The 72,089-nt window shown below is 40.4% G+C and overlaps 1 protein-coding gene across 1 annotated transcript; it reads right to left on the bottom strand.

Moving 5' to 3' along the window:
• Nucleotides 1-41,143: 41,143 nt before the first annotated feature.
• On the bottom strand, nucleotides 41,144-60,894 carry il13ra2 (interleukin 13 receptor, alpha 2). The gene is made up of 10 exons (XM_060913470.1): nucleotides 60,792-60,894; nucleotides 58,239-58,365; nucleotides 57,966-58,117; nucleotides 50,383-50,536; nucleotides 48,590-48,710; nucleotides 48,251-48,435; nucleotides 47,378-47,529; nucleotides 42,524-42,668; nucleotides 42,328-42,436; nucleotides 41,144-41,761 (listed from the first exon to the last, which is right to left on the bottom strand). The coding sequence occupies exons 2-10, from the start codon at nucleotides 58,333-58,335 to the stop codon at nucleotides 41,665-41,667; spliced, it is 1,212 nt and encodes a 403-aa protein (XP_060769453.1). The 5' UTR covers nucleotides 58,336-58,365; nucleotides 60,792-60,894; the 3' UTR covers nucleotides 41,144-41,664.
• Nucleotides 60,895-72,089: the final 11,195 nt, after the last annotated feature.

Below are 72,089 nucleotides of genomic sequence, written 5' to 3'. Positions count from 1 at the left end.
ACCCCCTTGTGCAGCAATAACTGCAACTAAATGTTTCCAGTAACTGTTGATCAGTCCTGCACACTGGCTTGGAGGAATTTTAGCCCATTCCTCTGTACAGAACAGCTTCAACTCTGGGATGTTGGTGGGTTTCCTCACATGAACTGCTTGCTTCAGGTCCTTCCACAACATTTTGATTGGATTAAGGTCAGGACTTTGACTTGGCCATTCCAAAACATTAACCTTATTCTTCTTTAACCATTCTTTGGTAGAATGACTTGTGTGCTTAGGGTCATTGTCTTGCTGCATGACCCACCTTCTCTTGAGATTCAGTTCATGGACAGATGTCCTGACATTTTCCTTTAGAATTGGCTGGTATAATTCAGAATTCATTGTTCCATCAATGATGGCTATCCGTCCTGACCCAGATGCAGCAAAACAGGCCCAAACCATGATACTACCACCATTATGTTTCAAAGTTGGGATAAGGTTCTTACACTGGAATGCAGTGTTTTCCTTTCTCCAAACATAACGCATATCATTTAAACCAAAAAGTTCTATTTTGGTCTCATCCATCCACAACACATTTTTCCAGTAGCCTTCTGGCTTGTCCACGTGATCTTTAGCAAACTGCAGACAAGCAGCAATGTTCTTTTTGGAGAGCAGTGGCTTTCTCCTTGCAACCCTGCCATGCACACCATTAATGTTCAGTGTTCTCCTGATGGTGGACTCATGAACATTAACATTAGCCAATGTGAGAGAGGCCTTCAGTTGCTTAGAAGTTACCCTGGGGTCCTTTGTGACATCACGCAGTGCGTTTACATGCACATCCAAATCGAGCTACTGTCGGTAATCGAGCTAAGGGTCCCAGCAGGGGTGCCAGAGAAATCCAATCCTACATGCACACAAGAAAATCGAGCTATTGTGTAAGGTACATTGTGCACCCGAGCCACAGGTGGCACTACACGCCCCATCATGTTGGTACACTTCCGGTTGTCGTCATGAAGAAGAGCTATTCAAGAGTATAAACAAAGTTATCAGTTCTGTGTTCACAAGAAGAGTGTTTGTATGTACGAACAGAAGTGTTCCTAATAAAATGGCCACTAAGTTGAAGTTGATCTGTAATGGTGAACATATTAACTGTTAGCCTGCTAACATGCTAATAACTTACCAACTAATTGGAAATGGGTGCGTACATGCCCAGACACAAGTGTTCCTAATAAAGTGGCGGCTAAGGTGAAGTGTCATGCCGACCGAGGCTGTTGTGTTTCCCGCTTGTGGTCTCGTCACTCGTCACTTCCGGAAGGGGCAGTGCTGAAGTAAGTAGCTCGACTACGTAGCTCGATAGGGTTTACATGCACTAAGTAGCTCGGCTACAATCGCATGATCTAGGTCGCGTAGCTCGATTATTATAAGGTGTTTCCATGGCATTTAGAACTTCGATTTCAGTCGAGCTACGGCAGAAATTCGATTTTCTCTATGTGCATGTAAACACACTGACTATTACACGCCCTGCTCTTGGAGTGATCTTTGTTGGTCGACCACTCCTGGGGGGGTAACAATGGTCTTTAATTTCCTCCATTTGTACACAATCTGTCTGACTGTGGATTGGTGGAGTCCAAATTCTTTAGAGATGGTTTTGTAACCTTTTCTAGCCTGATGAGCATCAACAACGCTTTTTTTGAGGTCCTCAGAAATCTCCTTTGTTCGTGCCACGATACACTTCCACAAACGTGTTGTGAAGATCAGACTTTGATAGATCCCTGTTCTTTAAATAAAACGGTGCCCACTCACACCTGATTGTCATCCCATTGATTGAAAACACATGGCTCTAATTTCACCTTCAAATTAACTGCTAATCCTAGAGGTTCGCATACTTTTGCCACTCACAGATATGTAATATTGGATCATTTTCCTCAATAAATAAATGACCAATTATAATATTTTTGTCTCTTTTGTTTAACTGAGTTCTCTTTATCTACTTTTAGGACTTGTGTGAAAATCTGATGTTGTTTTAGGTCATACTTATGCAGGAATATAGAAAATTCTAAAGGGTTCACAAACTTTCAAGCACCAATGTATGTTTATAGAAGGAACAGAAAAGTAAAAGGAGTTAGCATCATGCTAACTCCATGCATTTTTTTGTTAGTACAGTATGTTATGTAATGGTGTATCTTTTATTATTTTTAAGTAAAAAAGTTTTATAGTTATAGAATGGAAGGTTGGCAAATCATGTATGTTATAGTAGCTGTAAACAGTCATTTCCTCACCAGCCTCCTTTTTTCTCTCTCTTGCAGACTGTAAGGGGTTTTAAAAAAATGCACAACTTCTCATATTACTGAGAAAGCCCTCTGCTGGAAAACTTACTGACTGCTCCAAAAAGTTCATCTCATCTCATTATCTCTAGCCGCTTTATCCTTCTACAGGGTCGCAGGCAAGCTGGAGCCTATCCCAGCTGACTACGGGCGAAAGGCAGGGTACACCCTGGACAAGTCGCCAGGTCATCACAGGGCTGACACATAGACACAGACAACCATTCACACTCACACCTACGGTCAATTTTAGAGTCACCAGTTAACCTAACCTGCATGTCTTTGGACTGTGGGGGAAACCGGAGCACCCGGAGGAAACCCACGCGGAGAACATGCAAACTCCACACAGAAAGGCCCTCGCCGGCCCCGGGGCTCGAACCCAGGACCTTCTTGCTGTGAGGCGACAGCGCTAACCACTACACCACCGTGCCGCCCGCTCCAAAAAGTTGACACTGAAAATTCCTTCTGTTAATGTTAAATAAAGCTCTCCATGAATAAAACGTCACCATTTTTTGTTAAATAGTATATTTTTCATCAGTTTATTATGACTGACATGTTAATGTATTAAAATGTCAGAGCTGCTGTTATAGAAAATTAATCAACACCTTCTGACTAATCACATTCAACAGTTCTTTAATGGTAAAATTGTAGTCAGCAAGAGATCCTTTCAGTAAACTAACATTTTGCTGGCTGTATTTGGAAACAAAGCACAGACAAGCAGACTCCAATTTAAGAAGGGGCTCCTAAGAACAAATAAATTTGACTCATTGGAAAAACAACATAAAGCAAAACCGTATGTCCTACACAACACAGAAAGACATTTACATTCATCATTAAGTCAGTAAACTTAGTTTGTATGCAGTGTTGATAAGGCGGGGTAGTACTGCTGTGTTTCATCATCACTGGTACCGATTTCATCATTATCATCATCATCAGTTATCCTGATTGGGTGAACTGTAGCAGTCACACAGTGCTCACTGGGATTTGTAGTTTGCAAGTCTAGTGAGGTGACCTGCTGGACAGTGAGGCGTCCACTGTGTGTTTCGGTGTGACCGGAAGACGAAGCGTATGTCTGAGGTTGATCTTGAGAAATATCAGCAACCTCAGCATTTACTTCAGAGACACCGATGTCAGTGGAGCAAATTTGGCTTGTGAACATCTGAACAAGCTCTGAGGCATGTTCCTGCGCCGTGATGATCCTCAGGGTGAATCTGGGTTCATTGTTTCTACCTGAACCCCCAAAAGGAATGATCTCAACTTCTGCCATTTTCCTGAGAGATAGAACAAGAGGGGAAAACAAGTGTCAATCAGGTGTCAGTGGTTGTTCATGTGTGTGTAAGTGTGTGTGGGTCAGTACTCTGTTGTTCTGTGTGAGCGATGGCGCCTGATGACACAGCAGAGAGCAAAGATGGCAATAACCACGAGCAGCAGGACCACCACAAATATGATGAAGACTTCCGATATTAGCCATCCAGACATGGAGCTCACCCTAATGCCATCCACACACACACACCCCCATTCCTAAGGACAATGGTGTATAGTAACGAGGCAGAAACTCTGTATTTCAGTGTTTTGTGAAATCTGTTTTTTGAAAAAACTCAAGTATAAATGCGTTTGTCAAATTTAGATTTACTTCATTACCCTTTCAAAGGTTAAAAAAACCCTTAAAAACTGATAAACTTCTACACACACCTTCAATACTTCCCCCTATAGAGGTTTTCGACCCACATGACCGTTGCCATGGCGCCATTTTGGCGGTCACACCAATGGCAACTCCCGCTAGCCCAACATGTCAGAGATTTGTCAAAAAATATGTATTTTCCCTTTTCACAGCATGCATTGTTTGAATGGTTGCCATGACAACATATGCAAAGATTTCCAACAACATTTTGTGGCAAAAAAAAATTCCATAACAGTCTACTTCAACGTGATACCAAATAAAAGTAAATTCATTGCAGTTAGAAAAATAGTGTCCAGGTTGAGAGAGAGACAGAGAGTTACATTAATCATATAGAAAAACGCATAATAATTAATATGTCTAGTATCGAATTCTAGTTTTGTCCATTGCATATTCACATCTAAAAAGTAAAACCCACCCAACAACATGGCTCTGCCTCGCCTGAGGGCACCGTGCATGTTAAACCTAGACTACACGTAAGCCGCCCAAACACTAGTAAGAAGCCCGGTGCCAGGTCGCCCCATTGATGAGGCCGAGCGGTCCCCGTCTCACGTATATAAAACCATCGTAGCCTGACTAGTGGGGCTCGGTGCCAGGTAGCCTGAACACCGCCTAACAGAGCTTACGTGTAGGCTAGGTGCTAGGCTACATGTATAATTTGTCATTTATCTCGCATACGATATCTTTAAACTTCTGGAAAATCACCCGAGACAAAATGTTCGCCACACAAACGCGTGTGTTCGGTGGGCTGCCAATTCTCTCGCCTGATCGCCACTTTTCGCGACGCTGTCGATCGGCCGGGGACCTATGGAACGTTAATCCAGGTTTATCCCCTCTTCTGTTGTGTCAGCTAACTGCACAACACGCATCAGGCATTCTACGATAAAAGTAAGCGATGAAGAAGATGGATATTACAAGCGTTGTTTGCTGATAAGCGTGGCTTTGTACCTCCAAAATGGCGGCGTAAACAGTATCACGTGACCCTATGACGTCAAGTCGAAAACCTCTATACACACCTTCACGGCATTTAAAAAATAAACCCGGCCGTTGCTTCTCGGTGGTCCGATCACTAAAGTGACTCTGCGAGTCGACTCCCAGCGTGTGCCTCAACACGGCGATTCGAAGAGCCGATTCAGAGAACCGAGTCATTCTCGAACGACATAGCTGCTTTTTCCTCAGAGAAAACCACAAAGATGAATGAGGTAAGAAAGCTGTTAAATTGTTCATTTTTTAATTTTCAGTCTGTCAGTTTCTCTATAACTGTCACAGTAATTAATCATACCGATAACTATTTGTATTTATTCCATACAACTTTCAGACCAAGTTGCTAAAAGTCAAAATACCTCAGCACAGTTAACTAGCTCGCTAACAAATTACCTCAGTTCACTGGCTAGCTATGTGCTACCTGAAAGTTAGCGGCACGCCAGCGTCACTGGCAGCAAAACAGCTGTTTAATATATTTATTAATATATATGCATAAATATATAACATAAAAATATCAATGCATTTTTTACTGTCAAGATATTCCAGTTAATTGCCGAAAAATCCTTTTTTTTTTTTTTTTTGACAGTCTGTCAAGTTAGCTTGTGTCAGCTCGCTGTCTAATGTTCACTCCAGTGTGGAGTCAGATAACAGTTGAGTCTCAGTCTGTCAGTACGGACACATCGCTTCATTCTGTGAAAACTTCGATCAATTAGGTTAATATTATCGTCCTCACTGAGGCGAACTAATATGAGCTTATTTCGAGAAAATTTAGAAGACTGTAATAATCTAGTGTTCATTATAAAAAAAAAAAAAATCCACCGGCGTCCATTTTGATTCATGCAAGAACTGAGTGCATCAAAATGGCGTTTACAGTGACAGGTGTATTAAAGCATTTTATTTATTAAAGTTTTTTCCCCCCTTTTAAATCAACATTATTATTTGGTGTCAGAAAGATGGTAAACTGAACTGTTTTGCTATATTGAAGTATTTTGAATAGAATATCTGTCATTGTAACATGTACAACGAAACTGAAGTGCAATCCTTATCAGTGCAAAACAAACTAATAAAAGGATTTACATTAAGCTTAAACTATATAAAAATTATAAATAGTAAAACTCACAGAGACAGCAGTAAACTAATGAACTAACAAACTAATATTAAAACTAGATAGAACTCGACGCCAACAGCGTCGATGGGGATGCCTCCGCCTGGTAGACTACACGCCTTATTAAATTGTGATTTGGGGATGGACATTTGACCTCACAGTAATCTTGACCTGTGACCTTTTAACCTCAAAATCTAATCAGTTCATGCTCGTCCCAAAGCGCACAAATGGTGAAAGTTTGGTGACATTCCTCTCATTAGTCTTTGAGATGCGTTCACAAAGTTTGGGGATGGACATTTGACCTCATAGTAATCTTGACCTGTGACCTTTTAACCTCAAAATCTAATCAGTTCATGTTTGTCCCCAAATACACAAATGGTGAACATTTGGTGAAATTCCTTTCATTAGCCTTTGAGATATTGTGTTCACAAGGTTTCGGGACGGACACGCGCACGGACAGACGGACAACCCGAAAACATAATGCCTCCTGCACCTTAAGGTGGCGGAGGCATAAAAAAAATTACACATACATACATTTATTCTATCCACATTCACTGGATATGAGCAGTCACGTGCTCTGATTAGCTGCTGTCCTACTAGGCTATGAGCTCATATACTGTGAGTAGAGAAAAACAAAATGGCGGAAGGTTTTGCTGAACCAACCGAGGACAAAATAAAAACTCTACTCGAAAACCGGTAACCTCCGTCATTTCCATAACAGACAAAGAAATCATCACCTCCATTCGTGATCCTTTAACTCAGTCCATGGAACTGCGACAGTGGCTCAGAAGGAGAAATTCATAATAAGGAGAATGTGCCTAAAATTAAATCAGTCCAAGATTACAAGTTTCTTCGGCAAGTACAACTGATGGGACACTAGTGCCGTACGTTTACTAACTGAAAGTTTATAATATTCGCATTATTTTTATGATGTTGTTTATTCATATTTTTCATATGAACTATATCCAGGACATTGAGTAAAATATTTTCCAATATCCTCACTCATGAAGATATCAATGAACGGTTTTGATTAACTTGTGCAGTTTTTGTTTGTACATGTGTCTATATAATATAAAGAAGATAGAACTCGACGCCAACGGCGTCGATGGGGATGCCTCCGCCTGGTAGATTACACACCTTATTAAATTGTGATTTGGGGATGGACATTTGACCTCACAGTAATCTTGACCTGTGACCTTTTAACCTCAAAATCTAATCAGTTCATGCTCGTCCCAAAGCGCACAAATGGTGAAAGTTTGGTGACATTCCTCTCATTAGTCTTTGAGATGCGTTCACAAAGTTTGGGGATGGACATTTGACCTCATAGTAATCTTGACCTGTGACCTTTTAACCTCAAAATCTAATCAGTTCATGTTTGTCCCCAAATACACAAATGGTGAAAATTTGGTGAAATTCCTTTCATTTGCCTTGGAGATATTGTGTTCACAAGGTTTTTGGACAGACATTTGACCTCACAGTGACCTTGACCTTAGACCTTTTAACCTCACAATCTAATCAGTTCATGCTTGTCCCAAAGCACACAAATGGTGAAAGTTTGGTGAAATTCCTTTCATTAGTCTTTGAGATATCACGTTCACAAGGTTTCGGGACGGACGGACGGACAGACTGACAACCTGAAAACATAATGCCTCCTGCACCTTAAGGTGGCGGAGGCATAAAAAAAACCCTAAAACTTAAAAACACTAAAAATTATAAAAATACTCAAACACACAACTACATTCAACCAGAAACATTGCACAAATCCCTTATTGCACAGGCCCCTTATTGCACAGTATAAAAAGACATGGACACTAAGACTAGGTTAGTGAACGCTGACCTGATGTGTTGAATTTAGAGCTCGTATGGCAGTTGGGTAGAAGCTGTTCTTGAGTCTATTTGTTCTAGCTTTGATGGCCCTATACCGTCTGCCTGATGGTAGTAGCTCAAACAGAGAGTGACCGGGGTGAGATGCGTCCTTTAGGATGTTATCAGCTCTCCTGAGGCAGTGGGAACTGTGTAGCTCCTCCAGAGTGGGTAGAGGGCACCCAATGATTTTCTCGGCCATTTGGGTGACCCTCTGGAGCTCCCTCTTGTTTGCCACAGTGCAGCTGGCATACCACACACAGATGCAGTAAGTGAAGATGCTCTCTATGGTGGCGTGGTAGAAAGACACTAGCAGTCTCTGTTTGATGATGTTCTTTCTGAGGACCCTCAGATAGTAGAGTCTCTGCTGTGCCTTCTTTACCAGCACTGTGGTATTCACACCTCAGGTCAGTTTCTCCTCAGTGTGAACTCCCAGGAAGCGGAAGTCCATGACCCTTTCCACACAGACCCTGCCAATGATTATGGGTTGTATGTCTGTTTTGTCCTTTCTGAAGTCAATGACCAGCTCCTTTGTTTTAGTAGTGTTTAGGAGCAGGTGGTTGTTGTCATAAATGCAGATGTGTGTATAATAAGGTGACCTGAGAAGAAAACTGGGGACATTTTTGGTTTGGCGGTGAAAAAATCAATCAATCAAACTTTATTACAGACTCCAACGTCCAATTAGACATAAAAAACATGTACAGTACATAACAAACATACATTGTGACAGTTGTAAAATCACAATAAATAAGTAAATAAATAAATATATTAATGCCCTTCCTATAGTATGCACAAGTACCAGTGTTTCCACATATAGGACTGATATCTTACAGAACTGCACCTTGGATTGGTCAACTCCATAATGAGATTGTTCTGGGACCCCTGCAGCCTACCTATGAATTTATACATCAGTCCTCTGAGGGTGGCCTGAAAGGTGGTTAATCTTAAGTTACAAAACAGCTCGCTGGCACTACTACCCCTGGACGACTTAAGCAATATTCTGAGGCAGTCGTTGTAAGCAACCTAGAGTTTGTGCAAACTCTCTTTCTTATACCTGACCCAAAGGGGAGCTGTGTACATAGGGGTGCAATACGCTCTGAACAGGTTCACCTTCACCTCATCAGAGCAATAGTGAAATTTCCCTACTAACACATTGGCTTGGGCATACAGTGTCCTTCTCTGTCTAAGCATGTCAGCATCATCCTCCAATTTATCACTGATGATGTGGCCTAGATATTTTGCACTGGTACACACAGACAGGGGTTGACCAGATAAGTGGAACCCTGGAAATTTAAGATGTTTATCCTCCTTGGTCCTACATATCATTACTATGCTCTTTTTGGCATTATACTTAATGTCAAACTTAACCCCATAGTCTGAGCATATATTGAGAAGCTGTTGGAATCCTGCACTCCAGGGAGATATAATAGCCAAGTCATCAGCGTACATGATATGATTGATTAAGGTGTTATCTATTATACACCCTGTTCTGCAATCTCTCAACTGCCTTGACAGGTCATCCATGTACAAACTAAATAGGCTTGGGGAAAGAAGCCCACCCTGTCGCACCCCATTGCCTACCCTAAAGGGAGAGGATAAGATATTACCCCATTTTACTTGCATAGTCTGTTTATCGTACCAATATGCCAGAATACGTATTATGCTGCTTGGAACAGCCCTATGCTTCAGCTTGGTGAAGAGCTTATGATGGTTGACTCTATCAAATTCCTTGGAGGCATCAATAAAGCCAACCAGCATTGTTGTGCCCTGCCCTGTGTACTTATCCACAGCTTCTTTTAATGCATTAATACACATATCAGTGCTGTGCTTGCTCTTAAAGCCGAATTGATTATCCGTAGTACAGATAAGGTCCCCAACTTTGTACATTAACACACTTTCTAGCACCTTAGATAATATGCTGGCGAGGGCAATAGGCCGATAATTATCCATACTCCCTACCTTACCAGCCTTGTCTTTAATAACTGGAACAAGGATGACTGTCAGCATAGTATCTGGCAGGATGTCATGCGTCACCAACCCTGTGAGACAGATGGACAGTAACACTGTTACCCTAGGACTAGCTAGCTTCAGGTGCTCCGCAGTGATGTTATCTATTCCACATGCTTTGCCATCAGCTAGCTGCCTTATGGCTTGGGAAATCTCAGGAGGGCTGATGTATACCATCTCCTCCTCTATATTCCCTGTACAGTAAGGTTCGCTTTTGACACAGTTAAATAGAGCAGCATAATGCTGCCTCCATAATTCTATGATATTTTCTCCACCAGATACACCCTCAATGTTACTGGTACATGGCAGTGCTGTTTTAGCCCTATTTATGTTTTTGACTTCTTTCCAGAAACCAGTGACATTTCTGTCAAGCAGTTCCCCAGCCATGGAGTCCGCTCTCAGGGCTTGCTCATGCTTGCCCACAAAACGCACTGCATATTTATATCTAGCATTGGTTACCTTTTTATGTTCCAGAACAGGCCCCTGCCTAGGTCTACTAGCCATAACCCAAGCCTTATGGGCCGCCTTAGCTTCCGCATGGGGGCCAGCAACATACCTGTTCCACCCAGGTTTGATGTTTCTAGCTTTATTAAAATGAGTGAATAACAGTTTACTGGCCTCTAACAAGGCATACACAATACCATTATACAGTTCACAAAGATCAGCACAGTGTGAGATGTCTCTACAATTAACATTGGTACATAGAATGGCATGCATAGGTATATTTTACTCAAGAATGCATCTGATCTTCCACAATAAAAAGATACATCCTCTGAGGAGAGTTTAGTCCAGTCTATCTTCTCCTCCCTTATGCTACTGTTTCTACTGTTTCTTACGCTACATTATCTAATGTTTTCATCTTTGTAATAAAAATGGGGGACATTTCTGGTTTTCATGTATTTAGATCATGCATTGTGTAAAAAGTGGGATTTTCCTCATTGAAGGCCGATTCTGCAACTGCTTTAGGTTCACGTTAGTTAAAGACAATGTGAAAATCTCTGGTATGGGTACACAGTTTAGATTTATAGACTCCTAAATTGTAGGCTAGCTGCAATAAATGTTTTAGACCTGTGAAAGTAAATATATTAATTACCATTTGCCACTCCTAATGGATTTAAAACTATACAAAACACACAACACAGGTTAAATAAAGTTTACTTCAATCCAAGCAATTTCAAGGTATTATTATCATCTCATCTCATTATCTCTAGCCTATTATTATTATTATTATTATTATTATTATTATTATTATTATTGAGGATATAAATGATTCCTGAGCTCCCATAGCTTCAATTGTAGCCATAGGTGAATTGATGACCTGGCCAAAATGAGTAACCTTAATCAAAATGTGTAGTCCACTACACATCACAACAAATTATACAAATTACTGCCACTTTGGTAAAATTACCAAAAGACTACAGCTTTACATAGCCAGCTACTCTGTGGGATAACACACCAATCTGTGTGTGAGGTTAGCTTATGCCATTGAACTGTTACAATTTTACCTTGGCTGGATTTCTGTTCCAGCAGCACTCAGGCTTTTAGATAGAGGGGCGTCTGGGCGTCTTTTCGACGCCCTGTACTGAAAAAAACAAGAAATTGGACGCCCTACTTTTTAGTACGACGCCCTAAAGACGCCCTAATATTTCCGCCCGTGTTATGTCCGGTAACTTAGCTGAATATGTTAAAAAATCGCCGAGTCTGAGCTTTCCGAGGATCTACAAGCTTTGTTGACACCGCCATTTTGGAAATTTCAGAAGTCTCGCTTTGACAGCTGTCTTTCCCGAAGACGCCCAGGGTTACCATAGCAACAGCACGAGCCCAGAGTACAAAATATAGGCACCTGCCGCAGAGCTACAGAAACACGCGTTTCTATGGCTGCACTAATTTCAAAGTTGTGAGAGCCCTCGTTATAAATAAATGGGTTATTAAATAAATTTGGTGTACAAAGCACTTGTAATATGCGTTCCCAGAGCAGAGGGGGAAAAGATGTATGCCTAGGAGACACTGGCATAAATATCCAGACAATATAGCCGTAGACTATATTGCCGCAGCTAAATGTGGAATGTAGTCTATAGAAAACCGGCCTTACCTGACATGTTATTTATCCCGAATAAATCCTTTTAACAGTAAATAACACATTTTCATGCAGATTTTCCCAACATTACAGGCTACGTAGTGGAGAGTGTGGTAGTCGAGCCGGCGGGTAGTATTTCTAGTAGGCTAAACAATAATCAAATACGACACGTTCTAAAGGATGCTGGGATTCCAAAGAACGCACGTGAAAAGGACGAACACGTGGGATATTTGGTAAGGAAGATAGAAGATAGATTTTTCTGAGTTTTTTGGGCATGACAGGAAGAAAATGAAGAAAAGAGGAAGGCAAACAACGATTTCCAACTTCTTTCAGAAGAGAACTCATGTAAGTTTTTTTTTTTTTTCTTCTGTAACTGTTGATAGGCTTGGAATGTCAAAAAACTATCACAATCCCATAACTAGACAGCCAGGTTTCTTGCATGAATAAATAGGGATGACCGGGGTTGGTTGTCACAAGTTATGGTTGTCACATTCGTCATATCTCAGCCACCATAGGGCGCTGCTCAATTCCACCAAGATAGAAATGTTTAGAATTAGTACTGGGGTCATTCTACCTGAAAAGTTATTGTGTGTTGCATGCATTTCAAAGGTGAGAACAATTTGAAGGTTTTTCATACCTAAATGTAAATTTTTAGTACCTTGGTTTTTACCTTCTAGCTTTGTAATTAATGGGTTTCTATTGAAAAAACGAATACCATTATAATGTTTGAAGACTTAGCCATATTTCCTGTGTGTTTTTTTCTTTGTTATACTAAATCTTTGGACGCTAGCGGCTTTGAAAGCAAAACTGGTCAGCCGGGGTTGGTTGTCACACTGTGTTCGGGGTTGGTTGTCACATGTAATGCAATTGCAATAGGTGCACTACTGACTGAGACAAACACAGCTACAACAAGCTTTATTTATGTAGTATTCTGCGATCAGAAAGCTTTATAGCTAATTTGTCATGCTTAATATGCAACTCCAGCTCAAAAAATCCCAGAAATATACCCATTTTAATAATAATATTACTATTGATACAAGAATGTTGTAACAAAGGCAAAAACACTTGGCTGTATTGCTCAAAATTTGCTGTCAAAATGAAGGAAATAGCATTTGAGAGCATTAGAAATTTCAAAATTTTCCGGGGGAGTACCCCCGGAACCCCCTAAAACACTCGTGCCAGCGGCGCTCAACGCGCCGCTACACCTCACCACATACAGTGACACCTGCAAAAAAGTTAGACTCCCTAAAAAAAAATCCTGCCTAAAAGCCTGGCAGCACTACATCTAGCAACAACTTCAGCTGTCTCTAGTATGAATGAATGCCCTGTGAGCTGGTTTTGGTGAAAAAAATGCTGTGGTTCTCCTGTTTCAGGCTGTTCTAGTTTGGTGGAGGAGTGGGTGACAGGAGAATGACAGGATTTCAGCTCTTACTCATTAATATTCATGACATGTAAACGTGTTACCTCTGATTGGCTAACAGCACTGTGATGCTAACTCCAGTGGGTCAGAACAAGCGGATGTGGGTGTCTTTTGTAAAAACTGTTTTGATTGGCTATTATGGTCTCAACATCAATGTATTGACCAATAACAATGTAGATAACACGAATTTTACATCACATTCAATGAGATTTAAATGAGACTAAAGATGGCGACTTACAAATAATGTGTAAACATCGTTGGAGTTAATAAAGTTTGAACAGCATGAAGGAACATACCCCAACCCCCCGAAATTAATAAAAAAAAATTCTCAACGAATTTGGCATAATATAAAAAGGTCGTTTTTTACTCAGAAAAAGCGGAAATCTGCAGAAAAGCGGAAAACTCTCATCCCTGCCTAGCTTGTGACCATGTCATGCACGCTAACGTGGAGAATATGAACATGATATTTTGTAACAAAAATATTTGAACAAAAAGTTCATGTTTTACTTACAGCTTGTGAGCTGGTGGTCGATCGTCTTGACGGTACAGATCCAGGTATTAACTAGATAGAACTCAACGGCGTCGATGGGGATGCCTCCGCCCGGTTGACTACACGCCTTATTAAGTTGTGATTTGGGGATGGACATTTGACCTCACAGTAATCTTGACCTGGTGAAATTACTTGTACAACCCCGATTCCAAAAAAGTTGGGACAAAGTACAAATTGTAAATAAAAACGGAATGCAATGATGTGGAAGTTTCAAAATTCCATATTTTATTCATAATAGAACATATTAGATGACATATCAAATGTTTAAATTGAGAAAATGTATCATTTAAAGAGAAAAATTAGGTGATTTTTAAATTTCATGACACCACATCTCAAAAAAGTTGGGACAAGGCCATGTTTACCACTGTGAGACATCCCCTTTTCTCTTTACAACAGTCTGTAAACGTCTGGGGACTAAGGAGACAAGTTGCTCAAGTTTAGGGATAGGAAGGTTAACCCATTCTTGTCTAATGTAGGATTCTAGTTGCTCAACTGTCTTGGGTCTTTTTTGTCGTATCTTACATTTTATGATGCGCCAAATGTTTTCTATGGGTGAAAGATCTGGACTGCAGGCTGGCCAGTTCAGTACCCAGACCCTTCTTCTACGCAGCCATGATGCTGTAATTGATGCAGTATGTCATTTGGCATTGTCATGTTGGAAAATGCAAGGTCTTCCCTGAAAGAGACGTCATCTGGATGGGAGCATATGTTGCTCTAGAACCTGGATATACCTTTCAGCATTGATGGTGTCTTTCCAGATGTGTAAGCTGCCCATGCCACACGCACTAATGCAACCCCATACCATCAGAGATGCAGGCTTCTGAACTGAGCGCTGATAACAACTTGGGTCGTCCTTCTCCTCTTTAATCCGAATGACATGGCGTCCCTGATTTCCATAAAGAACTTCAAATTTTGATTCGTCTGACCACAGAACGGTTTTCCACTTTGCCACAGTCCATTTTAAATGAGCCTTGGGCCCAGAGAAGACATCTGCGCTTCTGGATCATGTCTAGATACGGCTTCTTCTTTGAACTATAGAATTTTAGCTGGCAACGGTGGATGGCACGGTGAATTGTGTTCACAGATAATGTTCTCTGGAAATATTCCTGAGCCCATTTTGTGATTTCCAATACAGAAGCATGCCTGTATGTGATGCAGTGCCATCTAAGGGCCCGAAGATCACGGGCACCCAGTATGGTTTTCCGGCCTTGACCCTTACGCACAGAGATTCTTCCAGATTCTCTGAATCTTTTGATGATATTATGCACTGTAGATGATGATATGTTCAAACTCTTTGCAATTTGACACTGTCGAACTCCTTTCTGATATTGCTCCACTATTTGTCGGTGCAGAATTAGGGGGATTGGTGATCCTCTTCCCATCTTTACTTCTGAGAGCCACTGCCACTCCAAGATGCTCTTTTTATACCCAGTCATGTTAATGACCTATTGCCAATTGACCTAATGAGTTGCAATTTGGTCCTCCAGCTGTTCCTTTTTTGTACTTTTTAACTTTTCCAGCCTCTTATTGCCCCTGTCCCAACTTTTTTTGAGATGTGTTGCTGTCATGAAATTTCAAATGAGCCAATATTTGGCATGAAATTTCAAAATGTCTCACTTTCGACATTTGATATGTTGTCTATGTTCTATTGTGAATACAATATCAGTTTTTGAGATTTGTAAATTATTGCGTTCCGTTTTTATTTACAATTTGTACTTTGTCCCAACTTTTTTGGAATCGGGGTTGTATTAGCCTTGGAGATATTGTGTTCACAAGGCTTTCGGACAGACATGTGACCTCACAGTGACCTTGACCTTAGACCTTTTGATCTCAAAATCTAATCAGTTTATCTTTGTCCCCAAATGTACAAATGGTGAAAGTTTGGTGAAATTCCTTTCATTAGCCTTTGAGATATCGCGTTCACAAAGTTTCGGGATGGACGCATGGACAGACTGACAACCCGAAAACATAATGCCTCCTGCACCTTACGGTGGCGGAGGCATAAAAACAACCTCGAAGCAAAACCACTACTGAAGGCACTGAAGTTTGAAAAGACACTGTGGTTGAAATGATCAGAACACAGTACTAACGTTGCATTATACTTCACTGGTGGTGTTCCAAAGATGAATTCCAACCATTTCTTCTTCACCTCTTCTATCTTTGGCAAGAAATGCCACCTTGATGTGTTACTGCCACAAATAACACAGGCACGAACTTGTTCAGACATATTTTCAACTTGCTGTTAGGTCCTCTTTGTTAGCTACTGACGAGATGGGCTCTGCTATCTCTCCTCGCGCTTAAATCTGAACTTTCTTCCCGTGGGCGGTCACAAGTCAAGGTGGGCGAGGCCATGAATACTAATTTTCGAAGTGACGCAAGTTCGTAGGGCTTTTTCAGATTTGCTCGTTTTTCTTTCATAAGCTAATATAGGGAATGGGAGTAGAATTACATTTTCACATGCAGCATGCATATGCAACTCAGAGTGAACTATGGTATTTCAAAAAGAGCCAGTATTAAATGTTTTTGGTGGAAGGGCACCTTTAAGGATGGCACACACCCTTTACATTTAGTCTACAATGCAGTCCAGGAATACAGTATGTTATTATGTCAATGCACGAAGTTGCTGCGCCCTCTTAAAATCCAACAGGACTCGCCTATGGAATCAATTTTGTGCCAAAATGTTCATACAATACTTTTTTGAAATATCAAACGAAAACGACAAATCAAAATACAAAAAAACAAAAAAAAAGTCAATTTTTTTAGACTGGCAAACAAATTATTTGTGTAATCGTGCAAAATATCAGTCTATTACTCTTCAGAAACCTTTTATTTTTGTTCTGCGTCTTTCTCAGTTTTGTTTGACGTAATTTATTTTGGTTGCGATTCCAGCTTTCTCGTTTGCGCTCCCTGAGTTTTTGCTTGCAGTTTTGGCACAAACTTCACGTGTGGGTGGGCTGTCCAGGAATGCATTCCCATTGGGTAACTTGTGTTTGACTGACAGCTACGCTCAGCCATTCCCTACTCGGATTTTGGCGGACTGTTTGACGAGTGACCGATCCATTGACGGTAAACAAGGATCGAGTGGACTTCAGTGGCGACTATGATACTGAATTTACACTTTGTTGAATTAATTCAGTATCATAGTCGCCACTGAAGTCCACTCGATCCTTGTTTACCGTCAATGGATCGGTCACTCGTCAAACAGTCAGCCAAAATCCGAGTAGGGAATGGCTGAGCGTAGCTGTCAGTCAAACACAAGTTACCCAATGGGAATGCATTCCTGGACAGCCCACCCATACGTGAAGTTTGTGCCAAAACTGCAAGCAAAAAGTCAGGGAGCGCAAACGAGAGAGCTGGAATCGCAACCAAAATAAATTACGTCAAACAAAACTGAGAAAGACGCAGAACAAAAATAAAAGGTTTCTGAAGAGTAATAGACTGATATTTTGCACAATTACACGAATAATTTGTTTGCCAGTCTAAAAAAATTTACTTTTTTTTGTATTTTGATTTGTCGTTTTTGTTTGATATTTCAAAAGTATTTTATGAACATTTTGGCACAAAATTGATTCCATACTCGCCCAGCTTGTTTTTCACTGCATTCGTGTCACGAGCGAAAAAAATGAAGCTAGGAACCTACTATTAAATATAAATTTATACCATAAACTCTTCAGCTCAATCTCACATAATTTATTTTATTATTTTTTAAGCCTTATTAATTAAAAAACGGTGGGCATATCTCAGTATCTGCAATACAGTGAAGTCACAATTCCAAGTAGCCATATACTAAAACTTTTTTTTTTCTTCTTCTTCTTTTGGACAGGGAGGCATGTGCTGGGAGCCCCCCCCCCCCAAAAAAAAAGACACAAAAAAAACAAAAAAACCCCACGTCAGTCACGCTCTGCTAAAAAGTTGTTCCTCAGCTCCACCAATCAAAACACTGGAAAGGCTGTCATCAGAGGTGTTCTACTAGAACATCTCTGCTATTGGCCTGAGCCCATCTTAAAGTGATCCACAAAACAGTACACGAGGCGTCTGCTGAAATCTGGTAGATGTTTCTTTTTCACTCTTTTTTTTTTTTTGGGGGGGGGGTGTGTGTTTGTCAGTCATGATTAAAAATGGGGACATTTTCTGGGGACAGCTACAGCCAGGGACAAGCCACCAAAAACGGGGACTGTCCCCAGAAAATGGGGACGTCTGGTCACCCTATGTTAAGACACTACAAAGTTGATGCCCAACTTTACCGTATTCTGGGTCTTGTGTGTGAAATCAGAGCCTGTCACAGGGGTCAGAAATACACCCTGTCCAGTCCATCACAGGACACCAAGCACATCCACACCGAGGGAGGTGGAAGGAAACCAGGGAACCCAGAGGAAACCCTCAGGAACTCCACACAGGCAGTAACCCAGGCTCAGAATCCAGCAGGAACCCTGGAGCTGTGAGGCGTCAACACTACCTGCTGTGTCGTTCCAGCATAACAACATACGTTTGAAAGTCTTTCAGTGAGTTTGATACATCAGTTATAATTCATTGTTATACACTTTATTTATCTGGGATGTTTCCAGAGACAGATTTAATTTTAATACTTTCAAATATTTCAGAAGTCAGTTTAGCTATAATATAGTTTAAATTAAAAGAGGCATGGGTGAGGCAATGATTTTCTTTTCGATGCTTTGTCACATTACCCAGCAGGGGGCGCCCCAGACTAAGATGCTGAAACCGATCAAACTGATTTGTTTTTGGTTTGCTGATCAAACCTTGAGGGTAAATTAAACAAGGCAGTTTGTCACTCAGTTTCCATTTCCCCTCTGGACATATTAGATTAATCTGTTTAAATGTCGCACAGCAACTTACTCGCAGTGAAGAATATGAGAAAAAAAAACCAACAACCTTTTGGTTGTTTCCTCCTAATTTAAGTTGTCATTATTATATCTGTGTTGTCATTCAATGTGAACATATGGTGCACCTGGATAAATGCAGACAGTCAGGTGGTATTTGAGAACAATAGACACAGGCAAAAATAACAGCTAAAATAAGGATTTCCTGAATATTTAGTCAAACTGAAATATAATCCTGACAGTGGTTTTTTTTGCATGATCTGTTCAGATCTGTGGCGACATATAATGAAACAGTGATGCATTAGAATGTAATAGAATTAAACATGGCTAGATAAATATTAGCTCTTCTAGAAGGTTTTCATTGGTGTGCACGTTTGGCAGGTCAGCAAGTTTTCTGTTCCAATTACGTGGAAAGGTTTACACACACATCTCAGAAAATCCCAGCCTTGCACAAACAGTTTGTTCATTGGAAAATGGAGACACATGTTTCTTCTTTTCTAAATCTTTTCTTGGCAAAGTTCACACACCATTTATGTTTTGTTGTTTCAAAACTAGCCCAATTTGATGTAAAAACCTGAGCAAGTCATGAGCTTGGTATGAGTCAAAGGATGTCTGAAGCATGGCCACGTTATTTCATGTGTTTCCTCTTTTATTTAGCCTGTTGTGCTCTGAAAGTCATGCAGCTCTCTGGAGCTCAAACGTGCTTTTGAATGTTGCATTCTCCGGTAATATTGCGTGATTAAGTTTAATCGTTTATGACACCTCACATGGGCGGCACGGTGGTGTAGTGGTTAGCGCTGTCTCCTCACAGCAAGAAGGTCCGGGTTCGAGCCCCGTGGCCGGCGAGGGCCTTTCTGTGCGGAGTTTGCATGTTCTCCCCGTGTCCGCATGGGTTTCCTCCGGGTGCTCCGGTTTCCCCCACAGTCCAAAGACATGCAGGTTAGGTTAACTGGTGACTCTAAATTGACCGTAGGTGTGAATGTGAGTGTGAATGGTTGTCTGTGTCTATGTGTCAGCCCTGTGATGACCTGGCGACTTGTCCAGGGTGTACCCCGCCTTTCGCCCGTAGTCAGCTGGGATAGGCTCCAGCTTGCCTGCGACCCTGTAGAACAGGATAAAGCGGCTAGAGATAATGAGATGAGATGACACCTCACATAATATAAGTGGTGTTTTATGACCTATAGCCTGCTTTATTATGAGTGTTGAATGTACTGTTTGATATGCAGAGGGATCAAATCGAGAGCCTTGTATTGAACATGATGTGATGCTCCCTATTGTTTTGTTCTGTTTAAGTTCAGACTACGTGAGGGGAAAATAGCTTTGACTTATGTTTTTGGCATGCTAATGATTAGATTTGAGGCAGTTTTTATTGGCCTGAGGCTGCCAGTAGACGATGCCAACTTATTCTCATTTTAGATGATTTCAGGGCAGCAGTTGCTTAATAATGTGTGTCTCTGTGTTTCTGTTGTCGAGGTTTATTCTAGATAGTGTTACTGTGTGGAAACAACAAAAAGTAATAGCATCTGTGTATAAGAAGGATATTTAACAGTTATTCCACGAAATCGAGTTGTATGTGAGCTAATAGCTGACAAGGTGCATAGCACCGTGTCGGCTATAAGCAGGGACGTAGCCAGGATTGGGAAGGTTGGGAGTGTTTTTCTGAAAGCAGGGAGTGTAACTTGGTCGAGACCCGGGGAAAATTCTGAAATGGGATGAAAAATTTCATCTTTTTTGGTGCAATCTGATGACTTCTGGAGCTGCAACTGAGCCTTAAAAAGAAATGAAAGAAAATATTCATTTTAAGTGTGAATTATATTTTATTAGCCATTGAACACAAACTTTATTTACTAACTTAATAAAATGTTATAAAGTTTAAATTTAGTTTCTTATTCGTTAACCAGAACTTTACAAATCACTGTCATTATCAATAAAATCATCTACAAATTCCTGCAATAAAAGCAGAAATTTCAAATTATCATTTCAAGTGCACTTAAGACAAAAAACAAAATACAGATTGCTGCAATCAAGTCCTATTACACAGAATACATCTTCACTATAAACAAGAAAGATAACAAATGAGATTCAGCCAACTCTGAAGATTAATCTTATCAAATATATAGAACTGAAAATAATATATTACTTTAACAAGTTTTGATTTTATGAAATATACATATAGCAAATGTTACATCACAAAATGTTAATCATTTTGATTCTGTTAAGTGCAATTAACAGGAGTTAAAAATAAGTGAAATTAAGTTACCGTACAAATGAAAGGAAATTTTTCTGTAGTTACTCGAAATGTAAATACTGTAAACAATACCAAATAATTCAATAATAATGGTAGTTTATGAAAGTACTGTTATGATGATGTAAATCTTGGCGAAAGAGAAACCAATCGAAACTGAAAGAGTGAAAGCGATTATCATGCCGTTACCATGTGAACAGTCTTTTATGAACATGGAAATGGGCTCTCAGCGTGCCGAGTCCGGTGTGACTGAGGAAGGGGACAAGTTTTATGTTTCATCTAATTTAGGTCATTTAAAAACTATATTATTTGGCAGTGGGCACATAGGAAAGTGTCAAGTTTCTGTCAATATGTTTATCAGGCTTGTATGACAGACTCGCAAAGATATTTATCTAAAATCATGACCTCCTCATTCTAAACCTGCCACAAAACTTGTAGTATTTTGCTTCCATTCAAGCCTTGTTTTGAAATCTGACCAATAAGAATGCTGTATCTTTGGTGGTAAATTTGATTTTCTCAATTTAACTTCCATATATGGAAAGCATGCACGCCGGGCACACCCTGGGAAACCGCTGACTGTTGACAAAAATGTCCATAGAAGTGCACAAAATTACTTCACAAAACAAAATTTCACAAAATTTTGGTTAGCACAAGTTAGTATAAAATTTATAGGCCGTGGTTGGGGATTTATGGCCGTGTTTTTTGAGAATTGGCTGTGTAAAACACGGCTGCATGGCTCGCTAGCTAAGCCTATGGCTAAGCCATGTATGACGAGATTGTGGCTAGAATAAAAGTGATTCCACTCATTCATTGGATTTTGAGAAACAGAGCATTTTTATTTTTTGCAAAATCGATAAGGCCATCCTTAAAAAAAAAATCCGTTTCCTGTCCACTGGGTGAGCAAAAAAATTTTCAGTAGGAAGGGAGGGATTATTTTTTTTTTAATGGATGGATAAGAAATCGCAATGCTGTGTTTGCTTTTTCTTTCAGTACTTTTTTATTACAAAAGCAGACACATTTAATAAAATGACAGTTTAATCAACTGAAACTTGTACAAAAACTTTAAGTTAGCATTTTAAATGCTGACTGCAACATTTGCAAAACTTTTACAAAGGTACTTAAAATGTCCGACACAGACTTTTTGTGGTTCTAAATCGACTGTTAGGCCTAGTTCGGATGAAATTACACTAGGGCTGAACGATTTTGAGAAAAAATTGAATTGCGATTTTTCTGGCAGATATTTCGATTTCAATCACGTGTTGTTTTTTTTTCTTTAAATCGAGTTTCAGTGCAAATTAATTAATACAATGAATTCCATAAAGCTAATGCAAGAATAAAAACTGAGGTCAACAGATTTCAAATGTAGGCCTGTTTATTCACATTGAGTGCCTGAGGAACAAGTTATAATAACTAAAAATAAAAAGAGAGCCATCTTTCTTAAGTAAACTTTTGCTTCTTTTACTTTTCCCATCTACAACATATCAGACATTAAAAAAGGTTGATCAGGGCAATTCCATGTAAATGTCAACCTCACCATGCAAAAATAAAGCAACATGTAATACATCAAAACCACTCCCAGAGATATCACCTAGGCCTGTATTTTACAGATGTGAATAAGTTGAACCAATTTGTAACCAACCTAATATGTCACTGTCAGTCTTTCTTTCTTATAATGTAAAACCCAAGCTAAAATCAGCTTTGATCATGTACAATTCTATATTATTGCCACAAGCCACAGAAATGTATGCTAAAACCCACAAAACAGCAAAACAATAGCCATCCTAAATATTATTTAAGAACTTTGATAGTTTTAGCTGATATTTAGAGAGTTTTTCAAAGGGTTATGGTGGTTAAATTGCTGATTTTCTAAACATATGCCATGTCTATTTCAGACGCGTCACATCCATAACGGAATTTCGTCACATCCATAACGCTGACTTTTCCTTCCGAAACTCTGCATGAAATACAAAATATTTTAAACAAAGATTTTTTTAATATTCACCTTGGACCCCTCTATCAAATGGATATCTCCATTTCGACATTAGGTTTACAATTTCACAGAGTTTGATAAAAATGTACAGTCACCCAAGAAAAGTGATACTTTTTCTGTCACATCCATAACGCATCTTTTATTGGCATTTTCTGGCATGCCCTAGATGTACTATGGGAATTGTTCTTGTTCTATCACTTCTCCAGTATGGTACAGCCTTAAAATATGCAACACCTGTTTAAATACTGGGAGACAATAAAACATGCACTGGGTCATTTGTTGCCATTTTGAGTTCAAGTGTCACGTCCATAACGCTGGAATTGCTCATCAGTGGCTCAGCAGCATCAAAATATTGCACTTTTGTAAAAGAATGTACATAAGCATTATAAATTATAACTAGAGCCAACAATTCCCCTGTGGGAAATTGTGAGAGTGATGCAGTGCGCGTAGCAGTCGCTATTGCCGGAGCTGAGCTGTACTGTGTGAATGTATGATTTGCCATGAGGCTACAAGCCTGTGTCTGTCTGAGAGGGAGCAGCCCCTCCCTCCTGTGTGTGTGTGTGTGTGTGTGTGTGAGAGAGCGAGCAGCCCCTCCCTCGTGTGTGTGTGTGAGAGCGAGCAGTCCCTCCCTCCTGTCGCGTGTGTGTGTGAGAGAGAGAGAGAGAGAGAGAGAGGGAGCAGCCCCTCCCTCCTGTGTGTGTGAGAGAGGGAGCAGCCCCTCCCTCCTGTGTGTGTGTGTGTGTGTGTGAGAGAGAGAGTGAGCAGCCCCTCCCTCCTGCGTGTGTGAGAGAGGGAGCATCCCCTCCCCCACCCATGCACTGCGAGCAGAGACACACAAAGTGCAGTTTTTCCTCAGTGCTCCCTCCAAACAACGGGGATTTACACGAAAACGGAAAGAGATATTCACAAAACTCTTTCACATTGAGTGCCACAAGGGTCTCTTGAACACACCGATGTAATTTTTTTTTTTGTCTGTAGTGTAAAAAATGAGGACAATTTATTGACGAAACAAAACATGGGTCAGTTTAGGAGCACTGAGAAAAAACGCGGCTTTGACGATCCCAAAATCGTGTTGTCTGAGATCGTGATTTTTGGTTGAAAACGATAGATCGTTCAGCCCTAAATTACACTATTAAAATGATCACTGAATGATTTGTTTTTCTGAATCTTTACTATTTTGTTGTTCGCTAGAATACCATTTTGCGATTTCACACTTAAAGTGCCATTCCACCATTGGATGTATTCTTTGGCATAAAATACAATATATTTTATGACAACATGACTAGACAGAGAAATCTTTTAGCTTCAAAATGATATATCAAACATAATTTTTTGACAACGACAAGTATATTAATTTTGCGACCAAAGGCACCTACCCTTTTAATTTCCGTGCGGTAGTGAAACGTGATGTCATCGGCAGGTTCCCCTTCTTGTGTACCACGTGTCGGTCTATTTTTAGACCAGGAAACCCCCAAAGTGAGAGAGTCATTTCTCCTCGTATATGGGGGCCAAAAAAATTGCGAAAAATTGAGTTAATCTTTCAGTTAGCTAGATTTATTGGTATTAGCTAGATTTATTGATATTATTTTTATCGCGTTCTATCGGCCATTGCTGATATGTGCCACGTCACACGTCACGTGGTACACAAGAAGGGGAACCTGCCGATGACATCACGCGCGGAAATTAAAAGGGTAGGTGACTTTGGTCGCAAAATTAATATACTTGTCGTTGTCAAAAAATTATGTTTGATATCATTTTGAAACTAAAAGATTTCTCTTATCTAGTGATACCATTTATATATGTTGTCAAAATATTGTATTTTATGCCAAAGAATACATCCAATGGTGGAATGGCACTTTAAGCAAATGTTTGAAAACTCCCGATCTCCTTCCTTCATGGTGGCTGCCATTTTTTTGTGCCGCACGGCGCATGCGCAGAGCTGATTTGACAGGGCTTTTCACAAGCGCCGGCTGCCGGCCATACAGCCGACTACACAATTAAGTCCAGCCGGCTACTTTAATGACTATTTTTGTAGCCCACAGGCTCTAAATATTAATTTTTGATTTTAATAAAATTAAATGTTTATCTAACGGACTGACAATAATGTCAAACTGAACCGCACTCATTTAAGTTGTGATTCGCGCTGTTTGTACCGATAATAACCACAAATTCCCCGCCGACTTCGTTGATCAAGGGAGAATAACTCATCCACGGCCCCTACATGCGGTGTGTGCGTGTGCACTCGGTGGAGGCAGTAGTGTGTCGGGGCCATCGGAGGCGACATCGGAGGGAACAGAAGCAGAGATAACGCTTATTTTGTCTCCAGTAAACCAGTCTTCTCTCATTCAATTACGTGCTGGCATCAAAAGACACCGTTGGTTGTAAATGAAACCAAACTGAGTCATTGGAGTGTATTTTTCATACACAAATGGAGAAATGTTTGCTGAGTGTGTAATTGTGTAGCCCCACTGCAGACCGTTGTCGTTGTTAATTCATAGCATGCTCAGTTGCGTGAATGTGTCATGCACCAAAAATAAGAGATTTACAAGCCAGGAACGCCTCATGATGCAATACACAAGAAAAGAAAGATGATTTACTGCCATTTTACTTTGTATTTGAGTAAAGTGAATAAATAAATGGTCTGTGGAAAATACATTTAATCCTGGGAACTGCATGCACAGGAGTTTATTATTAGTGATGCAGTGCTATGCATTGCAAACTATTGACTCCCATATAGGGAGCAAAGCACAGCAAACTCTTGTTCTTCTGGTTTTCATCTTCCGTACAAATTTCGATTTCGAATAACCCAATAACCGTACATCACACACAGACAAACAATACATCAAAACGTGCGGCTCGATTGGCCTCGTTATGCTATTACTTTGTTCAGCATTCTACGATCACACACAATTTCCCATTCATTTTCTATGGAATTAATTGAAAAAATCGCACATTTTCAATGTTTTTCAAACCTCCGCTGCTCTGGCATGCTTTCACCTAGAGACATGATTCAAACTTTAAAACGGAGACAAACTTCTCCTGTGTGGATCTGGCATTCAACTTTTTTGCTAGGTTCTATACTTTTGGATCAGTCACAGATCAAACACCATGAGCAAATCTGGGGAAATTCAGACTTTATAATGGGTGTCTATTGCGTTACACACCAGTGGGGCTCAGGAATTTAGAGTGTAGGCAGCTTTAAAAAAAAAAAGCTCCAACTTTCTCATTTAAACTGTGTGTTTTCAGCCACAATTTTCATTCTACACACACAATTTTCTCAAAAGTAGTAGCCACACTTGTCTTGATTCACACAATGTGTCTACCTGAGCGATAGGATTTACAGTTTTTGAATGAGAAGCCTGAAAGTAAGGAGAGGACAGGCGCGCAGCCCCATAGACTCCCATTATAAACCTGGCAGCGCTTTTACTGCAAAATCAGAAAAGTCATTTGTTTTTAACTCGCTCTAGTCAGTGCCGTATTAAGCCAATGCAGTGCCCCTGGGCACTATACCTCAAGTTCCCCACCCCCCTGCGCGCACGCGTTCAGTAACCTCCTGCACACACTCACAAACCTTGCCCTTTGCTGTCAAAAATAGTAGCATATACATAAACAATAGTACACATAAACAAGGTCATTCTTCCTCATTGAAAATTTATTAAGTAGGCTACATCAGCCCATCAAATTCATTGAAAACAACCAACGATATGCATGTAGGCATATTGAAATGTCTTATTCAAAAATGAGCAGCATATATTTGTATATGTCTCAAGGGGATCCTTGTTGTCGCCAACCCCTCGGCTAACACTGGCTGTGGTTGTAGCATCTCCCCGGATAGTGCTAGCAGGGCCATCTCCCTCACTAGCATCGCTGATTTCACTAGCTTCGGCTTCAGCGCTGGTAGTGAGAGCAGTTGTCGATGTTTTTATAAAAAAATGATCCAACACTGGAACATTTTTAATTGCAGCTACACGCCTGGAGTCTTTCTCTTTTTTTTATTTTCTCTTCGCACAACCACTCAATTGATGTCTGTCCATTTTTCATTTCTACCGCGGTTTTTAAAAAATTGATACATTTCACCGTAGGTGGACTGGCTCAACTGACAGGTTGAGGAAAGGGGGGTTAATGGTCAGAATTATGATTGTTGTTGTTCTTATGAAATTAGTGTTCGTAATGAATTATATATGACCATTTAACAATGTCAAGTGTATAACCATTTTAAGCGTACAAACATTCACAAAAAATATTTTTAAAGTTTCCGTCATGTGGTGCCCCCCCACTGGCTGTGAGTGGTTAGTGCCCCTGGGCACTGTGCCGCAGGCCCATATAGTTAATCCGGCCTTGGCTCTAGTGTCCACATTTTTTACACTAGGGACAAAAAAATTACATCAATGTGTTCATGGGAGCTTTGTAGCACTCAATGTGCAAGCATTTTGCGAATAGCTCCTTTTGTTTCCGTGTAAATCACCGTTGTTCAAGGAGAGGGAACTCTGAGAAAAAGCGCTCTTTGCTTGTCATACTGTGTCTCTTCCTTGCACCTGAGCACCGTTACCAAGGTGACGAGCTCCACTCAGGGAGCGGGGAGGGGAGGGGCTGCTCTCTCTCTCTCAAACACACACAGGCTCACAGCATCGGAGCCTCATAGCCTGCGATAGCGGCTGCTACGCGCACTGCATCTCACTCACAATTTCCCACAGGGGAATTGTCGTCTCTAGTTTTATGTTTACCCCCCCCCCCCCCCCCCCCCCCCCCCCCCCGGCTGGCTACTTATTTGTCATGGCTGGCTAGTATGAGCCTTAGTGGAAAGCCCTGGGAATACGTAAATGTCAAGTTCGATTTTAGATTTACGAACCCGAAAAAAATGTCGAAAAAACGGCATTAAAAAAAAAAGTTTCGACCGCACAAACGGCACTCACCCGGCCGGTGCACCGGAAACAGAATATTTTTTAATAATGGCCTAAATAAGAACTTTATACAAAACACCTGACAAAATAATTTCCGCTTAGAATGTAAACGAACTGGTGAAATGATCGTAGCAATTTGGTGGTTGGTAAACCAACTTAAAGATGAATTACCTTTAACTTGGAACATGTGTAACAACCGTGGCAGGTCTGCCAATTGGTAACCTGGTGTACCTGATTATCTAATTACATCTCTGCCCTGTGGCAGGCGTTTCATTGTGTTTCAGGTGTGCCTGATTGGGAGGAGCTACAGTGGTGCTTGAAAGTTTGTGAACCCTTTAGAATCTTCTATATTTCTGTTTAAATATGACCTAAAACATCATGAGATTTTCACACAAGTCCTAAAAGTAGATAAAGATGACCCAATTAAACAAATGAGACACAAATATTATACTTGGTCATTTATTTATTGAGGAAAATGATCCAATATTACATATCTGTGAGTGGCAAAAGTATGTGAACCTCTAGGATTAGCACTTAATTTGAAGGTGAAATTAGAGTCAGGTGTTTTCAATCAATGGGATGACAATCAGGTGTGAGTGGGCACCCTGTTTTATTTAAAGAACAGGGATCTATCAAAGTCTGATCTTCACAACACACATTTGTGGAAGTGTATCATGGCATGAACAAAGGAGATTTCTGAGGACCCCAGAAAAAGCGTTGTTGATGTTCATCAGACTGGAAAAGGTTACAAAACCATCTCTAAAGAGTTTGGACTCCACCAATCCACAGTCAGACAGATTGTGTACAAATGGAGGAAATTCAAGACCATTGTTACCCTCCCCAGGAGTGGTCGACCAACAAAGATCACTCCAAGAGCAAGGCATGCAGTAGTCGGCGAGGTCACAAAGGACCCCAGGGTAACTTCTAAGCAACTGAAGGCCTCTCTCACATTGACTAATGTTAATGTTCATGAGCCGACCATCAAGAGAACACTGAACAACAATGGTGTGCATGGCAAGGTTGCAAGGAGAAAGCCACTGCTCTCCAAAAAGAACATTGCTGCTTGTCTACAGTTTGCTAAAGATCACATGGACGAGCCAGAAGGCTATTGGAAAAATGTTTTGTTGACAGATGAGACCAAAATAGAACTTTTTGCTTTAAATGAGAAGCGTTAAGTTTGGAGAAAGGAAAACACTGCATTCCAGCATAAGAACCTTATCCCATCTGTGAAAGATGGTGGTGGTACTATCATGGTTTGGGCCTGTTTTGCTGCATCTGGGCCAGGATTGCTTGCCATCATTGGTGGAACAATGAATTCTGAGTTATACCAGCGATTTGTAAAGGAAACTATCAGGACATCTGTCCATGAACTGAATCTCAAGAGAAGGTGGGTCATGCAGCAAGACAACGACCCTAAGCACACAAGTCATTCTACCAAAGAATGGTTAAAGAAGAATAAAGTTAATGTTTTGGAATGGCCAGGTCAAAGTCCTGACCTTAATCCAATGGAAATGTTGTGGAAGGACCTGAAGCGAGCAGTTCATGTGAGGAAACCCACCAACATCCCAGAGTTGAAGCTGTTCTGTACGGAGGAAAGGACTAAAATTCCTCCAAGCCGGTGAGCAGGACTGATCAACAGTTACCGCAAGCGTTTAGTTGCAGTTATTGCTGCACAAGGGGGTCACACCAGATACTGAAAGCAAAGGTTCACATACTTTTGCCACTCACAGATATGTAATATTGGATCATTTTCCTCAATAAATAAGTGGTCAAGTATAATATTTTTTGTCTCATTTGTTTAACTGTGTTCTCTTTATCTACTTTTAGGACTTGTGTGAAAATCTGATGATGTTTTAGGTCATATTTATGCAGAAATATAGAAAATTCTAAAGGGTTCACAAACTTTCAAGCACCACTGTATAAAAGCCCCCGCAGAACATTCCAGCAGGGTTGCTCTCCTCCTTGGGTTTTTGGATTCATTTGCATGACACTGGGACTGACCACACTACACTCCATTATTACTGATTTGCATTACATTTATTTATCACTATTTAATCCTTTATTATAATAAATTATATCATTATTTGCAAACCTGTGTGGTCTCCCAGTTTATGTTGCCTTGCTGGAGCCGGCATTGCAACATAATGGGGGCTCGTCCACAAAATTGAATTTTGAAATTGGTAAGGTAAAAGTAATTTTTTTGTAGTGATAAAGTATACACATAGTTGTATGCAATTTGGTCTGTCGTCATATTTGTTTTTGGGCTGACAGGTGTAGCTTGCCTGTGGCACCAAGAGTAGCGCTGGAGAGATGCGCAGATTTGGTTAATTGACGCTTTGGAGTTAATTGAATAACTTTTGTTTCATCTAATTGATTTTTACCCGGAGGAGGGGAGTAACTCATGAGTCCTTGCAGTTTTGGTTTGGTGGTGTTTTTTTTTCTCTGCAGGACTCTTTGTTGTGCATACCAGCTTAATTGGGCACAGGTGTCTCGATTAGGGGGAGGGAAGGTAGGTTAGAGCCTACCGAGCTACACGTGAACCCCCGCTGCAGGTGAAGAGCGCTTAACGCTTTTGTTGTTTTCCTTTGTTGTTTTAGTTTGTGTTTGGTGGGTCGGACGCGCTGGTTCTGCTTTGCAGTTCAATTGTATGTGGACTCACCGAAGACTAGCATTAGACATATGTAGGGATTGTGTGTTTAGTTAGATGCGGGGCAGCTCTTTAGTCTGTGGGATACTGGGGTGGTTTACCTGTGCCTAATAATTTTCTGGTGTTGCGCAGTGTGGCATTTTTGATTAGGTAATTTGTTTTGTGTGGCATTCGTCTTCGCATTGTGGTTAGTAGTTATGTCGGCAGTGGAGGATTTTGTTGCGCAGCCATCCGAAGTCACGCTTGATGGCCTCACTAAATACCAATTGCGCAAGGTGGCTGAGCGTTATAAATTTGAGCAGGATCTTGTTAAGGACCTTAACCCATTGACGTCGGATGCTGCGTTGCGCAACATTGCCCCTAGCGCCGGTTGTTGCATAACGCAACATTGCCCCAAATGCTGGTTGTTGCATAACGCAGCATTGTTGATTTGTCATTATTTTCAAGACGCATGCCAGATTTGTTTTTTTTTTTATAAAAATGTGTTAGTGTTAATGCTGAATGAGCATGATCCAATAAAAGCAGAGAATTTTATCTTTTAAATGCAACTTATTTCATGTCTTTATGTGCTTCAGAGGCTGAGATATTGAATTTTTCATAGGCGTTTTCAATTAATTATTTTTATTTCAGAAAACCCTCAGGCAGATGGGGACCTTTTCTAAAAACTGGCTTAGGCATTTGCAGACTTTTTTTGCAGGCGTTTCAGGCGTCAATGGGTTAAAAAACAGGCGTTAAAGGATCAGGTGAAAACTAAGTTGGCTTAATTAATGGTTATCTCTGTAAAGCCGGTTCCAGTTGCCAGTTCTACATCGAATCCTGAGGTTTCTCAAAGTAACTTAAGCTTTGAACAACAGGTGGAACTGTTGAAACTGCAGAATGAACTCAAGCGCAGGGAACGAGAAAATGAGTTTGAGTTGCTGCGAGCGCAAAAAGAGTTGGAGGCGCTGGATAGAGATAAGGAGCGGGCTTTGGAATATGAAAAGTTGACACATGAGAATGAGCGGTTGAAACTAATTGCTGATGGGAAAATGTCTGGGGAGGGTAATGGTTCTGGTGGGTCTCCGGGGACAGCAGGGTCAGATGTAAATCTGTCCACCATGATTAAGTTTTTATCTCAATTTAATGACCGTGACCCCGACATTTTCTTTTCACTTTTTGAAAATATGGCGGATGAACGTGGTTGGAGCAGCTCTCAACGGTGTTTGCTACTTCAAACCACACTTACTGGCTGGGCTCAGGATGCCTTTATTGCCCTTTCAACAGATGATTGTAGGGACTGTGTGTGTGTTAGAGGCTGTGCTGAGAGCCTATGAGCAGGTGCCTGAATTTTATAGACAGCGCTTTCGGAACTGGAAAAGATCCGAGCGTCGGACCTATGCAGAAGTGGCTAGGGACCTTGTTAGTTTTTTCAAGCGGTGGTGTTCCTCGGTAAGTGTCAAAACTTTTGAACAATTATGTTAATTGTATTAGAACAGTTTGTGAATATTCTCCCCGAGCATGTTGCTACCTTTATTCGTGAACATAAGATCAGCATGGCGGCTGACGCTGCTGTGCTCGCGGACGAATACGTTCTTACGCATAGAGGTAAAAGTAGGGGTTTGTCGCGGTTCAGGGATTATTCTGAGGAGGAACACCGATTTAACTGGTCTGAAGGTAGAAGGGATGTGTCTAAACGCTTTAATTTAGACTCTGAAAATCGTTGTCATTATTGTCTGGAGGCTGGCCATTGGAAGAATGAATGTCCTTTGCTAAACAATAAAAGACAAATGTCCAGCTCTAACAATTCTTCACCGAACCGGAAGCCTAACCAATCCAACAACTCTATGACTACGTTCAGACTGCACCCTGAAACGACCCATATCCGATTTTTTTTGCCCATATGCGACCTGTATCTGATTTGTTATTGACAATCTGAACGACACAGATCCGATTTTTTTCACATGCGACCCAGGCCGCTTGGATATGTAGTCCTAATTCCGATTCATAGCCGTTATTTTCACATGCGACTGCAGTCTGACCGGACAGGTCGCATTCATGCGACCTACACGTCATCAACAAGAGACAAACGTCACTATTCTGCGTTGGCTAATCCCGCCTCTTTGGTGGAAAACAACAACGACATAATGTGCTACATGAACAGGCACACACAGTCTCTCTCGCACTCCGGCATATGCGCGATGCAGACATTAATGTTTCGCGTGCACGTGCTTGCTCACTTGCTCTAGATTCCAGGAGATATTCTCCAATTTGCGGGCATCAGGGAGCCACTATCAATATGCGGGAGACTCCCGGAACTTCCGGGAGACTTGGGATGTCTGCACTAGAGTGTTTATGTAGAGAGCATGCGCACTTCAATCAATCAATCTTTCAACGGAGGTTGCTGCCACGGCCCCACTCACTCACACACACACACCCTCTCTCTCACACAGAGACACACACACACACACACACACACACACACACACACTCACGCAGAGACACTCTCTCTCACTCACTCACTCACTCACACACACCCTCTCTCTCTCAAGCAGAGACTCACTCACTCACTCACACAAAACACACGTGCTTATTACGTGTCAATTTGCGCATGCGGGACACTTTTGGGTCGTTTTCCGTTCATATTGGAGATCGCATACAAGTCTCATATAATTGGTAATGTGAACGGCCTAACAAAAAAATCGGATTTCACAACAAATCAGATATGGGTCGTTTCAGGTTGCAGTCTGAACGTAGTGTAAGTTTGCAGGTTGTACAGCTCCTGTGAGATTACACACTAAGGTAACTCTATCACCTGCACCTGATAGTAAAGCGCTGGTGACTGGTGATGGCTGCGAGGTGCCGAATCCGCCACTAGATGAGCTACCTGGTTGTGATCCTTCAGAAGAGCAGGTCGGTGAGAGTTTTGGCCCTTTTATGACTGAAGGTACCATCTCCTTACTAGGTGGTGCATATAGTAAGAAGGTCAAGATATTGCGCGATAAAGGCGCTACTGAAACGTTTGTGGCCCAGACTGCCTTGCCCTTTTCCTCTGCGTCTAGCACGGGTCAGTATGTCCTAGTTCGAGGTATTGGCATGCAAACTTTGTCTGCTCCTCTGCACAAAATTGTTTTGGATTCTGATCTTGTGCAGGGGGAAGTAACTGTTGCTGTTTGCCCGTCTTTGCCTGTATCGGGTGTGGATGTGATCTTGGGCAATGTGTTGGCAAAAGATCGTGTTTGGCCCAGTGGTTCTGTACCACCTGTAGTATCCAATGAGCCTGTTGAGAATGTTCAAGATGATTGTGTTTCTGACTTCCCTAAAGTGTTTAAAGCTTGCGTGGTGACCCGCGTGCAAGCTCGCTCAAAAGCTGATGTTGATGAAAAGTGCAAACGTGTGTTTTCTCCATGGCCTGTGTTGCCATCAGCTTTTGATCGGGCAGAATTTATTGTAGCTCAAAAAGAGGATGTGTCCTTGTCAGATATGTGGGGTGAAGCTATGTCATCTGAGAAGTGGGAGAGTGAAGAGAGGGGATATTTTAATCTCGATGGGTTGTTGGCATGTAAGTTTATGTTTTATGACAGCGACAAGAAAGAGGGTTTATGTCAAATTGTCGTACCCAGCAAATATCGACAATCAGTGTTGCAGACTGCTCATGGGGGTGGGGCAGGACACTTTGGTGTGCGTAAAACATATGATCGTCTACTTCAACACTTTTATTGGCCGCGGCTCAAACGAGATGTGGCAGAGTATGTTAAGATCTGTTATACCTGTCAGCTGGTTGGTAAGTCCAACGAGGACATCAAGGATGCCATTGTATCCCATCCCGGCTGTTGGCCAACCATTTGAACACCTGTTAATCGATTGTGTGGGTCCTTTACCACCTTCCAAGTCTGGGTCGATTTATTTGTTGACGGTGATGTGCCAGACAACGAGATATCCTGCTGCATTTCCGTTGAGGAGTATTACCACCAAGTCCGTTGTTAAAGCCCTCTCCCAATTTATTTCCACGTTTGGTATACCCAAAGTGCTTCAGTCTGATCGAGGAAGTAATTTTACTTCAAAAATGTTCTCTGAAATATTACTGCAGCTTCAGATAAAGCATAAATTGAGTAGCCCTTATCATCCTCAAAGCCAAGGTGCTTTAGAGCGATTCAGTCTCACACTGAAGTCTCTGCTTCGCGCGTACTGTTTAGAGCTACAGCGCGACTGGGAGGAGGGGCTCCCGTGGCTGATGCTGGCAGCCCGGGAAGTCATCCAAGACAGTCTGGGTTTTAGCCCAAATGAATTAGTTTTCGCTCACCAAGTCCGAGGTCCATTGACTGTCCTAAAAGATGGTTTGAAGGAGTCTGAGCCTCCTGTTAATTTAATTGATTATGTCCATGGGTTTCGTCGCCGACTATTTTTAGCGTGGAAATGTGCTGCTAAAAATCTTGTTAAGTCACAGGGTCGAATGAAAAGATATTTTGACAGGCGAGCTGAGTTCCGAGTGTTCAACCCCGGTGATCAGGTTTTGGCTTTACTGCCAATTCCAGGTTCTCCTTTCCGTGCGAAATTTTCTGGTCCATATACAGTAATCCGACAGGTTACAGAATGGGACTACGACGTGGCCACACCTAATCGGAAGAAATCGTCTCAGCTTTGCCATGTGAATTTGTTAAAACCGTATTATGCCCCGTCTTCTAAGTCTGACGTAATTAAGGATGCAGTTCAGTCTGGAGTGTTGGCCGTTGGTGGAGCGCCTGGTGCTCCGTCTCAGGTGGCAGCTGAGGTGGAGGATGAGGTTGTCCCCAACGATGCGGTGTTATTACCACGTCTTAGAAATTCTGAAGTGTTGAAAAATCTTGACTGTGTTACATTATTTGCCTGTTCAACAGAAGGGTGAACTGCAGTTTTTACTTTTCTTTTCCTCAGTTATTTTCTGATGTACCCACGTTCACAGATTTAATAGCGCATGACATCCAGGTTTTTGATGACGTCATGCCTATTAAACAGCGTTTCTATCGTGTGCCACTTGTTAAACAGCAAGTGCTGGATGCTGAGGTCCAGTATTTGCTGGATAACGGATTGGCTGAACCATCCTATTCGAGTTGGGCATCACCCTGTTTGTTGGTGCCCAAGCCTGATGGCACGTATAGATTTTGTACTGATTATCGCAAACTTAATGCCATAACCAAGCCTGACTCATTCCCTCTCCCTAGGATAGAGGACTGTGTAGACCGTGTGGGTGCGGCAAAGTTTGTGACAAAGTGTGACCTCCTAAAGGGCTACTACCAGATTCCCCTGACTCCACGCGCACAGGAAATTGCAGCGTTTGTCACTCCATCAGGTCTTTACTCTTATAAAGTCATGAGCTTTGGGTTACGTAATGCCCCTTCCTCTTTTCAGCGCCTGATGAATCATGTCATCTCAGGGCTGGAGGGGTGCGCGGTGTACCTAGATGACTTGGTGACCTGGGGAGATACGTGGGAGGAACATCTGGGTAGGCTCAAGGCAGTGTTGGAGAGGTTGGTTGCAGCCAAGCTGACCCTTAACCTGGCAAAATGTGAGTTTGCGCAGGCCACCGTGGTCTACCTAGGGAAGGTGGTGGGTCAAGGTGAGGTGCGGCCAGTGCGTGCTAAGGTGGCTGCAATTGATTGTTTTCCGCCTCCTGTAAATAAGAAGGAGCTAATGAGGTTTCTGGGCATGGTGGGGTACTACAGGAGTTTTTGTTGTAATTTTTCTTCTGTTGTTTCACCCCTCACAGATCTGTTGAAGGCAAATAGTCAGTTTGTTTGGACCCGAGTGTCAGAAGGCTTTTGACCACGCCAAACTTTTGCTCAGCACAGCACCGGTCCTGGCGGCTCCACGGCTTGACTTTTCCCTTTAAAATCCAGGTGGACGCCAGCCAGGTGGGGGCGGGTGCTGTGCTGTTGCAAGAGGATAGCTACACTGTTGATCGTCCGGTTAGTTATTTTTCTCGTAAGTTTAATAAATATCAGTTTAATTATTCCACAATAGAGAAAGAGGCTCTAGCCTTAGTCTGGGCATTACAACACTTTGATGTGTATGTGGGTGGTAGGGCTCACCCAGTAATTGTATACTCAGACCACAATCCACTGACTTTTCTGCATTCTCTTCAGAACCCAAATCAACGTTTGATGCGGTGGGTGCTGTTTCTGCAGCCCTATAATCTTTGTATCAGACATATTAGAGGTGTTGAAAATGTTGTGGCGGATGCATCGTCCCGTGCTCCAAGCACAAATGCACAGACTGCCTGATTTCTTTCTTGCCTGATCTGTGTCTCTGTTCTTTTGTCCACCTTAAAGTTGCTTTTCCAGGCGTCAGGAATTGCGGAGGGCCAAGAGGTCAGAGGGCCAGGAGTGGGTGAGAAGTGGGGGATGGATGTCTGATTGTAAATGGGGGTTGTGTACATCTGTCCTATAGTAGTGGTATTGCGTATTTAACCATCTTGCTTATTGCCTACTTGTATCTATTGTTGATAATAGTGTTTGAATTTGGTTTGGTTTTTTTTTTCCTCTTTTGGTGTATGGTACAGAATCCCACTGAGGTGGGCTTCTGTTTTAGGGGGGGAATGTAACAACCGTGGCAGGTCTGCCAATTGGTAACCTGGTGTACCTGATTATCTAATTACATCTCTGCCCTGTGGCAGGCGTTTCATTGTGTTTCAGGTGTGCCTGATTGGGAGGAGCTATAAAAGCCCCCCAGAACATTCCAGCAGGGTTGCTCTCCTCCTTGGGTTTTTTGGATTCATTTGCGTGACACTGGGACTGACCACACTACACTCCATTATTACTGATTTGCATTACATTTATTTATCACTATTTAATCCTTTATTATAATAAATTATATCATTATTTGCAAACCTGTGTGGTCTCCCAGTTTATGTTGCCTTGCTGGAGCCAGCATTGCAACACATGAGATGGGGGGGTTTGCTATATTCTTTTAGCTATTTCTGGGTTTTTTTTATATAAAGTACAGGTAGTCGTCGACTTACGACTGCGTTTGGTTACGACTGACCGGTCGTAAACCGATCTGGTCGTAAGTCGGCCTATGTTAAGCCTAGGTCACGACCGGCCGTACGTGCTCCTACGGCCGGTCTACGTGCAAGAAACGCACGGAGGGTGCGTGTGTGACGTGCTGATTTTCGAGCCGTAGACTGGCCGCAGAGGTTCTTTGTCATGTCAAACAAACTCTACGGGCGCTTACGTTTTTTTTCAGGTTGCAAGACAAACTTACGGCCAACGTGTGTCTTTCTCCACGAACAAAAAAAACGCAGCGATTTGGGAAACGCCAAAAATCGCATGGCCAAAAAAATCATACATCCGGTTGTAACCTAGGCTTTAAATGAACGTAAGTATATTGTGATGTGTAATGATATTGTAATCATCTTAAAGTCTTATTTTATCAACATTTTCTTATTTCATTACCTTGGCTCATTATTTGGTTTAAGTCAAACACTGCATACTACACTGCGTACAGTACAATTCGTTTAATATGTGCAAAACAAAAAATACGAAATACAGGTGTGAAAAATAGAAAACAGTTTGAAACATACCAAAATACAAATGTAAAACATAGCAAAATACAAAACTTAGTGACCGCTGGCATCACTGGTGCTTGGCTGTGGGTCGTCTACATCATCATCAGCTGTTGCAGCGCTTGGGCTGGCGGGAGGATTTGCTCGTTTCATAAACCAGGAGCTGGGGCGGAAACTGTTGTACGCGGCAAGAGGCTGGATGCTGGGCGGGGCCAGGAGCTGGGGCGGAAACTGTCGTGCGCTCAGCTAGGAAACACTTGCCAGTCATAACCAGATGGTCGTAAAGGCAAGGCAAGTTTATTTATATAGCACATTTCATACATAATGGCAGTTCAATGTGCTTTACAGAAACAAAAACAGTAAATAAAATAATAAAATGATAAAATGCCAAAAAGAAGAAAAAGAAACCAGTGGAATAAAATAGAATAAAATTAAAGTAAATTTAAAACATGCAGAGAAAGTAAAGATTATAAAAAATGTAAAAATATTAATTATTTAACAGAAAGCATCTGAAAACAGCTTGGTCTTTAACCTAGATTTGAAGCTGCCAACAGCAGGAGCATTTTTAATGTCCTCTGGCAGTTGGTTCCATAGATGCACTGCATAGCTAAAAGCTGCTTCACCACACTTTGTTTTAACAACTGGTTTTAATAGTAAATTTTTCTGTTGCAATCTGGTAGATCTGATTGGGTTAGGCCACTGCAACATATCAGAGAGGTAATTGGGCCCTGTACCATTTAGAGATTTGTATACCAGCAGCAATACTTTAAAGTCAATTCTGTAGCTTACTGGAAGCCAGTGAAGGGACCTTAGAATTGGAGTAATGTGCTCTGTTCTTTTTGTTTGTGTGAGAACCCTCGCCGCTGCATTTTGAACCAGCTGAAGTCGTTTGATGGTCTTTTTTGGCAAGCCTGTGAAAAGGCCATTGCAGTAATCAACCCTACTAGAGATGAAGGCATGTATTAGTTTTTCCAGATCATTTTTTGACATAAGTCCTCTTAGTTTGGAAATGTTTTTTAGGTGATAAAATGCCGTTTTAGTGATTGCTTTCATGTGACTGTCAAAGTTTAGCTCGCTGTCAATGAAAACACCAAGATTTTTAACCATTTCTTTAGTTTTAATCCCTTTTGTGTCAAGAATAGTGGTAATCCTGAGTCTTTTGTCTTTTTTTCCAAATAGAATTACTTCTGTTTTATCTGTGTTCAGCTGAAGAAAATTTTGTGACATCCAGCTATTGATTTGATCGATACACTGGTAGAGACATTCAAGGGGGGCATAGTCATTAGGTGATAGAGTAAAATAAATTTGGGTATCATCTGCATAGCAGTGATACAAAATTGAATTTTTATTGATAATTTGCCCAAGTGGGAGCATATAAAGGTTGAAAAGTAATGGTCCAAGAATCGACCCCTGGGGGACACCACAGGTCAAGGGCATTGACGTTGAGGGACAATTTCCCAGGGTAACAAAGAAGCTTCTATCTTTTAAGTATGATTTTAACCAATTGATAACTTTACCAGTCAATCCAACCCAGTGTTCAAGTCGATATAGCAGTATGTTGTGATCAACAGTATCAAAAGCTGCACTGAGGTCCAGTAATACCAGGACCGATGTTTTGCCTGCATCAGTATTAAGACGTATGTCATTTATAACTTTAATCAGCGCTGTTTCAGTGCTATGATTGGCACGAAATCCTGACTGAAAATTATCAAAACGGCTGTTTGATATCAAGAAGGCAGTTAATTGACTGAAGACAATTTTTTCCAGGATTTTCCCGATGAATGGTAGATTTGATATTGGCCTGTGGTTATTTAACACTGAAGGATCCAGATTATTTTTTTTAAGAAGGGGCTTTACAACAGCTTTTTTTAGGGACACAGGAACAACGCCAGTCTCCAAGGATGTATTTATAATTTGAAGCACATCTGTAATTATAAGATGAACAACAGACTTAAAAAAGTTGGTGGGCAGAATGTCCAGTTCAGATGTTGAAGAACTGAGATTTTGTACAGTTTTTTGTAAAGTCGATCGGTCGTAAGTTGTATAGGTTGTAAGTCAACGACTACCTGTACTTGACAGTTTTTTGGGTTTTGCTTTCGAGTAGAGTTTCTGTTTCGTCCTTGGTTGGTTGAGCAACATGCTCCGCCATTTTGTTTTTCTCTACTCACGGAATATGAGCTGATATCCTAGTAGTAGAGTAGCCAATCAGTGTGCGCAATTGCTCATATCCAGTGAATGTGGATAGAATGAAATATTAAATTCACCCACCCAAATGCTCCAGCGATCTCTTCATCCACCATCTAACTTTCAAGAGGGAGTCTTCAAGTCATACCATTTCCAATAGCTTACCATAACCAAATCTTTATATACATTATAATCAGAGAGGCTGGCTGGAGAAGAGACAGACACGAAAGATCAAAAGAAGGTTAGGATTTGCAAGAGAAAAGTTCTTGAGTACAAGATTACCTCAAGGCCCTGTTTGTGTTTTTTAGAAAACCCATGTTGTAAATTCTGTTTGGTACCAAACCTGCACAGCTACACATGGGTGTCAAGAGGAAGTCAACAAATTAGTGTCTGCTATATTGTTTGTTACCAATGTCTGTCATCATCAGTAGTTAGTAGATTTGCTAGCAGTCGTCAGCAGACTGGTTCAGTTATTAGTCACAATGGAGTTCACATATTTCCTTTATTTCCCACTTTTTCTTGGCTTCACCTAGAATTGTCATTTATTATGCATTTATTATGCAGTCTGTGGTCAGGAATGTAAACAAGCTCTGCATTTGTTGAAAAGTATGGGCTTCGTCACTACGGTGCCAGAGTGATTAGAGCCAATCACAAGCAAGTGTGAGCAGCAGAACTGGTCATTTAGCATACTCCTACAAATTCGTTCAGCTGTCCAGTGACTGCCTTCATGCATTGTTGAAGAAGCACCTGTTTGCCTTCTCCCAGGTAGCTGTAGTGATCTACTGAAGGACAAAGCTTTTATTTTGAATTGGCTATGACATACTGACATGAAAAATGAGGTTTAAAAACATGTTGAATATGTAATATACAATTGTAAACTGTAGACAGTGAAAAGACAGTGAACATCCTATTCATAAAGATACATTATCAAAAAGACAGTGTTGCTGGTGAAATAATAGACAATAAATTTCATTAAACAAAAATAGCATGGTAAAAATATTCAGTAAAACATAGTGTACATTGTTTAAAGTTTGGCAAGAATTCTGGCATTTAATGAGTAACTTTATATTTATCAGTACGGTATTTGAATGAAAATAAGTAAACAACATAGAAAATACATTCAGAAAGGAAACACTGTTTGGTAGTGCTATGCTGCCAAAGATACTTTGATTTTCACAGAGTGTGACTACAGGCTCTGTGAAAAGGTGCAGGATTTCTACGACATGTTCCATTGTGCATCTTGAAAAAACCAGTGTCCAGACTCAAATTGTTCAGTACTGTAAACAAATTGGTGAGGAACTGACAGAGGGTCTGAATGTATTTGCACATGCTGCAGTGTCCATGTGCAACTGTTTGAGACATGAGTATTTAAAGCACAGGGTTGAATATGGGCGGGATCACCTTCTGGACCTTCTCCTGGTACAGGGCATGGAAAACATGTTTCTGTTCATTTCTGTTCTTCCACCTGAAGAAAGGCAGAAAGAGCATGAGAAAATGAATGCAACCTTATATGACTAGTTAAATTGTGGGTTCAGTCAAGAATCTAGCAGTAAAGTTCAATCTCTGTTCTGATTTACTCAGTGTATTTATACACCTCTCTTTGTCCTGTATTTTTTCCCGGCCAGAGCTAAACAAATTAGGGCAACAATTGCAGATAAGACATGGTCACAAAGAAGGGTGTAGACGCAGTAATGCATTTACAGAATACTGTCATTTTGCTTTAGTGTTATCTGGTCATCTTGATAATATTCTCATCCTGTGGCAGATTATCTGATAAGTAATCTTGTGACAGTCACCTATTATTTAATTGAACCTTGTTAAGTGTTCTGAAGTAGCCTTAGTTAATTGAAATCTATATTTTTAAATAATTTTAAGGCAATAATTTATTACTTCTAAAAATTGATACATAATTGATAATCGATGATCAAAATAATTATGTTCAGCCCTTATCCCGACTGTGTCTTTCATGTACTACTCAGTTAAATGACTCACTAATCAGTCAGTCAAGTAATCATTTAGTCATAAACTTACAACTTTCCGAGCATCCATAGTATGAGGCAGATGGTGCCGACCAAAACAATAAGACTGGCTATAATGGTGATCAGTAGCAAAGGACTCAGATTTATTTCTGGTTCAGTCTCTGGGGAGGGGGGGAAAGAAAGTGGATTTAGGATTCAAGTGTGGGTCACAGACTTCAGCATTTGGAAATCATATTATTATGATGTACCTGGAATGCATCTTGGTTGGCTCCAGTCACTCCAGAAGCCATCATCAGCACAGTAAATGTTCACTTTAGATCTGACCCGGAAGCAGTTTCTCTTGGTTTGACCATCCTGGTGGAAATCAAGCACTGTCTCCTCGATCACAACCGTCTGTGGAAAAGGGGGAAAATAAATCAATGCCAAGTTATGACCAACTTCGGTGCTATGTCACTTCACATAATTATTTAAATAATCTGCTGTATCACAAAACAAAATATTGATAATCAATAAGTAAGTATATGTATGCATCAAAGTCCCTCCCATGCCAGGATCTGGTCTTCCCAAGCAGTTTCCTGTCCCAGTACTACCCAACTCTTTGTGGCACCGATCTCTGTTTCTATAGCCCTTGGCCTCTCGCCTATTTTATAGCTGTGGTTACAGTGGGAGGCTAGTCCTGTGGTAACTGAGAGAGTTTGATTCCTGACTCACATCTGTATTGCAGTGTGCCTCGCCAGACGGCAGTAGGTACTGTACCATTTATACGATGGTCTTTAGTATGACCCGACCGCAAGTAGAACTCGTGATCTTCCGGTTGAGAGGCGGACATGCTAACCACTAGACCAGCTCACAGTTATATGTATACATATGCAAGTTGTAAATATGCATACATACATGCTCTCTAATTTCCCCTGGGATCAATAAAGTGTTTAGTGTGACTGTTGCACATTTTCAGAAATATACATAACAGCAATACCAACAACATCTCTATGAATGTACACAAGTGTAGTGTTATAATTAGGGGTCGACCGATAATCGGCCTGGCCGATATTCTGCATTTTTAGGGTTATTGGTATCGGCCATAATTTCCACCGATACGCCGATAACATGCCTTTTTGCAGCCATTTCATTCCTAACGCGACTGTCACTGCACGTCCTTTCCTGCACTCGCCTCTCTGAGTTCAAGAACACGGTCCTGCCCACCACAACATCTGATTTGTTTGGCACAAGGGATACAGCCAATCGACACGCGTAGCTAACCACTGTGAACTGTTTCAAGGCGGCCATATGGGGACTCGGGCAGAAGCAGATCCCACTTCAAGGTAAGGACACGCTGCTTTTGCTGCAATAAGTCACAAACACACAAGTTGCAAAAGCACATCATCATTATATATTTACAGTACATTCTTCATCTACTACTCGTTAAAATTGTCCATTTGCATCTGTGTAGCCAGGCAAACTTAGCTTACGGAAGGAAGCACTTGAATTAGCCTACAACCAACTAGTCTCGCTGAAACTACATGTAATGTTGTAAGCAGTCCCCAGCATAACGTAGGCTGCAGCCATTTTTAAATCCCCGTCTGGAAACGTTGTGAATGTGTCAGTAGTTCTACTCGAACAGTAGAATGACAGCCATACAGAGAGGTGGTCAAGGGAAGACGAAATAAAACGTAGTGTTTGTGCTCTGTAGGCTAGTGCAAGCCTACTGGCTATTTGTTATGGTGATGAGTAAACTTCATGACATGACTTGTGCTCAAAAAGCGCGTTGCACTTGTATATGTTAGGTAACTTTATAAAGCGCTATTTGAACATTTAAACACGCCAGGTGTGATATGGTGCTAGCAGGCTATGTTTGTCAGGACACTTGTGGGCTCAGTAATTAATTGTGTCGTGGATGCACACTTGCTTGGATAAACGGTAATGAACGAAATACATCAATTAAACTCTTGACTTGAATGTTCTTATGCTACTTCACATTGCTCTGTAATGTACTCCACTATTATTTATAATTCTTGCGCAAGTGATTCTCCTCGCTAGCGCTTCTGATTCGGAAAGCGATATACTCTTAAAGGAGCAGCCACTCCTTTTAACCAGAGCTTTTAACATGCAGAGCAACTGTGCTTCCTTCACTACAATATAATCCTAAATTGGGAATATTAGGCTTGGGCATTAAAAGCATTAGAATGTAGATGGTTACGTGTTAAGTTGTTACATAATAGGGAGTGATGGCCTACTTTGTTTGATTTTACTTTTTAAAAAATGCTGCAGGCAGCTCCCTACACTTGATTTGTTATTTAAAAACTACTTGAAGTTGGTAAGTCTTACTTAGTTCTTAGTGTAAAAGAATCCAGAGTGTATTTTCATTTATTTTCCACTGAAAATGGTGAGCTGTAATATAGTAGGGAGTGATTTTTATTTTTTTTATTGGTGAATATTTATTTTATTATTTTATTTCTCATTTTATTCTAACTAATGTTTGACTTTATTGTACAAATACTGCTGGCATGTCCCTGCACAAAATTTCATGTTCAATTTTACAATTAAACATACATTTCATGGATATGAAGGTCTATGTCAGTGTGTGCTATGTTTAATTTCATGTGAATTATAATGTTTACATTTATCGGTTGCACATATCGGTTATTGGCATCCCAATTCCATAATAATCGGTATCGGCCCTGAAAAAAACATATCGGTCGATCCCTAGTTATAATCTGGTTTCTAATACATATTTACAAAGATACTATGCAGCATTTGGCTGTGTACAACAGGAGTGATTATAACTAAAAGGAATTTATGTGAGATTCTAGAGATTATCTGAGGTGTAACGGTGTGTACTATTGTATAAAATAGATATTTATAGGCATGTGGTGGGATTTAATCATCTGCATGATGTGTTGTAATACTTTCTTGAAAGATCTTGCATTGATGTAAAAAACTTAAGAACTGATTATTAAAAACATTATTCTTTTATACAGTGGCGCTTGAAAGTTTGTGAACCCTTTAGAATTTTCTATATTTCTGCATAAATATGACCTAAAACATCATCAGATTTTCACACAAGTCCTATAAGTAGATAAAGAGAACCCAGTTAAACAAATGAGACAAAAATATTATACTTGGTCATTTATTTATTGAGGAAAATGATCCAATATTACATATTTGTGAGTGGCAAAAGTATGTGAACCTTTGCTTTCAGTATCTGGTGTGACCCCCTTGTGCAGCAATAACTGCAACTAAAAGTTTCTGGTAACTGTTGATCAGTCCTGCACACTGGCTTGGAGGAATTTTAGCCCATTCCTCCATACAGAACAGCTTCAACTCTGGGATGTTGGTGGGTTTCCTCACATGAACTGCTCACTTCAGGTCCTTCCACAACATTTTGATTGGATTAAGGTCAGGACTTGACCATTCCAAAACATGAACTTTATTCTTCTTTAACCATTCTTTGGTAGAACAACTTGTATGCTTAGGGTCGTTGTCTTGCTGCATGACCCACCTTCTCTTGAGATTCAGTTCATGGGCAGATGTCCTGACATTTTCCTCCCGAATTCGCTGGTATAATTCAGAATTCATTGTTCCATCAGTGATGGCAAGCCGTCCTGGCCCAGATGCAGCAAAACAGGCCCAAACCATGATACTACCACCACCATGTTTCACAGATGGGATAAGGTTCTTATGTTGGAATGCAGTGTTCCTTTCTCCAAACATAACGCTTCTCATTTAAACCAAAAAGTTCTATTTTGGTCTCATCTGTCCACAAAACATTTTTCCAATAGCCTTCTGGCTTGTCCACGTGATCTTTAGCAAACTGCAGATGAGCAGCAATGTTCTTTTTGGAGAGCAGTGGCTTTCTCCTTGCAACCCTGCCATGCACACCGTTGTTGTTCAGTGTTCTCCTGATGGTGGACTCATGAACATTAACATTAGCTAATCTGAGAAAAGCCTTCAGTTGCTTATAAGTTACCTTGGGGTCCTTTGTGACCTCGCCGAATATTACACGCCTTGCTCTTGGAGTGATCTTTGTTGGTTGACCACTCCTGGGGAGGGTAACAATGATCTTGAATTTCCTCCATTTGTACACAATCTGTCTGACTGTGGATTGGTGGAGTCCAAACTCTTTAAAGATGCTTTTGTAACCTTTTCTAACCTGATGAGCATCAACAACACTTTTTCTGAGGTCCTCAGATATCTCCTTTGTTTGTGCCATGATACACTTCCACAAACATGTGTTGTGAAGATCAGACATTGATAGATCCCTGTTCTTTAAATAAAACAGGGTGCCCATTCACACCTGATTGTCATCCCATTGATTGAAAACACCTGACTCTAATTTCACCTTCAAATTAACTGCTAATCCTAGAGGTTCACATACTCTTGCCACTCACAGATATGTAATATTGGATCATTTTCCTCAATAAATAAATGACCAAGTATAATATTTTTGTCTCATTTGTTTAACTGGGTTCTCTTTATCTACTTTTAGGACTTGTGTGAAAATCTGATGTTGTTTTAGGTCATATTTATGCAGAAATATAGAAAATTCTAAAGGGTTCACAAACTTTCAAGCACCACTGTACATGTTTCTTTCTATTCAGCCAATTACGGAAGGTATGTAGCTACATAGACGTGGATCTGCACAACTTATGAAAGTCTTGTTCATGTAGAAAATGTGAATGAGGGAGAGATGTCATCAAAGAAGAAAAGTAGAAGTCAAACCAGCACCTGGCAGTTGAAAACAGTTTGGGTTCTATGACGTCAGTAGTAAACAAACAAAAAAAAAAAGAGCATCACGAGACGTTTGCAATTTGCAAGACCTTTTATGCCAAGACAAAAAAATTTTAGTAACACAACTAACGTGAGAAATCACATCAAGCATTTTCACCCTGATCTAATGTTAGCAGGAAACACCTGTAGTTAACCTGAGAGCCCTTTTATTAAATCACCATATTGTTTGGATTGATGATGAGAAAAGAGAACAGTGTAGAGAACAGTAATTGAGATGCATGATACATTGAAAATATTTTTATCATCGAATTCGGTCAAATCATGAGGTAAGTGATGATTCCAACTCCTAGTAATGCAAAACGCTGTGTGCTCACCTGTTGCTTGCTGCCATTCTGGTTCACTGTGGTTATTTCAAGCTCATACTCCAGACACTGCTCTGCAATGGGACCTGATGGATGGGCCCACTCTAGACGCACCAGGGTGTCCTTATGAGCCATATGCAGATTCGACACTGCCGCAGGTTTGACTAGGGGACAGAGAAGGGGGGATATTTTGGAATTTTGCAGCCATGTACCAAGCCATAGACACATTATCTAGTCTATTCTGGATAAGGACTCATTTTAACATTTTAATTATAATGGTAAATCTACACTCACGGGCCACTTTATTAGGTACACCCATACAGCTGCTGTTTTATGCAGTTATCTAATCAGCCAATCCCTTAACAGTGTCACAGTACATAAAATCATGCAGATACAAATCAAGATCTTCAGTTAATGTTCACTTCAAGCATAAGAATGGGGAAAAATTGTGATAAAGTATGACTTTCACTGTGGCATGGGTGTTAGTTTGAGTATTTCAGAAACTGCTGATGATCTGGGGTTTTCACACACAACAGTCTGTAGTGTTTACACAGAATGGTGCGAAAAACAAAACAAAAAACATGGCGTGAGCAACAGTTCTGTGGGTGGAAACAAACGCCCTGTTGATAAGGGAGGTCAGAGGAAAATGGTCAGATTGGTTTGAGCTGCCAGGAAGGATATAGTAAGTCATATAATCACTCTTTACAACCGTGGTGAGCAGAAAAGCATCTCGACAGAAGACCAGATTCAGTTCCGCTCCTGCCAGTCAAGAACAGGGAATCTTAGAATCAAGAACTAGTTCCTAATAAAGTGGCTGATGAGTGTACATAACAGCATGTGCTGTCGTCATGGTTTTGAGCAGTTATGATTCTGAAGTGTAATTACCATGGTTTTGGACCGCCAAGGAGAAGAAGGCCGTCTCTAGATCTCCCGCCTCTGAAGAGCCATTCACGCAAATGTTAAACTCGGAAAAATCCAAAAGAGACACAGGAGGGAATCTACATCCTTTGCGGTGCTCACAAGATGGGACATACTCTGGACATTCCTGTGCTTCTTGCATTTCCCTGTGCCTGGAAAAAAATAGGACAGGTACAACATACATTTTGAAAAATCAACCTTTTTGCAAGTTTATTTTTTTGTTGGAATACTTTTTTTATTTAGGTTTTCAATCTGTTCATATTAGGCCTGTTACAGGGTTAAATTAAGGATGATGTAGAGGTTTACCAGTAATAGAGGTAGTGCTTTGAGTCAGCGGGCTCAGCAGTTCCAGGCTCCCATGTGCACTCCATGTACTCCTTGTTAAAATAAACGCAGTGGAAATCCCTTATTCTTGACCCAGCCACACCTAAGACAGATTAATTCCAATATTAAAACCGTGCATTCATCTGCGCAGAAGAAAGATGTTATTCTTTTGAGTACTTTTCAGTTTAAACTATATGGCCTTTGCCGAATGCACGTGGTATAATGTCCTTATGAAAGGAATGCTTTTTTTTTTCTGCTCACCACCAGAATGCACAAGAGAAGGTCCTCAATGCTTTCTTCATGAGTGTGTGCGTGTGTTCACTGCTTCAGATGGGTTAAATGCAGAGGATGAATTTCACTGTGCTTCAAGTGTACATGTGACGAATAATAAGGTTTTTCTTTTTCATGATAAAGAAAATCTACTTATTTCTCCTCTTAAAGTCTTTGATAAAATCTGTTTGTTTGGGTTTTTTTTTTCCTTTGAAAAAATATATCGCCTGATATATCTCTCGGGTATTTTAAACTGTTTAATAGTAATATAGTGAATGGCTTCAAACTTCGTAAATAAAGAATGAAGAATGAGTGAGTTCTGTAGCCACCACTAAACTCCAAGGAAAAAAGGAGCTTTAGACTCCTAGCCCTTATGATTCACTTCTCCTCAAAGAACTCCACAGCGTAAACATATTTTTCTTTAGATGCCAAAAGTTGACTGAACTTTATGACCTTTTTCCTGACTAATATAGCAGTGGGAATATTTGAAAAAAGTCACCCTTTTCTTGCCAGTTCTAGGTCAAATTGGGTTCAAACTGAGGGAGGACAGTTAAGTGACTACATTTTCAACTGAACAAGGCACACACTTGATCAGGTTGGAATTCAAAGACAATATGATTTATATGCAGTTTCCATAAAACAGTAAAGGGTAACAAGGGTCCATTATATTTCATTATATTAGAAAAGCTTAGGTTCTGACAAATGTCATGAAACATCACTTCGTTGCATAAGGTCTTTGAGTTAGCACACAAAGTGACCTTGTTCAGTGAGCCTAATGGGAAGGAAGAGCCACAGGGCTTCAAATATGCATAGTTTTTCCCTTATTTTTCTTTCGTTGCACTTAATCTCAAACATCTGGGGCAAACTGCACCTGGAGCTTCCTTTGGAAACTGTGGCCTGATGAATCTTGAGACACATTTTATTCTAAGGAATAGAATCAGGCAGTTCACTGGTACTTGGGGAAACAACCAAGGCCTAAGGCAGCCTGATTCATCTCTCTTAAAGGAATCTCCAACCATAAATATTTTCCTTTTCACATACCATACCAAGAATAAAGGAAGGATGACTCTTACAGTGAGTAATAATACTTGGGAACAAAACTTTATTGTGAAGCCTTGTTCAGAAGCAAGTTGTGGGTTAAAAAATGAGCCAGGAAATTCCAATATCACATCAGGATTAATTATTCACTAGAAAGGACTAAATTGTCAAATAAGCAAAAACCACCACTGGGAAATATAAAGAGACATGGTGCTTTGAAAAGAATTTAGATTTTGCCTTGAGTAAACACTATGTTCATTTATTCTCACACTGAATCAACACTTGCTATCCGATCACTTATGGCTTAACAGTAAGCCTCTGCACTTAGACAGCTGTTTATCATGACCAATTTCCAGAATGGTGTACTATGTTGTGTGCTGTTTTGTGGCAGAGTTGATTTGGATAGAAAGGTCCCAGTAGAGATTATAGGTTAGCCTAGTGAAATGTTGCATGTGACTCCAGCATACCTTTGTGTTCAGGTATGTGCACAAGCTTGACTTCTTCTCCCAGAATGTCTGTCCCATTGGTGCATGAACCCTTCAGTAGGGTGAGCATCCGCACCTCAATGGGTTTCTCCAGGTTAAACTGGGCTGCATAGAAGAGCTTGGATGTCCGCACACCCTACAAGACACAAAAATTAATATCATCATTGTGCAAATGAATGATTTTAAGTCTGCAAATGAGCTGCAGAAATAATATAAAATGCTGGCTGTTATTTAAAAAGCTGATATTGTGAGCAAAAGCAAATGAAGATTCTTGTAAATTCCAGTAAAAGTGCTGTAGCATATGGAAATAGCATATTGGGTCAGTGAAAATGAAGCTGCTTTAAAAATAAAGCAAGAAACAAAACAACTCCCTCCAAGGAGGAGAAAGGTGACAATTCTGTTTTCATTGTTTCACGTATGACATCACAGTGCTGTGCTCACTCTAGGACCCAAATTGTTTTAGCGAAAAGTGCTAAAGACTCAAATTTTTCTTCAGCAATTTGCAATTTTGCTTAGCAAGAAATGCTAAAAGAACAATTTTCTTTTTAGCAAAGTAATTTTTTTTAGCAAGATATGTTATACTTCTAAATGTTTCTTGCACTGACATAATATTGAAAAATGAATTGTTATTGTAGTTTGTTGGTGTTTCAGTAGTGTTTGCAAGCTTGTTTCCTGCCTTTGTCTTTCCATGTTCTTGATTTATGTTCGTAGCATGCTTATTTATTGCTCATTCCCATCACCAAGTGTTTGGATCGCTCTCAGATTGCTGTTTTTGACATTTGGACAGGGTGAATCTGGGGGAATGAGGGCTGTGGAGAATTCATCAACTTGCATCTTGCAAGGACTACTCAGACTGGCCTGAAAGATGTGAAATGCATTAGCCAAACTAGAGCATATTTAAGAGCTGATATACGGCTTTATATTAGCTGATCACACAAACTTGAACTCTGTCTGCCATGGTTTAGGGAGTATACAATATTCAAGGTTGAGCAACCTTACAGAGTCATATAAACTATGTTCAATGGAAAGGTGATATATCACTTTATATTAGTGGCCTATACAAATTTGAGCTCTATCTGCCATGGTTTGGGAGTTATAGGCAATTCAAGTTGAGCGACCTCGAGTCTGACCTTTCAAGGTCCCCCGAGGTCATGTATGCTATGTTCAGGAAAATGCTGATTTCATATTAACTGCTCATACAAACTTAAGCTTCATCTGCCATGGTTTGGGAGTTAGAGGCCATTTAGAGGTCTATGGTAACCCAAGGTCATGTATAAATTTGAACTGGCCAAGTTGGCCTGGCCAGCATCAGTGTCTGACTTGACCAAGATCAGTGGCTGGCCTTGCTAATATATTAATTTTATTTTTAATTTTATTTTTTTCAAAATTCTATTTTAATATCTCAACCACTGGTATTGCCTCGTGTGTGTGTGTGTGTGTGTGTGTGTGTGTGTGTGTGTGTGTTTTCATTATTGAGGTGTATATATAATTGGGAGTGTGTGTGTGCTCATGATTGAGATGTGTGTGTGTGTGTGTGTGTGTGTGTGTGTGTGTGTGTTCATGATTGTGTGTGTGTATAATTGGGATCCGTGTGTGTGTGTGTTTAGGGGGAGGGGGGTGTCTTTATGGGTAGGATAAAGGGAGCTCAGGGAGTTAAAATCAATGGTTGTTTCTTATAAATTAATCTCATAACCCAAATATAATGATATTCACCATTAATTTCTCAAATGAAACACTTGCAGTCAAAACTTTGAACCATGTGCGTCAAAACGCTCTGAAAACAAGGTACACTTGGTCGATATATCCTGGTTCATCTGTGAGTTCTTCCAAAGTTCTGTCAGGGTTGATATTATGTAGAAAATATGTCTTTAGAATGGTTATATTGTGTTTTTATCCCTAACTGAGAAAGCTAACAGAATATTCTGTCTCACTTTTTAGATAAGTTTTTGTCATACGTAAAGTCGGATAATTTATTTTAAACAAACCTCGCTATCATCTTGTTCACTAATGAGCGAGAATTGCCGACATTATCAGCGCAACTCGGAAATTGATCATTTTATATGTAAGGTCTGATGCTATTGGAAGACGTAATTTGCGGTCAACCAATAAGAAGCTTCGAAACTCGGGGGCGTTGGTTATAAATCAAAACATCGAAGATGGACACGAAAGGTACTGTTTATCTTGAGAAATCGCAATTGTTTGATGGATTTTGCTTAAACTTTTTAAATGACTTTCACATAAAATGTGAATACAGATGATTTTCTTTTCGCAAATTGGAATAAAACTTCACAATTTGCGGACGTGCGAGCGGCTAGCATGAGCCCAGCAGCGCCAATCCGCATGTCCGTTTTAGTTTTGTGTGTTGTCAATGTGTTGCAACTCCATTTATCACATTTGCTGACTGGGTTGTTGTGCGTTTGTTGTCCGTAATTTAGAATCGAGTACCTTTGTGTTTTAGTATTAAACCTTTGTGCAGAAGCGGTAGATGCTGTACTGCTCCCGAATTGACTGTGCCATTGATACAAACTGCACTGTGAATGGAAATGGATATGACCCAGGTGAACAGTTTGTATTCACGTGTAACATTTAGCAGTAGTTGCACCTCATGCTTGGCTCTTACCATTATTCTTGAGGCACTTAACGCAACAGTTTGTTGCGTTAGCCCAATTAGCATTGGGCTGGCATGTTCATGCATGATGATGGAGATATTTTTGAAAACGTGGATGGAGAATTTAAAAAAAAAAAAAACAGCAAAGGAGTACAAAATAAACATCCAGAAATATCTTTACATGTATGAAAGTGGCCTTAGACACATTGTTTGGTTGATAAAGTTGCAGTGATGCACATAAAACTTGATCTATTGCTATGTTTATATGTATATACATATGCATACAGTTGATGTAATGGATTTTGTCTGCCTGAAAGTTTCTGTGGAAATGAATCTTAATGGATTCTAGGTAACTTCCAATCTGTGAACAGGGCCAAGAATACACAGTGCAGATAGTGTGAAAAATTTGCTCAGAGTCAGCAGCACGAACAAGTCAGGAAATGCTTCACTGCTTCAATATTTGTGCAAACACTAAGGAACATATTGTGCATTTCTGACATGACACTAGACAAATGACCCATAACATGACCCAGCTTTCCAGGCCACTAAAGGGAAAACAAAATGTAGTCCCAGCACAGATAATATGCCCTGAAAGCGTTCTGTAATGATTATGCCATAAAATAGACTTCTTCAGTTTGAGTGAAAAATGTATTGCACTGAAATGCCAGAATTCATGTTTAGTTAGCATTCCTACTTGTAAGACTTTAATTACATGGAACGCAAATGAAGCTTTTTATTTATAGCATATAGCTATATTTCATATTTAGCATCTCGAATATGCTCAGTCATGTTACATACAGTGCAGTAATGCATTAGCTAGTTACTGAATAGGTTAGGTCAAGGTCATTTATATTCTCTTCTCTAGCAACTCTTCTTGGTAAGGCCCCGTCACACTTATTCGGAATTAGCAGGAATCAAGCAGAGCCAGCTGAAATGAAAAAAAAATGCAAAATTCGTGCCACATTCGGGCGGGAATTTCAAACTGACCAACATTCTTACAGCTTTGTAAGAATGCCGTTCAAATACTTAGAATGCACTTCGAACCCGCCTTGAATGATTCTTGCACATTCCGGGTGTATTAGCTTTCGAATGCAGTTCAAATGTAGTGGGAATACCTAGAATGCAGTAAGAATATTAAAAATGCACTTCAAATGCCGTATGAGTGCGGTTGGATTACTGGCCGAATACCACCCGGAGTCTGGTCGGAAGGTGCCTCGAATGCTGTAGAAATTCACCACAAATGCAGTCAGAACGCTCCCGGAATAGCCGCCGAATACGTTTCGAATGTCTAAGAATTCAAAGAGAATGCAGCTTGAATACTTAATGTATTTCGAATATCCCGGAATATACGAAGAATTTTCATTCCGACAGCATTCCGGCACATTTGGGACATTTTGGCAGGATTTGAAGTGGCTTGCCATTTCAATTTTTCCCTCGAACATAGAGCTGGGCGATTATGGCCTAAAAAAATTTAAATATCTTAGATTTTTTCACAAAAAATCCGATTTTAATCAATTTTTTCCCCCTTCTAAAAATCAAACTACAGATGACAAAGAAATGGTTCAAAACCAGTTTTACCTTTATTTTGTTTTCACTTAAATTTCCCCTTTGGGGTTAAAGTGCAACCAGAAACCAAAAAGAAGCCAAAAAACAAGCTTGTAGATGAGATGGCAGACCATGCCATTGTAAACAGTGAGAACATACGGTACAGTAACTTTTAGAAAGCTTTCTCCAACATAGTTTAGTTTCAAACTGACACAATGCACCCTCAGACTTAAAAATAAATAAATGCCCCCTCAAAAAAAAAATTGTCCTTTTCGATAAAACTGACAAAATAGGGGAAAAAATCCCGACTTTTCCACCGTATGTATGGGCACCATGTCTTTTGCAATAAACATCGCGATAGCATCTGTGATTGCCTTCCACCACGCCCCATTCTTATCATAAGGCACACAGTTTGAAAATGTGTCCGGGACGGTTGCTTGCTTTAGTTTGGATGGTGTGCTAGTGCTGCGGCTGTTTTCATTCCGCTGGGAGCAGCACTTCTCCTACTCTGCTGTGTGCTTCTGTTTAAGGGGTTGGAATAAATTCGTCATGCTGCTTCCTTTGGAAGCAACCGTTTTCAAACACACCTTACAACGAGGACTTGTTTGGTCTGCGTCCGACACCGCAAAACCAAACCAATTTCAGATCACGGAGGAAGTTACTCCTTTCTTGGGCACAAGTTGGGGCTTTCCCCCAATCACCACCATGTTGTTTGTGTGTGTCTATGGCAAGCGCGTGGGAGGAGGGCTATAGTGTCGGTGCCCGATCCGTCCCTGCTGCCCGATCCGTTCTGCACATGTGCAGAGGGGAGCGTCGGTGGCGGAAGTTAAAACTGAGAGAAAACCGATTTTCATAAAAACACATCATCCTTAACTGTAAATTCAAATTAATCGATAAAGTCGATTTATCGCCCAGCTCTACTTGAACGCGATCAGAATGTTTCGAATGCTGTTGGAATGCGGTAAGAATATTTAGAATGCAGTCGGAATGCGGTAAGAATATTTAAAATGCAGTCAGAATGCAGTTAGAATACACTTTGAATGCTGTTCAATATTTCTCCTCTTCGAATGCACCTCGAATGTTTTGAGCATGAACAAAACATTCAGGCCGGCCACAAGAATGGGCCCGAATGTTTGGAATGCAGTCAGAATTTTTAGAATGCACTTCGAATATCCCAGAATATACGAAGAATTTTCATTCCGATGGCATTCCGCCTCTAGTGTGACTACCCTATAATGCATTATCTCTAATATTAAGTCCTAGTGTTATTAGTCTTTTAGATTATACCTCCAATGTCTTCTGATGACACTTCTGCATGAAGTCTTTGGGGGTCACCTTGGAATCGCGTTTTGTAAATTTTATGTTCAGATATATGTACGTGTAAATATGAATTTCGAAATAAACCATTCATTCATTCAAATGTGACAGTTACTACATGAGAAAATGATGCACAACAAATAGTCAATTGAATGTAGTTCCTAATAATGGAAGCTATTACATATTTGTTTTCTTTAGCTACACCCTGGGACACGTGCAGATAAGTAACCATAAATAAAACATAATTCCCAGCAATGTCAAGGCCAGATCATTCTCTATGGCAATCAAAAAGTATCACAGATTCTGGTTGGATATAGTGGGAATTTAAAAATATTACTGTAACTAGGATAGTGAAATATATATACTTGCAATTTCTAAAAGGTGTGGTCCATGATTGGAATGAAACATAGGCATGATCTTATCGCAAGTTCAAGGGAAATGTCCCGAGGCAAAGCTTCGGAGATGAATAATTTATAGGGTTGGCTTGATACCAAAATTTTGCATTCAGTACGGTACCAATGCAATAAAACAAACCAACAAACTGATGAAATTAATAAACATCAAAAGTTGTATTGTTTAAATACTGCATTAAATGAGTGAAAACAGTGACTTCCTGCTTCTGTCTGTGTGTGACAGGTGAAGAAGGAAGGATTTATAAGCAGGCTAATTTTGTAAACCTCAGACTATGGTTATTTCTGTATCTTGGTTATTCTTTCATTCATGAATTCATTAAGGAGTAAACTGCTAAGTAGGCTAAGGCTACATCCACACAAATACATTTTAGTTTTAAAATGACAATGATCTCCATCCAGATGAGCGTTTTAGCTCCGTATCAGAAATAACCTCCGTCCATACTAATATTGCCTGAAAACGGATATCACATGACCATTCACGTACACTGGGCATGCACGTGCTACTGGAAACAGCTGATGCCATTTGTTTTCTTCCAGGAAAGGGTCATGTGATAAGAGCATGCTGAATCAGGGAAGGATACATCATGACTGATAAGAACCAACATGAGTGTCTGCGTAATCATTTCCAAACGTCTCTGTTTTCACCCGTCTACACTAAAATGCTACCTTGGAGTTTTCAAACTAAAACGAGGCCAGGAGTGTTTACAAATGTCTGTTTTTAGGGGCTCAAAGTAGTGTGGATACCAGGTGTAAATGTAGCAAAAGTGATGCTAAAATCCATCAGTGAGGGTGTAGCCTAAGAAGGCAAACGGTAGCCTTAGTGCCATCATCACAGTACCTGACTGCCAGTTAGCCCCGTGTAACATTAGTTCAGCTAAACTTGCGTTACAAGCAGGCGAGTGTGATAACTAGATTCAGGATGGGAAATATTGTGAGTAAGCTAATCATGGACAGAGTTCAGGACCCATCATTTAGGCAATCTTATTTTCACTTTATTGATGTGATTGTCATGTGTACCTTCCATTCCTGGAATTCTTTGCACAAATTGGGATGCAAGTTCATCAAATGTTTCATCAGGTTATACATATTGCCTCCTCCCACCACACATGACTTGAGGCACCATTTCCACACAGGTGTAGAAAGAAACGCCACCTCTCCACCATCACTTGCCCTATAAGCAAAATCTCGCCATATCTCGCTCAGAAAGCCTTGTTTCTCGACAAGTTTCATCAATCTAATGTCAGCAGTTGCTGAATCCATAGCATCTTCCCAAACTTAGCTAGATAACTTGAAGTGGTCTGGGAGGTCACTGGTCAGAGGGAGAGCGCCACTTTTGGCGTTAGACTTGCCCACAAGCTGCCGGTCTTAAAGGATGGGGCAAAAGGGCAAACTCTTAAAGATGCATTTCAAAGTATAGTGGAAAAAAAATGACCAGTAACTGGAGCAACCCTAGTATGGCATTCAAGGGAGTCAGCCTCTTTATCAAGAGATGTTACAGTATAGCCGTAAAGACTAATAACGAAGGTAATGAAGATAACAGAAAAATGTCATCTTATGTTTACATTCAGGCTCAGCATTTAATTAAAAACAAACAAACAAAAAACGCTACCATAGACCGTGTGCCCCTACTAAGCTTTGAAAATGCACAGAGAATGTGTGCGTTAGCTTGTTTGAGTGCATACCTTCCATCTTCCTGTGTATGTGTCATAAAAGCGCAGCTGGTAGCGAACAGTGCAGTTTGTGAGGTCATGCAGGCTGCCTGGTCGACTCCACTCAATGTTCAAGTAACCCAGATGACCTGGATCGATGATCGTTATGTTTTCTGGAGGATCCACTGTCGAAAAGAAAAGGCATCGTGTGTTGACCAAGTCATTAGTTACTCCTTAATAAAACATTTACAAGTTTTGTGAGTCAGAACGGAGACTCACATGGCACTGACCAATCACAAAGCTCACCTGACGTGCCTGCTACGGTGATGGAGTGTGACATATGTTTAGTCAACCAAACAAAGGTGACTAAACACATCCAGAGCAATGTTTGGTGCAAATTCATCCTGTCTTCTGCAGTGTATTTGTGTTATTCCTGAGATGAACAGAAGTAGTAGTTAAATGTTGGTGTGAGAGATGTGTGTTTCATACAGAGATTTTAAGATTTATATTTTGAATGACCACTCTATTCATTTTGAACTTAATTCTAATCCATATAAACCTACACTTTTTAGGGCTGTCCATGCCAGTAATGTCATACATTGTATTGTAATTTATTTAGCTAAGCTTACTGAAGGCTTAAAAATTATGAAAATGGGTGTGGCTCAAAGGTTAGTCAGACAAGACAGATATACAAACTATGCAGCTAAAAAGACTACTACTGCAGGGATGTAGTAGCTTGTATGCTCCCAGCTAGCTAAACTTCACAGTAGAGATGGTTTCTCTCTCTCTCACTCACTCACACACACACACACACACCCACACCCCAGCTATAACTTTAAATCTTGGCATTGTTGGGCTTTCAGGGCTTTGATCTGTTTTTTTTTTTTTTCCCCTGTGGCAGAATGATCAGAAAAATGGAAGAAAATGGGGGGAAAATTGCCGTACGTTTTAATTTATTTGGGTTTTCTGAAATTGACACGGTCAAAATTATGCATACACCCACTTGGATCATTAATTCAGTTGTGTTGAAAGTTAAAAGACATTTTGGAACTTGCCAAGGCTGCTTAACTTCTTGTTAGTGATGATGATTGACTATAGCTGGTAGCTTCTCTGTGCCAACATGAAAAGGGTTTGTTTGACACTCATTGGATTGACCAACACACAGTACAATGGGAAAGTCCAAGGAGCTTAGTGCAGGTCTGAGAAAGAGGATCATAGATTTACACACTCGGGAATGTCTCTTGGAGCCATTTCTAAACAACTGCAGATTCCAAGATCATCAGTTCAAATAATCGTATGCAAGAACAAGCTGTTGGGAGGTGTGGCCACTTTGCTAAGACACTTTCCTGGAAGACGAATCAAACTGCCACCATCAGCTGAGAGGAAATTGGTTCCGATGGTCAGGAACAACCCATTAACAACCAAGGCACAGGCCAGCCATGAACTGAAAGCTGCTGGAACACCAGTGTCAGTGTCTACAGTCAAGTGAGTTTACATCATCATGGACTGAGAGGCTGCTGTCCAAGAAAGAAGCCCTTGCTCCAAAATCAACACCTTCAATCTTTAGAAGAAAGTTTTATGGTCAGATGAGACAAAGATTGAGTTGTTTGGTCACAATGACAAGCGGTACAGAGGAACACTGTGCCAGCTGTTAAGTATGGTGGTGGTACCGGTAACATCGTGCTCTGGGGCTGTTTTGCTGTTCGTGGAACTGCTGCATTGCACAAAGTGGATGGAATGATGAAGAAAGAGGACTACCTCAAAATTCTTCAGCATAACCTCAAACCATCAAAAACAGAAAATCAATTCTGTTCCAGGAAACACACACATGTAATTGAACTCTACCAATTCTGCCAAGAAGACTGGTCAAATATCCAGCCTTTGCCAGAATCTTGATGGCTACCAAAAGCGTCTGGTGAAGGTGAAACTTGCTAAGGCACATTTAACCAAATATTAGGTGTCCTCTATCTATATATATATATATATATATATATATATATATATATATATATATATATATATATATATATATATATATATAAAATATTTTTGACCCTGTATGTATAATTCTGATCCTGTGCTGTTTTCAGAAAACCCAAAATAAATTAAAACTTGTATACCAAATTGTTTTGTTCTAGTAAAGGTGTATGTTGTACGATCATTCTATTACAGAGAAAGAATACTTCAAAGAAATCACTAAAAGCCCAGTATCATCATGATATTCATGTCCCTGTCTGTAAACCTCTGACTGCAAGTGTATATAGGGCCATGGTTAAGCTATGACCAATTGATTTTTCTTATAAACAGGTAAATCAAACAAATATGTAGGTCAGTGCACAAGTAATTCAAGCAAGTGTCAAATGTGCCAACCTACTGGTGAAGAGGTGTGGTTTTTTTTTTTAAATAAACACATCAGACTTGGATAATGTCGTCGTCATCGTGTAAATATAACACCTTCTTTGTTAAAGAGCACAAAAAAGAAACACCTACACACGTCATGAGCTTTAGAGTTACAGCTAAATCCTCCCTCTCTCACACACACCCCACAGCTAATGACCTCAGAGAAAATTCTGAACATTCAGATCAATGTATAAATTTATGCCATCAATTCTGTTTTCTTCAGTCTCATAAGACCTGTTTAAGGATTATATTTCTTGCAACACATTATAATTTCAGCAGGTTACACTCAACCCACATGCAGTGTCTATGATTAGAAAGAAATGATTAAAGGAAAGTTTGATAAAGAGACAGAAAAGAGTAGAAAAATATATCTTTTTTTAACAACAAAAAGTGTAAAGGAGAAACCAGTGACAAAAAAGCATGTGTAAAAGTACAAGAAACATAATTAGAATAACTCACTTAATGTTCCTGAATGGCAAGACGGAGCACTTCTTTGTAGTGATGCTCTGGGTGTGTGTTTACACACACACTTCTGAAAACAGTCTGACAGGAAACTGCCAGAGATTTGTGTTTTGTCTGAAAGGAACAGAGCTCCTCCTACACATCTCTGGGAACAAAAACACCTTACCAGTCTTTTTGAAGTTGTGCACATATCTCACTCTGTCATATTCAAAATTGTAGAATTATATTTCCATTACTTGGCTTTTTTAAAGGTAAGGCTGCTAGAATTGCTGCTTCTCAAATTTTAAGTGACACAGAGACATTGTGAATAAAACTAGAGATAATCTACTGTGTACATCTGTAGAAAAAATGGGTAGTGCACTGCTTGTCCTGTGGTTTTATATCTACATCTTTCATCCACCATGATGATGAACTGACAGATTAAAAATATTTTGTGTTTGTTTGCGCACATTAAAGCTAGTCATATTGTCTTATCTAGACGTTTGAAAACCACAAGCAATATAGTATGGGGGCCTTAGTTTTCTGTCCAGTCTTTAAACTTCTGGATTCAGTCCTGAGCTTGGGTTATTTGCCCGTTTGTGTGGGTTTTGCAATGTTCTTCCACCTCCCATAGGTGTGCCAGTAGCTGGGATAACTCAGATAAATTGTCCCTGGAATGTGAATGAGTGTGTAAATGTGTTTGCATGGTGCCCTACTGGACAGGTGTACCATCCATGGTACAGGATATTTCCATCATGACTTTGACCAGGATAAAGCGCCTACTGAAGATTAATGAATGACTTCCCAGACGCTTTGTGCTTATTCATGGTAGCCGCGGGGTCTTAAAGTCTTAAATTTAATATTCCAAAATTAAGGCCTTAAAAAGTCTTAAATTGCTTTGCCCAAGTCTTAATTTTTTAAACAAAGGTCTTAAATTTACTCATACTATTCTACAATGTGAAAACGTGGGTTTTGCGTAACATCAGTGAATTTCTTGGAGTATGCGCAAAGAAAGAAACAATATTGATACATTTTCGCACCAGCGCAATCATCGGAGTCCGTGGTGGAGAGGAGACTCCGCGAATCGCAGCATGGGGAAGTGTCGTTTTAATCAGCAGTGGCTTTCAGATGAAAGATATCGTGATTGGGTGAGGGAGGTTCCTGGAAGCGACGTTGAAGCAAGAGGCTGTGTTTGTCGAAAGACCTTCAAGTTGTCCACTATAGGTCATTTCACTTTAGAGTCTCACATGAAGAGCTCAAAGCACATCGCATCTGCCCTCCACCGCCACCAGCCCATCACTCAGTTCTGCACGGTTCAATATCCGAATGCACCTGGAGTTGGCACTAGCACCACTGTCGAACGTCAGCAGCATCAGCCAAACCAGACATCATCAGCAAGGCTAGCAACAACACAAGGGCCGAGCAGTGGCGTGATGGGTGTCGGTGGAACCCCGACACTTCGGGCAGAGGTGCTCTGGATTTTAAAAACAATTACAGAACGCCACTCGTACAGCTCGAATGAGGGCATAAGCGAACTCTTTAAGGCTGTGTTCCCAGACTCGGAAGTTGCTACAACATTCTCCTGTGGAAAAAAACAAAACGTCTTACATAACAAAATTCGGTCTTGCTCCTTATATAACGAAGGAGTTGGTCAAAGACATTAATGTAATTTTCGTAATGTTCGACGAAAGTCTTAACAAGACAACGAAAAGTAAACAAATGGACATCCACCTCCGGTACTGGAGTGGCGACCGTGTGAACTCCAGATATCTTGGCTCCCAGTTTATGGGTCACGCAAAAGCTGAAGACCTACTGAAACATTTTAAAGTCTGTATACCTCTTTCCTATCTATCTATTTATCTCATTGTGTCTCTCATCTATCCACCTCCACATCTATGTCTTCCCTCCCTCCCTTGTTTACTAGGAGTATTTACATTTCTTTTTATTCTTCAAAATGTAAAATGGTTGAAGCAAGTTGAATGCTGGGAAACTAAGACAGAGTTTGTCTGTTTATCATCTCTGGGTGCATGGTCATAATTAGTTTAGAGACAGTTCTTTAGGCCTTGAGTTGGGCCCTGAGTTTGGCTTTTTGACTGGTGAGTGCACACCATTGTACCAATGTATTGGTACGCCAATTGCATTTTTGTGCACCTTTAAGAGACTAGGCGTACCCATCCATCCATCCATCCATCCCGTCTCTTATCTATGTCCCTCTGTATCGCTCTCCCTCCCTTGTTTACAAGGGTACAAAATGTAAAATGGTTGAAGCAAGTGCTGGGAAACTAAGACAAAGAGTTTCTGTTTAGAGTGTTGTGAATGTTTTGATATTTTATTTAAAAAAATACACCCACATCACTTTTTTTATTTTAAGTATCATCTCTGGGTGCATGGTCATAATTAGTTCAGAGACAGTTCTTTAGGCCTCGAGTTAGGCCCTCAGTTTGGCTTTTTGACTGGTGAGTGCACACCTTTGGCATGAATGTGTTGGTATGCCTATTGCATTTTTGTGTACCTTTTAAGGCCATGACTTGGACCCTACGTTGTGCTCCTTTCTTCCAGGTTTAGACTTGTTTTTTTGTCTTGAATGTGAAGATTCGACAAGCAATGCACATAATGACTTAAGTATATAAAAGTATTTTTACTTGAAACATTTGTCATTATTGGGAATTTGATCTGGTGTTCTACGACCGCATAATGGGTGCGATGTAGGTCTTAATTCTCATTTAAGTGGTCTTAAAAAGGTCTTAAAGTCTTAAATTTATGGTGGTCAAACCTGGGGAAACCCTGTTATTGTTAAATCAGCTTTGGCCAAATATTTTAAAAACAACAACAATGTGGTATGTGTTTTAAAATAGTTGATATTACCATTATTAAAATTACATGTGTCAAGGAATTGCAATCCTGTGCCCAAATAATGAGAGAGCTGTAATGACATTTGGATGGAAAAACAGTCTTGAAGTGTGAGGTGGTGAGAGGCAATATCTAGAAGGCCAATTTTTAATTTATAGGAGTTGTATAAAAATATTGGAATATTTGAATTATTTAGAACACTTTTCTATTACCGTTAAATAGTATGGACTTCACCTAAAACACAATGAAAACATGGGAATGAATTGAGAGAGCGCTCTTATGAGTCAAGTAATTAATTGTGATTCATCTAGTAATAAGCTTAAAGCAGAATAAAGAAGCATGGCTGCTTATTCCCCATCACTCATTTCATGTAAACTTTGCAATAAGTTTTATTCCAAAAAATAAACAGACTTAACCCTGACAGCATGACCAACTTGTACATGAGGTATGATAGATTGCGAAAGTATTTTCCAGCAATTTTGTAATTTCCTGTGTTTTTGCATTGTTGCGTCATTCCATGATCTGTGAGTCAGATTTGAGACATTCCCATTAATCACACTTCTGCCAGACAAGTGGGTAGTGGTACTCACAAAAACATGCTACAATTAAAAATAAATAAATAAAAAATTGATCATCAGTAAAACGGAAGAATGGCTGAAGGGATGAGGCATAGAAAACTATTGAGTAAGCAGCCCAAGTCATCCAAATTCATTGCAACTCATAAGCTTTCTTCCACAGAATACAGACTAAACTTTTTGACTCCTCTTGTTGAAAATTAATCTTGAAATCAAGGTGCACTGCAAGGGGCTTGGGGGAGTGAGAAAATAGCATAAACTCCTGTGAATGATGAATCTTCATCAGCATATACTTAAAAATGAGCACGGTTTCACAACCTTGCACTCAAGTGCAGGAGCTAGTGGAGGTAGGCTGCCCACCTCTGATTAGAGGGCATTAACTTTGTATATAAAAATTTCATGACGTAGAGAAGTACCCAAGTAAAGTTTGTGACTGAATCCATATGCACTAATGTCAGTTAAATACCTATTACCCGACTGTTACTGTATGTTCTGGTATGTTTGCATACTACGGATGTAGTAGATCATCCAGGTACCATTCCACTACTATTACATGCCTACTGAGTATTCGGACACCCTATGGATTATGATTTGCTGCTTTTTGTGTACTATATAACAAGGCAGTACGAGTATTCGGATGCAGCCTATGTGTGAGAAACACTGGAACGACCGGCGTGGCAGAAAATTCGAATGAATTGTACATCGTATCCAGTCTTGCATGTCTTACATGTGGAGGTTCATGCTCTGTAGCATCCTGGTACAGTGAGGTGGGAATAAATGACACCTGTTACTTTGTTATGTGGAAGCCATGGCCGAATGCTTGGAGAAACAGCTTTGGGGCCAAAAGGTCACTGGTTCAATTTCTTGGACCAGCAGGACTGGCTGAAGTGCCCTTGAGCAAGGCACCTGACCCCCAGCTGCTCTGGCAAGAGTACCTTGTGTCTGATTAGCCAAAGAAAAACTGATGATGTAATGATCAGTTTGGGTGGTGCACGGCCGTAACCAACTTTTATTGTTATGAAAGACTTGGTGGGAATGAAACCTTCCCACAGGTTTTGTATGTGAAAGGGTCTTTTAACGTCACTGCTTTTCCATCATGAACGAACAGTAGTGTAGGAAGCCTTTGAAGTGGGTGTTATGCACATAACCTGTGCATGGCATCCACATTACAGTGAAATTTCATTTGTGAGGGCACATGGTAAAACAAACTTATCTTGATTATTTGCCGTCCTTATGACCCCTGGACTTCCTTCCTTCCTTCCTTCCAGTATGCTTTGTGTTTCCTTTTTTCCAGGGAACTGATACATTCAGTTTCCCTAGAAGTCCAGAGGCCAGGCTAATGCATGTGATGTTAACAAGAAACAAGCACAAAGAGTAATCTGTCCTGCTAATCAGGAGTTTGCAAGATTAAAGCCTTCAGTGCTTCATGTAAATGAAAGATATGAATTAACCTAAAAAGTTTCACATTCACTGCTTTATAAAATCAAATGAAATTGATAAATTGGAGGTACATCTACAAACATGATGTACATTCAGGCCTTCATCCTATGGAATTGCAGTGATCTTCTGCACCTGAAAATCACTTCATCCAACTGGAAAGCATTTAAAAAAAAATGTTCTGCTAGCCCTCATGTTCTTTTGCATAAACAGCAGGATGAAGCTTGTGTGTAAGCTCCGAGGTTCCATTGAGATGTTTTTGAGACAGAACAGCAAGCTGAAGAAAATCAGAAATATCAGATGTGAATGCCCATCATACATTTAAAAAACACAACAGTGTTTTCCCCAGAAAAAAATTAAAGCCCTAAATTCTGGCATGATAATACACAGACAATTGAGCGCCAACGGCGCAAAGCGAAACTAGGGGGGGTCCGGGGGCATGCCCCCTGGAAAATGTTTTGAAAATAGATGCTCTCAGGTGCATTTTCAGGGTCTCTGAGAGGTTTTAGATACATGATTATAGGATAGATTTTACCACTGTTTCAATGATTTCTGACCTAAATAATATTAATGTATACACATTTTGAAATTTCACCTTAAACTTCAACATGCAAGTTAAACTGTCTTGTTATAGATTACTTGGGTATATGATAGATTGAAAATCTACGGGGATCCCTTAATTATCTATGATCAAGTAGTGTTGTAACAAAAATGTGCATGAAAATATGAACAGTGGTTTGCTCCATCTTATGCAATCCAATGAAAAGAATCGATCATGACCTCCTGTTGATCACAAAGGGATCTGAACCTAAGAACTGCCACCTTAAAGTAAGTTGCTGTATTACTATAACTGTAATGATTTAGAATGTTTCTGATGCAATTACCGTAATATATGTATAACTAAGATACACTGAAAAGAAAAGTAAGGCAACTGCATAAATAAAGTTTAAATTTTGGCACTTTATTAAATGGACTAGATTAAGATTAAAACATATTTAAAGGAAAAGAGAACTTAATTTGTACATTTAAGTTTGCAGAAAGATTATGTACTTATAAACACATTCATGAAGAGAATTTGTTAATAAGTGTCAAATGTAGCATAATTTCGAATAATAATGATAAGCATATTTGGCAGTGTGATGTCACTGTGAGCCTTTAACAAAAGAATTCCGGAGCCGCCTTTTGTTAAATGGATCCCAGTGACATCACACTGCCAAACAGGGCTCTACAGTGCGCACATTTCACTCGCATTTGCGAGCGAATTTTTCTGCATGCGAATGACGAAAAAAAAAAAGCGCGCATTCGTGCGAGGGCTTCTTGCGGCCGACAATTTAGGAAAGCACTGAGCACAGACGCGACGAGTTTAACATTCTAAAATGTATCAAACGTTAAACTGCAAAGTATGTAAATCCAGTGCTGGATAGCCTACCTAATATCATTTTTTACACTAGAGACAAGAAAATTACATCTATGTGTTCATCAGAGCCTTGTAGTGCTCAATGTGAAAGAATTTTGTGAATATCTCCTTCCGTTTTCGTGTAAATCCCTGTTGTTTGGAGGGAGCACTCTGAGAAAATCCTGCACTTCCTGTGCAGTGTTGCCAGATTTGTTGTGGTTTTAAGTGCATTTTGGCGGGTTTTGAACATATTTTGGGCTGGAAAACGTCAGCAGTATCTGGCAACACTAGCCTGGCAAGCCAGACTAAATGTGAATATTTAGCCTGGCCTCGCTCGTAGACATTTCCGAAGGGTGTGGGAGGAACAACCCGCTGTCTTTCAAGCTGTCTCTGTGCGTATAGGCCAATGCTCTGACCAATCAGCGCAACAGTGACTGTGACGTACTCAGAGCGACAGAAAGCAGTGGGGGAGGCCTTGAAATAAATAACTTTTCAAAATGCGTATTAATTAATAAACAGGTTCTAGATATTAAGAAGTTTGGAGATAATGACCACAAGTTTGGAGTCTGTACCACATACTTAACATACACTTTTTTTTTTTTCAAGTGTTTTTCAAGGGTTTGCTTAAACTGTTTGAGAGTTTTTATTTTTATTTAGTGGTGTTTGATGAAATAATTTCCCTTAAATTTAAAATAACGGGAAAATAAGAAACAATCAAAAAGTAATGTTTCAAAGCTGTTTATTAATTCTTCGTACTGCACAAACTAGCCCCATCCTTTTGGCTACCAGTGGAGCCAGCTGGTAGATCAGACTTTTGCCATAGCCGGTCGGCAAAACAGCGAAAACGTCCTTCTTGAAAAGGAATGAGCGGAGAGCCTCTTCCTGCTCATGTTTCAACGAAAACTCCAAGTCTAATTCTTCTAAAACTGATTCCAAAGCGGAGTCAAACTAGCACTGTTCACTAGCCGTAGCCATCTTTCCTGTTGTGCTTTCTCCAGCGTCGCGCAGCCTTGTCGTCACTCCTGCAAAAGCCCGCCCAAAGAATCCAAACAAAAACCTTGCGTTGTGATTGGCGGGCACGATTTGATGCCCGGGGTGTGTTGTTGATATGGTGCGAGGCTAGACCCACTCGTAGGCGAAAATATTTTTGGCCGCTAGGCGGGTGGGTCTAGTTTACTAGGCTATGGCAACACTGTTTCTGTGTGACACTCTGTGTCTCTGCTCGCAACACGCGGGTGGGGGAGGGGCTGCTCGCTCTCACACACACGGGAGGGAGGGGCTGCTCCCTCTCAGAGAGACACAGGCTTGTAGCTTCATGGCAAGTCGCACATTCACACAGTACAGCTCAGCTCCAGCAACTGTGACTGCTACACGCACTGCATCACTCTCTCAATTTCCCACTGGGCATTGTCTCTAGTTAGTTATAGAAACTCGGTTCAGCTACAAAACTCAGGATATTGCACTGTATTTGGTATTGCATTGTATTGGGTATGGATGTAAAAGTGTAGAAATATAAATATAAAATATACAAAAGCTATAAAAACTAAAAAGTTGCTCTGTGAGGTTGCACTGTACTAAGTATTGCACTGTATCAGGTAAGTGTGAGAATATTGTCCTTTTAGGTCCTTGTGCACCTGCCAGAAGTGGCATCAGTCAGTGCATGTAATTAGCCTTTTTCACATTACGTCACTTGCAGAAGAACCTCACATCCGTTTTCAGCCTTTTGAATGGAAGAAGAGGCGGCATGCTAATCTACTGGCTAACAAGTAGCAACCATAGAAAGTCAGTAAACTTCCTTTCCAAAACAAGGCAGATAGGTGACTGGAATGGTCGCTAACAGTATGTAATGATAAACAACAATGCGCAATATTATTATCAATCTTATCTGTGAATGACAGTTTTGTTAACATATGTTGCCGCCGTATACCTCTTCTTCCATTCAAAAGGCTGAAAACGGATATGAGTTCCCCTGCAAGTGACGTAATATGAAAAAGGCTAATTGTTCAAGGTGGTTATGGCCTGTGGGGGAAAAAACTGTTTTTGAGTCTGTTGGTCCTTGCCTTGATGCACCTGTAACGCCTGCCTGAGGGCAGCAAGTCAAAGAACTCAGAGCCAGGGTGGGAGCTGTCCTTGATGATGTTAGCTCTGCTGAGCTCTGCTCTCTGTTTAGCTACTGTTTGTTCATTCATTCAGTTGTTTGTTCATTTATTCGAACATTCATTCTCAATTGAATTTTGCGTTGTGTGTTGGTGTGTCTAAGGTTTGCGCTGCAATAAACCTTTAAAATGAAAACCTACTTGTGCCCCATTTTTTTTTTCCCTGTGCTCCTAAAATTTTTAACTTAGGAGCACGTGTGCTCCTGAAAAAAAAAAAAGTTAGTGTAGAGCCCTGCTGCCAAAACTGCTTATGATTATTTGAAATTATGCTATATTTGACACATTTGGACAACTTCACTTCGTGAGAGTGTTCTACAAGTACATAATCTTTCTGCAAACCCAAACTAATGAATTAAGTTTTCTACTCCTTTAAAGCAGATTAATTCTCCTCGGCTTTTGCTTGGCCCAATGTTGGGCAGCCCTCTCATAGTCCATCTCACTGTCATCCATGCTGATGTGGATCAGATTGTCCAGAGTGTCTTCTCCTAGCTTATTCCTCGCTGGAGTCTTTTATTCTCTTTAGGCAGGAGAAGCCTCGTTCACAATCTAAACAGAATAGTTTATCAAATAAATCAGTCGGCTTTAGGAATGGGAATCGAAAACCGGTTCTTGTTGAGAACCGGTTCCCAGTGTTTCAATTCCATGGAATCGTTTGCCAGATTTGCTAACGATTCCCTTATTGATTCCAGCGGGCACGACTAACGTCATGTATATTACGCAACGTGCGTAGCGACATGCAGTAAACATGGCAACCAAGCGGTTTAAACGCTCAAAAGTTTGGCTGCATTTTTCAAGGAAAGATGACAACCGGGCGACCTGCAGCCATTGCAAAGTAGATATTACATCATCGGGAGGGAACACGAGTAATATGCAAAAACATTTGCGCACACAGCATGCGATACTTTTAAATGAATGTCACGTTTTCGACACGCTTCGGACTGGTGAATCTCAACCCAGCAGCAGCAGCCATGCTAGCATGTCTTCTGCAGTTACTACGGCAGGTAATTAAGTAACACACATCATGTTAGCGCCATTTGCTTCTTTGTAAAACCTATTACTAACAGTTAACATTAAATGAATGCCTTCTCATGCATTACATTTAGAAGATGACCATGATGACGACGAGAGACAGAGTCTGACTGACTCAGAGGCTGGCAGTACTCGCTCTAGTTCACTACTACCGCCTCTAGCTTCTCCTTTCATCGACGCAACAGGCAAAAGTAAAATGCCCCAGGCCAGGGTAGACGAATGTCACCGAGCAGTTACTAAGTTTGTCGTAAAGGGCTTGCACCCATTTGCCACAGTAGATGCCCCTGAATTTCGGTAGGTGAAGGTACTCAATTGTATGTTAACCCTTAGAGAGCTTAAAGCTTTCTGAATAGCGATATTGTTGACAATACAAGATGTAGGACATGTATGTAGCTTTTATAATGACCTAGATAACAGCTTGAAATTAAAGGTAGCAAAAAATGGCCTGGGTCTTTAAGGGCTAAGTCAGAGAATGTCACAGTTGAATATTTTCCTCTATGTTAACCAGATGTTTCGCTCAGTCATTCATTCCCATCATATATTTTCTAGGGAGATGACAGTGCTCTACTGCACAGAGCTTTATAAATGATCTCCCAGAGCTGTCAACTTTGATTGGGTCACTGTCAGCCCCTGCAGAACTCGATCAGGCAACTGAATGCTTAGAGTCGACATTCCGCCATACTTTAGATAATGTAGCTCCTCTAAAAAGGAAAATGGTCAGAGACAAAAAATTAGCACCCTGGTATAATGATGACACTCGCACATTAAAACAGACCACTCGAAAATTGGAACGTAAATGGCGTCAAACAAAATTGGTAGTGTTCAAATTGGCATGGAAGGAGAGCTTCCTGAAGTATAGAAAAGCTCTTAGTGCTGCGAGATCAACATATCTCTCCTCCCTAATAGAAGATAACAAAAATAATCCTAGATTCCTATTTAATACTGTAGCAAAATTAACCAGGAATAAGTCCACTATCAACACATGCACACCTGCAGTATGTAGTAGCAACGACTTCATGAATTTTTTTTAATGACAAAATTGAGAATATCCGACAAAAAATTCAAACTACTAATTTAAGGTTAGACAATGAAAGTGACCTTGTAGTTAACAATATAACTGTATCAGATCATCAGTTAGAATGTTTTACTCCCCTAAAAGAAACTGAATTACTTTCATTAATCTCTACATCAAAAGCCTCAACTTGCGTACTAGATCCCTTAACGACACATCTATTCAAACAGATAATGCCTGGAGTAATTGAACCGCTTCTAAAAATAATAAATTCTTCTCTTATGATTGGCTATGTACCCAAATCCTTTAAACTAGCAGTTATCAAACCCCTGATTAAAAAACCTGACCTTGATCCCTGTCAGCTGTCCAATTATCGGCCAATATCAAACCTCCCCTTTATCTCCAAGATCCTTGAAAAAGCTGTGGCACAGCAGTTATGCTCATATTTACATAGGAATAACATCCATGAAATGTATCAGTCAGGATTTAGACCTCATCATAGCACAGAGACAGCACTGGTTAAAGTAGTAAACGACCTACTGTTGGCGTCTGATCAGGGCTGTGTCTCGCTACTTGTGTTGCTTGACCTTAGTGCAGCATTTGATACCATTGATCATTCCATTCTTCTGGATAGACTAGAAAATGTTGTGGGAGTTAAGGGAATGGCCCTCTCCTGGCTCAGGTCTTATCTAACTGATCGTTATCAGTATGTCGATATAAATGGTGATATTTCTAGACGTACCGAGGTAAAGTTTGGTGTTCCACAAGGTTCTGTCTTGGGTCCACTGCGTTTTTCTCTATATATGTTACCTCTGGGCGATATTATTCATAAACATTGTATTAGTTTCCACTGTTATGCTG

Source organism: Neoarius graeffei, chromosome 28 (genome assembly GCF_027579695.1).
Source record: "Neoarius graeffei isolate fNeoGra1 chromosome 28, fNeoGra1.pri, whole genome shotgun sequence".
NCBI classification, from domain to species: Eukaryota; Metazoa; Chordata; class Actinopteri; order Siluriformes; family Ariidae; genus Neoarius; species Neoarius graeffei.
The sequence above is the reverse complement of the archived record's forward strand: the minus strand, read 5'-3'. Positions and strand labels throughout refer to the sequence as shown.

What these genes read in the sequence shown, in the direction of transcription:
- il13ra2 (XM_060913470.1), bottom strand. Translation starts at nt 58,335, where the DNA reads ATGAATTTGCACCAAACATTGCTCTGGATGTGTTTAGTCACCTTTGTT. An exon ending in CACCGTAGCAGGCACGTCAG is followed by an intron (nt 58,118 to 58,238) that starts GTGAGCTTTGTG and finishes TCTTTTCGACAG; the next exon opens with TGGATCCTCCAGAAAACATA. An exon ending in CTTGGCGGTCCAAAACCATG is followed by an intron (nt 47,530 to 48,250) that starts GTAATTACACTT and finishes TCTGTCCCCTAG; the next exon opens with TCAAACCTGCGGCAGTGTCG.